This window comes from Hemiscyllium ocellatum, unplaced genomic scaffold (assembly GCF_020745735.1).
Source record: "Hemiscyllium ocellatum isolate sHemOce1 unplaced genomic scaffold, sHemOce1.pat.X.cur. scaffold_267_pat_ctg1, whole genome shotgun sequence".
Lineage (NCBI taxonomy): Eukaryota > Metazoa > Chordata > Chondrichthyes > Orectolobiformes > Hemiscylliidae > Hemiscyllium > Hemiscyllium ocellatum.
In genome coordinates this window covers 357,295-429,383 of record NW_026868163.1, presented here as the reverse complement: position 1 = coordinate 429,383, position 72,089 = coordinate 357,295, and positions in this window count along the sequence as shown.

The window sequence follows — 72,089 nt, the reverse complement described above, 5'->3', positions numbered from 1 at the left end:
CTCCAGGAGGCCTGCACACTCCGGCCTTGATTTTCACAAAGACCCTGAGCTTGGTTTGCCTTGTGTGGTTAGGGGGAGGAGGGACGGATTGCAGACACAGTCAGTGGGGAGGAGAGGCTGGACTGTAATCAGCGGCCTGGTTTCATTTCATGGTTTTAGGCAGAGGGCAGACACACGTGAGAGTTGGGTTAAACTGATCGGTATTTTGGGACCAGAAATTATGGTCTTTCTCCATGTCTGGTGTTCAGTAATAAATATCTATGTGAGACCCTTCATTGGGCAGAGTATGTCTGCAGGATTCCTTTCCCTAATAATGCAGACTACAGATAATAGCGATTAAAGATGGTCATAGTTAATTTCGATCTTGCAGTTGTTTAACAAAACAAAATATTTTCTGAAGTCAGATTTCTCCAGTTTCCTCATTTCCCCTCCCCCCACCTTGTCTCAGTCGATTCCCTTGAACTCAGCACCACCTTCCTAACCTGCAATTTTCTTCCTGACCTCTCCGCCCCCACCCCACTCCAGCCTATCACCGTCACCTTGACCTCCTTCCACCTATCACATCTCCATCGCCCCTCCCCCAAGTCCCTCCTCCCTACCTTTTATCTTAGCCTGCTGGACACACTTTCCTCATTCCTAATGAAGGGTTTTTGCCGAAACGTCGAATTTCCTGTTCCTTGGATGCTGCCTGACCTGCTGTGCTTTAACCAGCAACACATTTTCAGCTCTGATCTCCAGCATCTGCAGACCTCACTTTTTATAGAAGCGTGAGGTCTTGCATTTTGGAAATTCAAATCAAGGTAGGAGTTTCATGGTGAATGGGAGGGCCTTAAGGTGTGTAGAGGGCAGAGAGACCTTGGTGCTCAGGTGCACGGTTCCCTGAGAGTGGAGTCACAGGTAGACAGGGCAGTGAAGAAGGCATTTGGCACAATGGCCTTCATCAGGCAGGATATTGAGTATAGAAGATGGGAATTTATGCTGCAGTTACACAGGGCTTTGGTAAGGCCGCACTTGGAGTATTGTGTTCAGTTTTGTCACCTCGTTATAGGGAGGATGTTATTAAATTAGAAAGAGTGCAGAAGAAGTTTACAAAGATGTTGCCAGGACCCAATGATCTGAGTTATAGGTAAAGGTTGGACAAGCTAGGAGACTGAGGGAGTTGTTATAGAGCTGTATAAAATCACGAGGGTCATGGATAGGGTTAATGTTCTCAGTCGTCTTCCAAGGTGTAGAGAATCGAGGACGCGAGAGGATCAGTTTAAGGTTAAAGGAGAAGGAATAAAAGGGAACCTTAGAGGCCACTTCTTTACACAGAGGTTGGTACGTGGATGAGCTGCCAGCAGATGTGGTTGAAGGGGTACATTAACAACATTTCAAAAGCATTTGGATAAATACGTGGATAGGAAAGGATTAGAAGGATAGGGGCCAACTGCAGGGAAATGAGGTTAGTGTGGATGGACATTTACAAGGTGGAGTCGAACCCCTCTGTTAATTAAAACCAAACACCCAGAAAAGCTCACCTCACCTCGTAATCTGTTAAAATATGAGTGACACAGATCTCCTACATTCCACTATTTAAACAAAGATTAACAAGTTTATTTCTTAACTTTATTAGTGGACACTTAATAACAGCTATTCACAAATACAAGCCCCTCTTTTCTTAGCTCCTTACTATCTGACTCCCACTCTGTAAAATATATGATGTTCCAACAACCCACATATTAAACATTGCAATCTCAAGACCATACAGTCTCTATCTTCCCCGCTGTCTTCATTCTTTCAGCTACTGATCTCCTTGGGTCATTTTTTTTATTGCAAATAGGTTTGCATGAACATGTGTCTTTGATAGAGAGTGTTTGAGATGGCCAGTTAGCACTCCTGCTCTACAGCAGTTGCTCTACTGTTGGATGGCAGTGGCTCTCCCTCAAGTGTTCAAAATGCTGGGTTTTTATACTCTCCATGATATAATAATTCTCATAATTTGATTGCTGTCCAGGTGTCCAAACAATAATATTCAAATTCCGTTGGCGTCTGCTATCCTGACTGTTATTTAAACTCTTTGGTTACATTTGAATGGCTGTCAAAACAGCAACCAAAACTCAGGAATCCATTTTTCAGCTAATGGTGACATGTGGAACAGTGTGACCTTCAGCTGGCATCTGTGGCTTTAATTTCTATTCAGCAAAACCCGATCTGTTTTAAAGTGTCCATATATGTTTTTGTCTTCATAACATCTCCCCGCTTCAGAAAATAAAATGAACTAGTAGAATGAAAAGAGGGCTACAATTGTTTTCTTCTAATTCTTAATCCCAATTTTATGAAATACAAAAGTATTAATCTCAGTTATATCATTCATATTAATTCTGCACACCAATACAACACTGGAATAAGTCAAAACATATCTACACTTTTTCCTTTAAATCCGCGAAAACACATCTGCTATCACATTGTGGGAGCCACAGCATGTACATTTTGTAAGTTTAAAGTTGGTGAGGTAAGACTCCAATGAAATAGTCTCATATTCTGGTCTTTAAATATTCCAAAAAATGCGAGAGATTTGTCGTTGTCCACAACCATCTCCGACAACTTGCTTGTCATATGCATATTAAAATATTGTCAGGTCAGTGTGGAACTTAATCATTCTTGTTCAATAATGGAGATTTTCTATTTTTTTTTCTGTTGGATATTGAGTTTTTTCGACAAGTAGCCAATCAGCCATTCAATTCCATCATCCTCTTTCTGCATCAATACATCTCTGACCCCTATATCCCGAGCATCAAACACAATCTTCAAAGGGTTTCAGAATATTTGGTGCAGCTAAAACTGGTGTAGTGATTAAACCTGCTTTAAAATTCTCAAATACCTCCTGGCATTGTTCTGTCCACCACAATTCTGTGTTCTTCTTCAGTAAATCCATCAGTGTTGCCAAGACGCTGCTGAAGTTTTGAACAAACTTCCGATAGAATCCACTCAGTTCCAAAAATCGAAGCACCTCTTTCTTCGAGGATGGTCGTGGAACGTCCTCAAAGCCCTTCGTTTTTGTGCTCCATGGGGTCAACCTTCCATGTCAAATATAATGTCCCAAGAACATCACCTCCGTCTTCGCGAATTCCATTTTCTTTCTGTTTATTACCAAGTTTGCTTCTTGTAATCGTTCAACATGCTCTGCCAACTGTAACATGTGAGCTTTTAATCACTTGCTGAAGATCACTACATCATACAGATAAGTTGCACAATTTGTTCATATGGCCACCCCTCTATTCTTGAGTGTTAAATGTGGCTGGTGCATTATTCATCCAGATGAAATACTCGACAAAGTTTTTTTGTCATCTCCGGTATCTTTACCAGGAAGTTTAACTGACTTCACACTTTTTTAAAATTTGAATGGGGCCTGGCTTTGAATGGTTTTCTTACCACTGGTGGCGAAACTAATACGTCATTCCCACGGGAAATCGTCAAAGTTTCAGAGTTTTTATCTGCCACCTGCATCACTCTACACTGTGCCCTCTTCATGTGCTGTTTAACTAACTCACCTACTCGGTCTAATCTCTCCCTCACCTCTGATACATAATCCAAGTGTGAGATCTCCGACTTTGGTCCTCTCAATTTATATTTAATTAGTTTCTAAGGACCTCTCACTTCACGTACGAATATTAAATCAAAGGAAGTAAAGTGAGTAGATTTATTTGGGGCATCTCTAATTGCAAACAATTTAATGGGGCACCTTTATCCCAACCATTCGGGTAATCCTGACAGTACGCTGTTAACATGGTCCTCAGTGTCTGATGCTAACTTTCCAAGGCTACCTGGGATTCAGGATGGGACGCACTTGATTTGAAGTGCTGTATGCCTAAGATATCCATGACTTCCAAAAACAGCTGAGCAGTAAAATGAGACCCTTGTTCTGACTGAATCTCTCTGGGCAGTCCACAGCGAGTAAAGAAAGCTACCAACCCCTCCACCTTCATTTTTGCCTTAACACTCCAATAATGGAATTGCCTCTGGAAATCTGGTAGATGCATCCATTATGGTCAGCAAATATTGGTTTCCACTTTTACTTTAGAAAGGGGAGCTACACAATTAATCCTAACCCACATGAAGGGTTTCTCGAATGCAAGAATTGGCAACAAAGGTGCTGGTTTTATTCCTACCTGGGACTAACTTACCATTTGGTATGTATGTCACGTACAACAAAAATGAACTGTGTCCTTGTGCATTCCAGGCCATTAGAAATGCTTCTGTACCTTAGCCTGAGTCTTCTGTACACCTAGGTGACCGCCTGCAGAGAGTTTATGTGTGACCCGTAACACTGTACATTACTGCTAACACAATCTGGTGCACTTCGGCCCATTTCCCTTCTGCAGTAACCTATGAGGGTCTCTATTTTAATTTTATGATTCTATGTTTAAGTTAATAACGTTCAACAATATATTCTGATTCCTCTTCTATGTGTGTGCATGTATATGTGTGTGTAAATGTGTATGTATATATCTGTTGTAAGTCCATTAGACTTTCTGGACTAAACACCTCTGCCTGATCCTCTGCTTGTTCAGGTTTTTCCTGCACCGTTACATCAAACAGGGTGTCAGTTCACTGAGTATCAACTCATTTGTCTTTTTAGTTCATTTCTTCTTCCTGCTGTAACTTATGACAGTGGGATCTTGTTACTACATAGCCTGGAAAATATCCTGGGTAATTTTCTTTTAACTCACTAATTCCCTCATCTTCCTTTGGCTTCTCCACCACAAGGGGTGCCTCTCCCACCTTGCCTCCTGCTAAATCGTTCCCAAGAACAAACTCAATTCCTAGAACTGACACTCTGTTACTCACTGTCACTGTTACTTCCCTAATCTTGATTTGGCATTCCATCCTGATGTTACATAAGGGAATGCTTAATTTCTGTTCCCATTCCACAAGTTATCACGTTCTTGATTATAATGCCAGAAAGAGTGAAAAAAACTTTCAACTCTTACAATTAGAGGGTGAGAGAAAGTGAGGGCGGCAGATGCTGGAGATCAGAGTTGAAAAGTGTGTGGCTGGAAAAGCCAATCATGTCGGCAGCATCCGAGGGGCAGGAGCGTTGACGTTTCAGGCATAAATTCTTCATTAGGAAAGTGGGGCGTAAGGGAGGGGGAAGGAGATTGAGAAATAAATGGGAGGGTGGGGTGGAGCTGGGTGAAAGGGAGCTTGAGAGGCAATTAGTAGATGCAGGTGGGTGTGATGGTGATAGGTCGGAGAGGAGGGTGACAGGACACCTATCGGTGGTAGGACAGCTGGACCCCTCAAACTGTACAGCATCAACATTGACTTCACCAAATTCCAAATCTCCCCTCCACCAACCTTTCCCAGATCCAACCGATCAACCTACCACTGCCCTCTTGAACTGCCCTAACAGGCCATCTTCCTATCCACCTATCGACTCCACCCTCCCCTCCGACATAACACTATCACTCCCACCTACATCGTCTTATTGCCTTCCCAGTGACCCTCCCACCAGCCCAGCTACTACTCTCGTATTTATCTTCCAGCCCCCTTGTCCCCCCACCACGTTCCGGACGATGGGTTTCTGCCTGATATTCGATTGTCCTGCTGTTCGGACGCTGCCTGATCTGATGTGCTTTTCCGGACCCTCACTTCTCAACTATTAGAGACTGAGCAGATCCCTTATCTCACAAAATTATAATTTCTTCTCCTTCTCCCCCTGTTCTTTCTGAGCAAACTTTATCTACAGAGGCGAATTCTTTACAGAGATCAGGCACTGCCTCCATACCCAGCCCTTGCCTAGGCTGTGCAATGTCCTGCAGCTCCTTGGCTGCACTTGGGGTCTCCTTTACCAGTTTCACTAATGTCACTGGCTTAGCCTCTTCTACCGCATCTTTCCCCAAAGTGTCTTCCTTTAACGCCCAGCACAGTGTGTCCCAGCTTACTGCAGTGAAAACAACTTTTTCCACGTGCCCTTCTTAAACCATCAGTACTGTAATTCTATGTGTTCTACTCCCTTATAGTGAGAGCACCTGAGGCCTTTCACCACCTTTCAACCCCCTTGGGCTTCTTTATTCACCTGTGGTAAACTATTGTGAGCTACTGTTCGCTTTGTAATGTGTGATCTTCCCTTCTCCCAATTTCTATCACCGACAGGATGAAATTCCTGCCAGAAGCTAAATTTCATCACATGCCACAATGCATGTTTACCTGCCATTTCTGCCGTGCTTTTCACTTCTTGAACTTTCTATTCATTCACATGAATTTTTCCTGTCTCTGGAAGTGAGTCTTTTAACTTCTCCAGCTGATTAATCTTCCTTCAAGCCTCACAGGTCTTATCCATTTTTAAGGCCATAACCCACCTATCAAAATGACTGTGGTTAATTCTTTCAAACTCAATATAAGTCTGACCTGGTTCCGTCTCTATCTTTCCGAATTTCTGTCTATATGCTTCTAGTACCAATTCATAACGAATTAAAATAGCCAACTTGACATCTTGATAATGTCTGGATCCCTCATCTGACCGCTGCACATACCTCACTAGCTGTGCCCACCAGATTAGTCTGAACGAGCATTACCCACAAGTTCACTGGACACGTCATCTGCCGTGTCATTTTTTCAAATGAAATAAAAAAGGTTTTGACATTTTTCTCACCGAAATATGGCAAGTTACTAACCTAGTTGTATATATCCCTATGTTCTCCCTTCATCTCCATTCTGTTAATTTAACTTTCTTACCTAATTCCCAACTTCTGAATTTCAATTCAACCCTCTCTTTCTTTCTCTTCTCTTTCTCTTTTTTCTCTCTCTGTTTCCGCCCCTTTACTTATCTTCTAACTCCAGTTGCCACATTTGCAATTTAAGTTTTGATAACTCTACTGCAGTTGCCTGTTTCTCTGATACATCAAAGTGCTTGACCAACTTCATTACAATTTCAGCTTCCCTTTTCTCCCAGGTTAAACCCAATTCCAACCTATTTGCTAATTCTAAAAAAATGTCCTTCTTCTGTCTTTCTAAATTTCCTTGGAAAATTCGGGAACCTCTTCAGTAATGTTAAAAGCCATTTCCCTCACTTTTCATTTAACCAACCACAAGTAACAAAATTAAACGAATTTTCCCAATGGTTTCATTTGAAGCTCAAAGTCACTAATTGCAATGAGTTGGAATTTGCTGGGACCTGTTGTATCACAGATCTGTTCAAGTCTGTCCAAATGCCATATGGCAAGGCCCCAAACTGTTATAACATCAATGTCAAACCCCTCTGTTAATTAAAACCACATACCCAGAAAAGCTCACCTCACATCATAATCTGTCAAAACGTGAGCGACAGAGAACTCCTAAATTCCACTAATAAACAACAAAAAAAACAATTTATATGTATGCAAGTTAGCTCACTGAGCTTGAAGGTATGTTTTCAGAAGTTTCGTCACCATGACTATGTTTCTTAAATTGGGTGATGTCATTTCCGGTTATTTTAACAAGAGAATGTAGACAGAATCTAAATTGATGAGTTTATTGATGGACTTCTGGTTAGAACACCATTCCTCTAAGAAGGTCCTTGCGTGTCTTAGTATGTGTGTGTGCTTTGTCCCAGTCAAAGTAGTGCCCTTCTTTGTCTGTATGTATGGAACATAGTGCGTCATGTCTTTTGGTGACTACTTGGTGTTCATGTATCCTCGTAACACGACAACAGGGCAGTCTCAATGGTGGAAAAAAGATTGTATTTATACTGTTTAATCAATGTGTGCGTGTGCAGATAAGTCACAAATGATGTATAAAATTGATAAAATATTAAAACATTATTTGATCCTCTCAACGTTCCATCTTTTTCTGGGATTCCCAACTCTAATCTCTCATTCTTACCAGGATGTGTGCTCCAAATTCTTGATTCTGGTGTCCCAACTTATTTCAATATGTTGGCCTGTTGGGTTCTTTCCAAAGCTAGTGCCTGTCATATCATTAGAGATAAATATTCTGGCATCAGACTCAGCATTTGAACATAATACTCTGCTGTACATGAACTGTACAAAGGACCACAGCACAAAGGAATTGCCAAAATATTGGGGGATGTTCATCTGCTTCTTTCGAGAATGTGGTTTTCTCATTTTCCATATCTCCACATCTATATACTCTCTCTCTAGTTCTGCCTTTGTAGCTGGTTTAGAATTCCACCAGTTATTCTTCTTGTCCCATCTCTCAAAGCTCCTTCTTTTAGTTTACATCTCTTCAAGATGTAATGTGGTTATACTTAAGCAATATAACTACAAAGACTTGCAGGCGTAACAGGCCAGAGTTAATTGGAGGGGAACTGAGCAGGAAACACCATGGAGCAGCAATGGGAGGAGTTTCTGGGGATAATTTGGAAGATAATACAAGAAATGCAACCCCAAGAACATGAAACATACTCATGGGAGGACAAGGCAGCCATGAGTGATAAGGCATCAAATCAAAAGAGAAAATATACAATGTGGTGAAGATGATTGGGAATCCAGAGAATTCATTGGCTCTGAAACTACATAACTCTGGTATCACTGACACTACAGAGCTCTTAATCATGATCAGGGAAAGAAACAGAGGAAAAACAATCACTTTAAACACAGAAGATTGTATTTCTCAAGGAAAAAGATTCAGGTGAATTAAACATTTGAATTAAGATTAGTTAAATGCTTTTGCGGAATGAGTCAGATTAGAAGCAAGTCTCGGGGAGACAGACCCTCAGCAGAATGAGAGTGTGAAAATTGAAGTATTTCCACATCAGAAACCAGGTTAGGTCACTGAATGCAGGCCTGATGGGTGAATGGGTCTCAGTGAGAATTGGGGAACAGACAGCAAAATTGCATTGCAGATATTGCAGCTCCAAACTGCGTATTCATGTAGTGCTTTAGACCACAGCAGCAGGAGAAGCAGAACAGCATCCAACCACAACCTGTAACTTTTTGCCTGGATAACACCCCAGTCTGTCATTACCATCAACAGCATCTATGGCTCAGTGACCAGTGTGGGTGAACATGTCAGAGTCAGAATCACATGAACCTTAACCTGATGCTAACTCATTTATGCTACCAGACTTGATCAACAGATCTGAACGAAGCCCTGCAGTCCTGCCACATTCAGTTATAAATGGTGATGGACGCTTAAACAAATAGCTGGAGGAGAGGGCTCCACAAACATCCCCATCCTAAATAATGGAACAGACCTGCACATCAGTGTAAAAGAGAAGGATGTTTTATCTGCACCAACTTCTGCCAGAAGTGTTGAGTCGATGATAATCATCACCCTCGCCATGATGTCCACAGAATCACAGATGCCAGTCTTCAACTAATGTGATTCGCTGCACGTGACATGAAGAAACAGCTGAACACAGTCGATACAGACGCATGCAATGGGCCAGGACACCATTCCTACAATAGGACTGAAGACTTGTGTTGCACAACAAGCCGTGTCGCTGGGGAAGCTGTTTTAGTTCCAACTCCAACTCTGACATCTCCCTGGCAATGTGGAAAATTACTCATCTAAGTACCGTTTCCGAAAACGGGAATAATTACAATCTGATCATTTACCACCCCCTCAGTCCCATCACGACAGTCAAGTTGGTAGGAGTTCTTTATGACAGAGCTGTCAAGCAGCACAGAAATACCCTGCTCAGTGTTGTCTCTGACAGGCCCCCATGTGGAGATGGTGCTATTGTGGAAATGTCACTGGACTTCTAATCCAAACCAGGCTAATGTTCTGCCAGCTGGTGGAAGTTAAAGACAATTAATAAAATATCGAGATCGAAAATCTGGGTTCAGTAACAGTGACCTTGAAGCCAATCTCGATTGTAAACAGAACTTCCTTCTCCAATGTACTTTTAGGAAGTGAATCTCCCATGATTTCCTTGGCTGGCCTAAAACTGACTCCAAAGACCCTGACATGTGATAAACATTTCAATGGTCTCTGAAACGGCCAATCAAGGCACTCACTTCTATTAAACTGCACCAAGGTCTGAAATGATGAAACCGTACAGAACACCCGGCCTCAGCATCAGTGTTGGAAAAGGGAATGGGAACACAGTCCTGTCGACCCTGCAGAGACCTCCTTCCTAACATCTGAGAGCTTGTGACAACATTTACCGAGATTTCCCACAGACTGCACAGAAACAGCGGGAAAGGAGTAGGTCATACAACACATTGACCCTCCCCCATTCTAGTTCATGGAAAAACATCTCCTCAATGCAATTACGCCACATGATATACATATCCGTTAATGTGAGTAACCTTTGGAAGTTATAAAATAGGAAATGCAGTAGTACGTTTGGTCCATTGAGTTTGTGAACCAATTCCATGTAATGATGGTTGGCCCTTCATTTCCACACCGTACTCCTGCTCTCCCATCATCCCTTTACTGTCTCTAAATCCTTATTTATAATCAGTGTCTTGGTTTCCAGGTGCAAGCCAATTCCCCATGTTCACCAGTCAGTGAGTGCAGACATTTATTCTCATCTCATTGCAGAGTGACCTGCCTTATCTAATACTGTGGTTCCTTGTTTTAGTCATCCCAGCCAGGGGAATATCATCCCTGCTTTTAATCTGTATCACCCTGGCAGAGTTTTGTATATCTCACTGAGATCTCCAATCATTTTCCTAAACCCCATGGAATATTGGTCCAGTCACCCCAAACTCTGCTCCCACAACAAACCCTTCAACCCAGATATCAGTCTGGTCATCCTTCACTGCTCTCCCTCAATGTCAGGTTGGTCCTTTATTAGGTAAGGAGACCAAGCCTGCACACAATACTGCACAAGGCTCGAGATGGGATGTCTCCAAAGGCCTGTACAGCTGCAGTAAGACACCCTTTCTCCTGGACTCACATCCCCCTGAAATGAAGGTCAACACACCAGTTATCTTCTTTACTGTTTTATGTTTCTGCAATATTGCTTTCAGCGACATATGTACAAGGATATGCAGATCCTTTTCCGTGTTACAGCTCCCCACTTGGTGGGTCTGTGTACACTGGTCAGCGTGTCAATGCCATGCCCAGTATTGACTTCTGGTTACAGAACTCACTGCGCTGCAGGGACCTCAGAGGTTGATGCAAAAGGAAACAACAAAAAGGAGCATATGTCCCTTTGTAAAGCAACGTATTTCAACCAATCCCTTTCAAATTGTAGGATTCCAGTTTATCATTTCCACCAAAGGACACACCGTCACCTCTATCCACATTGTTCTCCATCTGTCACCTATTTACCCATTCACTCCACTTGTCTCAGTCTTCTTGGTGCTTTTTTACATCCTCCGCACCCACTCACAATCCCACATCCATTAGTGCTGTCAGCAGGCTGGGATGTATTGCATCTGATTCCAGCAACCAAATATTTAAAGGACATTGTGAACACCTGGGCCCCAAACACCGACCTCTGTGATACCTCAGCAACCGTCCTCTGATAATTTCTATTTCTGTATTTCGTCAATCTGGGTGTCACTGGCTGGGCCAGCATTTATTGCCTGTCCCTAGTTGCTCTTGAGAAGGTGGTGGTGAGCTGCCTTGTTGAACACTGCAGTCCACCTGCTGTGGTTGACCTCCAATCCCATTAGGGAGAGAATCCCAGGATTCTGACCCAGCGACTGTGAAGAAGCTGTGATATATTTCCAAGTCGGGATGGTGAATGGCTTGGAGGGGAACCTAAAGATGATGGTATTTCCATACATCTGTAGCCCTTGTCCTTCTAGATAGAAGTGGTCGTGAATTGGGAAGATGGTTTCTGAGGATCTTTGGTGAATCATTTCATTGCAGCATGTGGATAGTAAAACACTGCTGCTGTGGCGCGTTGATGGTGGAGCATTGTGGATGAAGGGGCAGTCAAACTGGCTGCTTTGTCCTGGATGGTATAAAGCTTCTGGAGTGTTGTTGGGGCTGCACTCATCCAGGCAAACTGGGAGTCTTCTTTCACACTTCTGACCTATATTGTATTGACATGCATTGTAGATGATGGACAGAATTTTGGAAATCAGGATGTGAGTTACTCGCCGCAGCATTCCTAGCTTCGGACTTGCTCTTATAGTTACAGTGTTCATGTGGGGAGACCAGTGAGTTTCTGAGCAATGATTACTCACCAGGATTTTGATACTGGGGGATTCAGTGATAGTACCACCATTGAATGCCAAGGGGCAGGTTAGATTGTATTTTATTGGTGATGGTCATGGTCTGGCATTCGTGTGGGTTGAACATTACTTGCCACTTTCCAGCCTGGATACTGTCCAGATCTTGTCGTGTTTGAACATGGACTGCTTCAGTATCTGAGGAGCCACAAATGTTGCAGAACATTGTACAATCATTGGCGAACATCCCCACTTCTGACCTTAACATGAAGGGAAGGTCATTGATGAAGCAGCCCTGAAGGAGTTTCTGTTCACTGCTCGAGGGACTCCTACAGACATGGAGCTGAGTTGACTGTCCTTCATCAACCATGACCATCTTCCTACGTGTCAGGTACGATTCTAAGCAGCGGGGAGTTTGCCTCTGATACCCATTGATTCCAGTGTTGCTAAGGCCCCTTGATACCACACAAGGTCGAATGCAGCCTTGATTTAAAGGGCTGTCACTCTCACCCTACCTCTGGAATTCATCTCTTTTGTCCATGTTTGAATCAAGGTAATGAGGTCAGGAGTTGAGTTGTCCTGGTGGAGCTCAAACTGCGCGTCATTGACAGGGTATTGATGAGCAGGTTGCTGCTTAAAAACACTGAGACCTTCCACCACTTTACTGATGATCGAGAGTAGACTGATGGAGTAGTAATTGGCCGGATTGGATTTGTTCTGCTTTTCATATACAGGAGATACTTGGGGTAATTTTCCACATAATCAGGAAAAACCATTGTTGTAACTGTATTGAAACAGTTTGGCTGGGTGAGTGGCAAGTTATGGAGCACAAGTTTCCAGTACTATTGCCAGAATGTTGTCAGAGTATGGACCCCATAGAGTATCCCGTATCTCCAACCGTTTCTGGATATCGCGTGGACTGAATCGAATTGGTTGATGACTGGAGGAGGCTGAAATGGATCATCCACTCAGCATTTCTGACTGAAAGTTGTTACGAGCGCATCAGCCTTATCTTATACACTGAAGTGCTGGGCTCTTCCATCATGGAGGAAGGCGTTATTTGTGAAACCTCTTCCTCCAATGAATTGTTTAATTGTCTCCAACGTTTCTCGACTAGATGTGGAAGGACTGCAGAGCTTAGATCTGAACCGTTGCTTGTGGGATCACTTAGCTCTGTCTATCACTTACTGCTTATGCTGTTTGGCCCACGAGTAGTCCTGTTTGGTGGCTTCACCAGGCTGACACTTCATTGTCAGGTTTGCCTGGTGCTGCCCCTGCCATCCTGCACATCCATTGAACCAATGTTGATCCTCTGGATTGATGGTAATTGTTGCGAGGGGGATATGCCAGGTCATGAGGTTGTCTGGCTGTACAATTCTGCTCCTATAGATGAAGCACAGCACCTTATGGACACCCAGACTTGAACTGTTAGATCTGTTCGAAGTCTGCCCTATTTCGCACTGTGATAGTACCACCCAAAATGGTGAATGTTATTCTCAATGTGTAGGTGTGACTTTGTCTCCACAATGACTATGCGGTGGTCACTCTTACCGATACTGTCATGGACAGATACTTCTGCAATTGGCAGATTAGTAAGGCTGTGGTCAAGTGTATATTTTCCTCTTGTTGGTTCCTTCACTGCCTGCCGCAGAACCACTCTAGCAGTTATATCCTTTAGGACCCAGCCTTCTCGATCAATAATGCTGTAGCTGAGATACTGTTGGTGGTGAACATTGAGATACCCCACCCAGAATGCTACCCTCAGTGCTTCCTCCAAGTGTTGGTCAGCATGGAGGAGTACTGATACATCAGTTGAGAGATGCTGGTACTTGGTAATCAGCAGGCGGTTTCCTTTCCCAAATGCAAACTAATGCCATGGGATACGGAGACACTGTTGAGGACTCCAAGAGCAATTCCCTTCTAACTGCATCCCACTGTGCCGCCACCTCTGCTGTGTCCATCCTGCTGATGAGACAGGACATATCCGGGGAAGGTGATGAGGTGTCTAGGTCATAGTCATACTCACAGAATCATACCTTAGAGACAATGTCAGGCTGTTGCTTGATGAGTCTGTTTATTTCTATTCACTGTTTACTGCCAGCTGTCCCATTCTCGAAACATGTCCATATATTAGCCCCAATACACTCAGATTTGATATTGCAAATTGGGCTTGGAGCTTTACCAACATTTTCGTAAAAATCAAAATGTTTTACATCCATTACTGTTCTTTCATTTGTCAGCCAGTCTGCTTCTCAAACATAATTCCCATTTCATAAATCTATGTTAGTGTTGTCTATGACTATTACTTTCAGCCACAATAATTTCTGCTAAACCATTTACTTACTATGTTCTATGTTCCACGTACTCTATCATTTTCCCACACCAGACTTGGTTTTCCTTATATTGTTAGAAAGTTTTGTGAAGACAGAACTGAAGTAGTGGCTTCATAGTTCTGCCATTTCCCTGTTCCCCATTCTCCATTCTCTGGTTCCAAACTGTAAGGAAACTACACTTGCTTTCTCATATTTCTCACATTGACATCATTTAACATGCTATTACAGTTCACACTTATAACCATTATGAATATAACTCTTCAGAAACCCATCAATTCCTGCCTTAAAATGCTCCAATAATTGACCTTCCACATGGTACACTCACAGGAGCAAAGACTCTGTGCCAACAGAAGTACAGCACGATCTATATTAGTCCCACTTTCTACAGCAGTCCCATAGCCTGGAATGTTATGACACTTCCAAGTGCTTGTCCAAGTACTTTTTAACGATTGTGAGGTTACTCGTGATAATTCCCCTCTCAGGAAGTAATCCCAGAAGCCCACACCTCGAGGTGAAAAAATGTTTAAATCATCTCTGAACCTCAAACTTTTCACTTTAAAAGTGTGCTCCTTTGTTCTTGACCCTCTGACTAAAAGGAACAGCTGCTGTCTATCCCCCCTGCCCGTGTCGCTTATAATCTTATCCTTCTGAATCACTGACTCCTCAGCTTTCTCTGCTCCAAAGTAAACAACCCGAGCTTATCCAGCCTCTCTCCATAGCTGATATGCTGTACCCCAGGGAACATCCTGGTGAATCACCTCTGCACCCTCTCCAGTACAATCACATCCTTCCTGGAATGTGGCTCCCAGAGCTACATACAGTATTCCATTTTGGCCGAACCAAAGCCCTGGAAGGTCTTATATCTCCACCCTGATTAGGAAACACAACACTCAAGGTCCAATTCTTAACTAGTCCATTAACCTGCCCAGCAGAAAGTGAGGACTGCAGATGCTGGAGATCAGTGCTTAAAAAATGTGTTGCTGGAAAAGCGCAGCAGGTCAGGCAGCATCAAAGGAGCAGGAGAATCGTTGTTTCGAGCATAAGCCCTTCTTCACGAATATTTCCGAAACGTCAATTCTCCTGCTCCTTTGATGCTGCCTGGCCTGTTGCGCTTTTCCAGCAACACATTTTTAAGCATTAACCTGTCCAGTCACATTCAGGGATGTGTGGAGAAGCACAATCTGAGCTTCCCAGTGTGCTGCCATTCATTGAGTCCTCCACTGCCTGGTTCCTTCTCCCAATGTGCATCACCTCATATTTATCAAGGTTACATTGTATCTGTTATTGATCTACCCATCTGACCATTTCATCTGCATCTTCCTGTAACTTAAGGCCTTCCTGCTCACTGCAAACCAACCGGTCAATCTTTATGTCAAATGTACACTTACTTATCACACCTCCCTGCCTCTCCACCTTGCCCCCTCCACATTCACATTTGTTTTTGTTATGAATAACACAAACAATAAGGGACACATCACTAATCCCTGTGGTACACCAGGGGACACTGGTCTCCAGTCACACAAACAGCCTTCTCTCTCTACCCTCTGCCTCCTGCCACTAAGACAATTTTCGTTGAAACTTGTCAAGTTATCATTTATATTGTGAGATTTTACATTATTTTTCAGTTTCCCAGCTGGAAATTTGTCAAAGGCTTCCCTACAAAGCTAAACAACCGACCTCCTCAAGCTAATTGAATCAAATCAATTAGATGCCACTTCCTTCTGATAAAGTCATGATGATTATCCCTGATCAGACCTTTCGACTCTTATTGGAGTTCAATTTTCTCCTTCCCTATTTTCTCCAGTGGTTTCCTTAACAGTGACCTAATACCCGCTCGTCTATTGTTCCCTGGTCTATCTCTCCCACCCGAACTGTGAAGTGGAATCGTGTTAGCAGTTTTCCAGTTCTCTGGCACCTCCTCTATGGTCAGATCCTAATTAAAATATTCAGACAGGGTCTTTCCTCCATTCACCCCAACAGCCGCCTGTGATACAACTCATTCAGACATGGAGTTAGGTCCAAATTTATACACAACAAACCCTCAAATACTTTCTCGTATTTTACATCAATCTGTTCAAGAGTTTCCCCATCCATCTCCTTGAATTCTGTACTTGTCTTCTCCGTCTCTAAAGTAAAATAGATGTGAAGGTCTCATGTAACAGTCCATCAATGTTCTCCAGCTTGACACACAGATTGCCCCTTTGGTTTCTAATGGACACTAACTGTTTGCTGATTATTCTGCTCTACTTGTCCGTGTAGAATCTCGTGGGATTCTCCCAGATCTCGCCTACTTGTACTTCTCCATGTCCCTGTTATTCAGTCCCCTCTGTGTTTCTAAGTTTCACTGCAACCACCTCTCATGTTTCAAAACTCGAGATCACAGGGTGAGTTTCCACATCAGAAAATCTTGCCGTTTTAGGGATGAATCTGAATCATACCTTTTGCAGTTCCTCTGTAGTCAATATCTTATTTATTAGATTGGGACTCCGAACAATACAAAATACTCTCATGAACACTCGATACAACTGGTGCATGACGTCTTCTATATTCCAATTACAATCACCTGAATGTAAAACTAATTTTTTTTCTTTGCTATTTTCATATGTTCTTCCTAATACCTCTCGCTTTAACCTTTCTTATGAGCTTACTTTGTGAGTTTTTAAAAAAATCTCATGAATGTTCAACTCTACGTTATCCATTGGTTCTTCATTGTCTATGTCCACAAGAATCATCTTCAAACCATTCCAAAGAAAATGTTTGCCACTTCTGGTTTTCCTTTCATCGGTATATTCTCACACTCCCAAGTGATGTTATTACCTTCTACATATGTAGTCGCATGTTCTTTGTAATCGAGTCCAACAAACACCCGACTGCGGATGACAAGATGACTGCTCTGTAGTTCACTCCTCTCCATCTTCATCCTTTCTTAAACTGTTGGATAATATTTGTAACCTTTGCCTTATACAGATTGGCTAAATGACTTTCGAGAATGTGTCGGAAGGTTAAGTAAAAATCCGCGATGCAATCAACATGTCTATTGCTGCTTCCTCATAAATCCTTGTGTGAAATACATCTGGTCTGTCAGATTTAGAAATATTCAATCCAGCTTTCTTTTCAAAGATGAACGCAACATTGATAAGAATAATCTTAGACTTTACTTACACAAGTCCCATGGTCACTTGGTATTTCTGGAAGAATTTCTGGACATTCTCCCAATGAAGATAGACGCAAATAAACTGTTTCTTTTCCCTGAGATTTCTCTGTTCTCTGCAATAAACTATCCTGAACGCACACCAACTGTTCCACATTTGACCTTATTTTTATTTTTTTTATACCTTGATAGATGCTTTTTAGCAGTTTTTATGTTTTTCTTTCGTCTGCATGCTTTTTCTCTTTTCGATTTTCTTCTCAGTTTCATGGTCATTCTTTGCTGGGTCCTACATTTCTCTGAATCCACGGGATTACTATACTACAACTTGGCATTTTTCTAAGCTGCTTCCTTTCATCTAATAGGTAGGTGAAGGTGGGGTTGAAAGTGATACTCGGAGAGGAGGGTGGACCAGATTGATAGCAAGGAAGGTGGACGCATAGGAATGTACAAAAGGGCGATGCTGATTGGAGGGTTGGAGTGGGATAGGGTGGGATTAGGGGAAATGGGGAAATCCACTAAGATCCCCTGTGTTTGGAGGGTCCCAAGGCAGAAGATGAGGCTTTCTTCCTGCAGGCTTCTGGTGGCTCGGGTTTGGCGATGGAGCAGCTCCAGGCCCCTCATGTCCTTGGCAGAGTGGGAATGGGAGTTAAAGTGCTCAGCCACAAGGCGATGGAATTGTTCAATGAGGCTGTCCCAGAGATGTTCTCTGAAATGTTCCACAAGGTGACCTTCTGCCTCGCCAATGTAGAGAAGAACACATTGGGTTCAATGGATGCAGTAGATGAGGCGGTCTGTCTCCCTTCATCACCTATCACATTCAACCCTACCTTCACCTACCTACCGCAATCCCTGCTAACCTCCCCCCTGCAGCACCCCCTTCTCATTTATCCCTCAGCCCCCTGGGCATATAAGCTTCATTCCTGATGAAGGCCTTATGCCCGAAACATCGATTTATCTGCTCTTAGTATGCTGCCTGGCTGTGCTTTTCCATCACCACACTCTTCGCCTCTGATCTCCAGCATCTGTAGTCCCGACTTTCTCCTCACACCTTGATGGCTTGCATGACTCATATTTATAACAGTTACTTCAAATAAAACAAAAACTGTCGTGTACTCAAACAGCATAAAAGAAAACCAGTACATTGTGATCTCTGTTCCCAAAATGTCCTTTCCTTCAAATATTTCAATTAGCTCTTCTGATCACTCAACACCAATTCCTAAATCACCTGATCTCGAGCTCAGTGGTTAACATAATGCTCATGTAAACCATCTCACACGTGGTCTTGAAATCCATTTTTCCCAGCATTAGCATTCAATTGGGTTAACAGAGTTTAGATATAACTTAAACAGTACATTATCACTGCAGTAGCCACGAATGTGTATATCTCATTTCCTGTTATATAACATACCCAACATTTGTATTGCAGCTTCCACTTTGATATATAACTCCTATCAATGTTTGCTCCTCCTTGCTATTTTTTTAATCTCCACCTTACTAGATTCTGTGGAATCTGAGCGATGTGGGCTCTGGGGAGATTGATGGTAGAGATCATCTCGCCACATCATTTATGATCTTCTCAAACTTTAATTACTCCAGATCTCCCGTTAGGCTGATGGAGTAGAGAAGGGCAATGATCTTCCAACAATGCTTTGTATTCCCTCAGAGAGCTGAGACTGCTCTAACCTGGGTGGGAACCTTCCAACAAGCCGGTAAGGCGTTGCTGCTGCTGAACAGGCTCTTAGTGAGATCGTATCTAGAGTAGTGTGTACAGATTTAATCTCTTCAATGAAGAAAGGATGTTGTTACATTGGAAGCAGCTCAGAGATGGTTCCCTTAACTGATTCCTGCAATGAAGGCGCGAACTTATAATGAAATGATGATCAGGTTGACCCAGTAGCCATTGGAGTTTACAAAGATTCAAGATGATCTTATTTGAACATAAATGGCAGAAGGAGTGAACGAGTGAAGTGAATTACACAGATAGTGGAGGAATCCATTCCGTTCTCCAGCCTGTTACACAGGAACAACAGGAGGATATTCAGACCTTCGACCCTGTTACACCAAAACAGGATGAGGCTATTCAGCCCCTGGAGCCTGATATACATTTAGAGAAGGAGGCCAATCAGCCAGTCGAGCCTATAACAGTAGGCCATGCTGCACCAGTATCCTGTTAAACAGCAACAGGATCAGTCCATTCAGCCTCCTCAAGTCTGTAACATAGGAACTGGAAGAGGTCACACAGTGACTGGAGATTGTTACACTGGGATAACAGGAAGCCATTCAGACCCACCGAGCCTATTGCAAGGGAATTGGATAAGGATTAAAAACTATCTGACACTTCTTTCATGAGAAAGGAAGAGGCAATTTAGACACATGTCTGTTGTGTGGGAAGAAGAGAAGACCAATCAATCCCTCGGTCCCATCTCCGGGATACATGAGGAGACCGTTCAGTATTTCCACCTGTTATAGAGAAGTATGAGAAGACCCATCAGCCCCTCAAAATGTTACCCAGCAACAGTAAGATTCCATAATCTCCCAATCCTCTAAAGCATCAACAGGAGGATGTCATTCTGGCCTTGGAGATGGTAACATGTGAACACCAGAAAGACGTCAGCCCATCGAGTGTGTACACCAGCAGGATGATGAGTCCATTCAGCCACACATGGCTCTTACACAGCATTTGGACCAAATCCCTTAAAAACGTGTGCCTTTTAAACAGGAATTCAAAGAAAACATAAAGCTTTTCGAAAGGGAAGAACTTGTAATAATGGTATACATTAGGGACGAAAGTGTAAGAATAAACTATTGTAATTTAAGGCAAATTGTTAGAGTCCATTGTTCAGGATATTTGCAAAGTTAAACCACAATCCATCAGAGTCAACATGGTTTCCCGAAGGCTAAACCGTGTCTGAATTGTTTGCTGGAGTTATTTGAAGATGTCACAAACAAGGTGGGTCGTGGGAATCCTGGAGATGGAACATATCTGGCCTTCCTGAAGGCATTGGATGTGTCGCTTCTCCAAAGAGTAAGTGGTAAGATCAGACAACATGGGTCTAGGAGTAATTTATTAGCTTGGATGGAGGATTGGTTAACCAACAAAATGGAGTCAGATGGAATAAATGTATAATTTTCTTTTGGCAAATGCAATTTGTGGGGTGACATTGATTTCAGGACTCATGCCTCAACCATTTGCGATCGATGGACTGACTGTACTCTGTTGATGGGATGGAAAATACGATGCCACATTTTCAGATGACACTAACATCGGTGGGAAATTACTTCAGAATGATGGTGCAAGAGATTTTAAATCTATATGGATAGGTTGGGTGAATGGGCCAACATTTAGCAAGGAAAATTAAAGTGAAGAAATATGGGGCTTTCAGGGTGTATGTTCGCTCGCTGATCTGTGGGTTTGATATCCAGACATTTCGTTACCTGGCGAAATAACATCATCAGTGGCGACCTCCAAGTGAAGCGAAGCTGTTGTCTCCTGCTTTCTATTTATATCTTTCTCCTGGATGGAGTTCCTGGGGTTTGTGGTGGTCATTTCCTGTTCGTTTTCTGAGAGATTGATCGATGGCACCTAAATATATATGTTTGTTTCTGGCGTTGTATTTTGAGTGCCACCACAAAGAAAAACCACCATTTCGACTGGGACAACACATCTATCCTGGGACAGGCTAAACAAAGACATGCCAGAGAATTCCTAGAGGCCTGGAACTCCAACCACAACGACATAAACAAACACATAGATCTAGTTGCCATCTATCAACTCCTCAGAAAACGAACCGGAAATGACATCACCACAAACCTCAGGAACCCCATCCAGGAGAAAGATAGAAATAGAAAGCAGGAGACAACAGCTTCGCTTCTCTTGAAGGTCGCCACTGATGATGTTACCTAGCCAGGTAATGAAACGTCTGGATATCAAACCTGCAGCTCAGCCAGAAAACCAACATCCTAAATCTCAACCTGAGCTACAAACCATCACAAACCTTGCAAAAGCCATGAGCGCAACACGCTATAACTTGCCCGTAGATGGGAAAAGAATGCCATCCGAGAGAGTTCCACTCGCGAACAACTGTACTTCCTGCATGAATGTTTAAGAAAACAAGTACTGCCAAAATGTCTGCGATATAAACGCCGATAAAAACATCTCAAGCCAGATGTTTAACAGAACAAAACGGCCGCAGAATGCTCCGAGAATTAATCAATGATGCCCACCATAGACTCTGAAAATACAAACGGGAAATTGCGGGCCGAAAGCCGTTATTTAAACAAGCAACAAACCAAGTATGGTCAGACGTGATAGAACAAGCTATCAACACCAAACAACGACAAAGACAGATAAAGAAAAATAGGGACTTGAAGAAAAAACTGGACAAACTCAGAAAAAAAACACAAAACCGCTAACACAGGGGCATGGATAAAGAACTTATCAGACCGGACCCTATCAGACACAGAAAAAGCACAACTAGCCAAAGGATTAAATTTCAATTACCGAGACACTGACAAGAAGGAATTACTAGCAGCATTAGAAACCATATTGAAGGGCAACAATCTCATGGAAGAAACACAACAAACGATCAGACAGACAGTTGCACCTATTCTCAGCCGAAAGAGGGAAGGAAACAAACTGACCACACAAGAAAAGAAAGCCCTAGAAAATCTCAAAAAAGACAAAAACATTATTATATTACCTGAAGACAAAGGTCGCTCACAGTCATCCTGAACAGAAGGGACTACATAGAAAAATCTAATGCACTACTCACAGGCACCAACACCCACCAACAGGTGGCGCTTGACCCGACTACACAACTAGGAAACAAAATTACTTATCTCCTAAGAAAATTACACAATTCCGGACAATTAAACAAGACAGAATTCCAGAAAATGAAACCCGATGGGACCAATACCCCACAATTCTACGGACTACCAAGAATCCATCAAACCATGAGCCCCCCTCAGACCTATAGTCGCACTACCCGGAACACCAATTTACAGACTAGCCAAAGAACTACACGCAAGACTAAAATACATAGTAGAAGAGTCACAACACTCAATCCACTCCACCCAGGAAGTCCTAAAAATCATCAAAAACGCCAACATAGAGGAAGACGAAGCAATGTTCTCATTCGACATAACAGCACTGTTCACCTCCATTAACATCGACCTGGCAACGGAAAAACTTACCACACGTTTAGAAGAAACAATCACACACACACCAACCACCATCACTCACATTACCAACGAAAACATCATGAAGATAATGGACCTGTGCCTCACCACCCACTTCACCTTCAAAAACATAGTGTACAAGCAAACCAACGACACACCCATGGGATCTCCACTTTATCAGGATTCATAGTAGAAGCGGTAATGCAAGGACTAGAACAAACAGCCCTACCAATCGTCAAACCAAATATCTGGGTTCGTTATGTAGATGACATTTTTGGCATCACAAAATGAAACAAGATAGAAGAGACATTTAACATCATCAACAACACTCTCAGACATAAAGGTCACCAAGGAGGAAGAAACCGACAACAAACTCGCATTCCTGGACGTCACAGTCGAAAGAAAGGACAATGGAGAACTACAAACCTGCATATAGAGAAAACCGACAAACACTGACCAAATACTTAACTACACCAGCTATCATCCCAACACACACAAACGAAGCTGTATCAGGACACTATTCCAACGAGCCACCACACACTGTAGCTCAGACGAGATACGCAAAACAGCGGAGAACCACCTATACGACGTATTCAAGACGAACGGATACTCAAGAAATACATTGCGCAGATTCCTCAAGGACAAACCACGACAATCAGACCAAACACAGCCAGAACCCTAACCACCTTACTATACATCAAAGAAGTTTCAGAAATGACAACCAGACTACTGAGACCCCTCGGAATCTTCGTAGCACCCAAACCCACCAACACTCTAAAACAAAAACTAACAAACTTAAAAGACACAGTACAACCCATGGACAAAACCAATGACATCCACAAATTCCATGCAAGGACAGCCACAAACACTACGTAGGACAAACAGGAAGAAAGTTAACCACCAGGATACACGAACACCAGCTGGCCACAAAAAGACCCGACACTCCCTCCCTCGTAGCCCTACACACGGATGAAAAAAATCACTATTTTGACTGGGACAACACATCTATCCTGGGACAGGCTAAGCAAATGCTTGCCAGAGAATTCCTAGAGGCCTGGCACTCCAACCACAACGCCATAAACAACACATAAATCTAGATGCCATCAATCAACTCCTCAGAAAACGAACCGGAAATGACATCATCACAAACCCCAGAAACCACATCCAGGAGAAAGATATAAATAGAAAGCAGGAGACAACAGTTTCGCTTCACTTGGAGGTCGCCACTGATGATGTTACCTAGCCAGGTAAGGAAACGTCTGGATATCAAAACTACAGCTCAAGGAGCAAACATACACCCCAAATCTCAACCTGAGCTACAAACCTTCACAAACCTTGAGAAAAAAAATGGTGCTATTCAAGTTGGTCAGTATTAATGGAGAGACAAATTATTATCTAAATGGCGAGAAAGTTCAAAGTGCTTAGGTGCAGAGGGATCTGGATGTCTGCTTGCATATCACAGAAAACCTGCATACAGGTACTGCAAGTAATGAGAAATGCAAGCATAATTTCAGTGTTTACTTATAAAAGGATAGCGTAGGGAGTGTTGGTGTAGCTATGCAAGGCATTAATGAGGCTGCAACTGGAGTAGAGTTTGGGTGTCCTGCAGAATGAGGTATTTCCATTGGAGGCAATTCAGAAGAGCTTCATTAGATTGATTCCATATTTGAAGTGTTTGTCTTATGAAGGGAAATTGAGCAGTTTAGGCCTACACGCTCGAGTTTATAAGAATGAAAGGAGATCTCATTGAGTTCTGTAAAATTCGAAAAGTAATTGAAAGTGTAGATGTGGATGGATTTTTTTTCATGTGTCGCAATCTACAACAAGAGACTAGAGTGTTAGGATGGAGAGATGGCACGAAAAGGGAATACAGGCCGAGTTGACATCAGCCTCATCGAGCGGTTGGATTCCTCACAGATGCTCATTGTTCTTATTCAACTCTTCAACTGTGTTGCATAGGAATGAGGGAGGATTGGGTATCACACAGGAAGCAGGCACTCAGGATAAATCAGTTAGAGAGAACGTAACCAGTCGCGCCACACAGTGACCAGCGCTGGGTTCTCAACTATTTACATTCTATATTAATGATCAGGAAGATCGAACAGATATACAGATGCTGCGTTTGGTGATGTCGCTGTGATAAGCAAGAGATTAAATTATCAAGAGAGAGTGGAGAGTCTGCAAATAGATTCAGAGAGGTTAAGACAATAGATAATAGTTTGTCAGGTGGAATCTAACATGATATAACCTGTCATTTCATTTACACAAATAAGGGAAGGCAGTATGTTACTGAAATGGAGAGGGATTACAGGACTTAGTAATACTGTGTACTGGGAGGTTCACTCAGACCCGTTCAGAAATGGCAGGTTTTGCTCCATCCCTGTTTGTCAGCTACCAGACACTCCAAGTGACCCCATTGCTCTCCGTACACATGGAATACTTTGGTATGATTAATTGATGGTGGGGATGGTGTTTTGAAATCTGCATCAAGAGGACGTCCTTTATCCAAGATATATTCATTTCTTTCCACGTGGGGACCCGATGACGATGGGAAATGGCTGACTGCTTCTGAATGAAGAGGCCATGACTGCTGCCAGGACAGTGGGTATTCACCAACATGATGTACTGTGCATGCGTTACATTAATAGAGAGAGAAATCCTCTCCCCATTAACATGGGTACTCTGCACATGCACTGTACACCATCGGAAATCCCACTATATTAGATATACCCGGAAGCTCCCTGCTGTGGGAGAAACAATGTATTTACCTCATCTACCATGTATATCCTCCATCACCGAATGGTGACGTTGATGTTGAGATATTGGGAAATGATGGATGTGTCACCTTGTCCAGCATGGAATGTTCTGGATCATAGAAGCTGTATGAGAAACAGTAACCCTAACAGCCACTGCCAGCACCATCCTCCCCCGGTGTGAAGCTGTAGGTCGTGTTGAAGGAGGTGGAGGTGATACCATTCTATGACCAGCTCCTTGTTCAATCAGTGTCCCCTCACACTCTGCTCCTGGGTTAAGTGAAGCTTGGGAAGCTGTTCCTGGAAAACCCAATGTGGATACAGCAGATCCCTTTCCCCACACACACTCACTGCGTGGTCTCAGAGTTCCCCTCTCTGCAGCCTCTGCTCCATTCGTTGTTCATGTAACAGACGCAGATGCTGCATCCAGAGGTGGGTCACCAAATCCTCAGGTCTCCCTGCATGTCTGAGGCAGCTCACATCACATCCTCAAGCAAACCATCCGCAGCCCCTCCACTTAATTTTCACTTACAGGATTCATCACAAATCCCTTGGCTACAAGTATTGTGGACCAGTCCAGATCTCCCCAAAATATTTTAAGAAGGCCGCTTAGACCCAAACCTTTCCTTATTTTGAATATAGTAGGGAGGAGTGCGTTCCAGATATGTTGTGACTGGTCAAACCACTCAACATTAAGCAAAATATAATCTATTCAAATGCTTTGGTTAAAATAAAATCAAAGAAAAGAATATTTTGGGACACCTTTTCTGTTGGAACACTTACACAAACAATAGATACGGTTCCTTCTTGGTTTACACTGCTTTGCTTTGTATATTCAAATGCAGATCCTTACAGCAGTTTGCCAATCCCAGAGGTTACAACATCAACAGAGATCTCAGAGGGAAATGCAGCTGGGGATCATTTATTGAAACTTTCAACCATTCTGGGATCTCCAACAGCTTCTGAATGCTGCAGCTAAAAACAAAACGAGAAACCCTGGTCTGGGAGAGCTGGCCACTGCCCTTTCATTGTTCCCACCGTTTTAATGAAACCTAAAATCTCAGTTATTTACTTAAACTGTTTTCAGACAGCAGTTCTGCACCTCTGCCTTTAAAACCTCTCTTCAAAAAAAACACAAGAGAAAATAAACGTTTTACAATGATAGTATCTTCACAACTCATTCTTTAATAAAATAATCCATCAATACACAAATGTGGATTCATTTTAGACCTCCTAATCTTCATCTATTAGTCGACGGAAATATATATATATATATTACATTGACTCTGAGCATACAAATGTTCACAAATATTTCGATTTCAGTCATTTTACTCCTGCCACAGAATGCCTTTTCTTTCTTCATCCAAGTCTCCACAAGGCGTCAAAATTTAGGTTTTCTCACCCTGTCACCTGTGTAGTTTCAAATTGAATGGTAACAATAATAAGCTCAATCGAAACAGACTGGTATTTTTCTCCCTAAACTTCTCCAAAAACTTTAAGGGGTCACGATCAGTGAAAAAGATTTGTCTCATGTATGTTATTGGCAATGTAAATCTGAAATGTTGTAACGCCAACACCAAGCCAAAGGCCTCCTTCCCCATTGTGGAATAAATCTGTTGATGTTTCCACTGGACTCTCCAACCACACGTTACATAATGGAGCACTTCTCATCTTTTCAATAGTTCTTCGGAATGACATAACTCCTCATGTCTCAGCATAAAAGACTTACATGTTTCCGTCCCTCTTAATGCTCTAACCTCTTTACCTGCTACTACTGGCCTATGCCAGTAAACCTTACTTTCACAGGTATATGTTTTAAGAAGATCTCACACATTCTTCAACCTCTCACAGAAACCAAACTTTGATTTCTGAACTCAATCAGCATCATCAACCATTTCAGCTTCTCACCTTGCCATTTTAACTCTCAGCTCTTCCACACGAGTTCTCACGACTGCAGGAAGTGAATTGTTGAACTTCTCCAAAATAAGAATCTCTCTAAGAATGTCATAGGGTTGATCTGTTTTTAATACCTTTACCCACCTTTCAAAATTACTTTGTTTGATCCTTTCAAACTCAATGCGCGTTTAACCAGAGACCCTTTTTGAGATTCCTGTAATGCTGTCTGTCAGCTTCTGGCCCAAGCTCATATGCACTTTCAGTTGGCATACTGGCCACTCCATACTGGCCAGATACCTCATCCAATAGGGATGCAAATACCTATCAGCTTTGTTTGGATCAACTAAATCCACATGGCCACTGGTGTCTGCATTTGCTTAGCCACTTCTCAAACGAAATTCAAAAGGCTTCACCATCCTTCTCATCAAATTTAGAGAATGCCTGGATGCATTTAAACAGATCCCCATTAGACCATTATTTACAATAGGGTTGCTCAACCTCACTAACCTCCACATCTAGCCGACCGTCTATCTTCATCTCCGCCCTCTATGTGCACTTTCCTCTCTAATTGCTAATTTTTCAAGTTGAAACTCTCTGCTTTTCTTCTGTCCTTTTCCCTTTTTCTTCTTCATTTCCCTTTCTTTTATTTCTACTTTTCACCATAATTCAAACTGTTTCAATTCCTTCTCATGTTCAAGGTGCCTCATTTGAAATTGAATCCCAGCCATTTCCAAAGAGTCTGATGGCGTTTCCACCAAATGTAATTGCCGAGCTATCGCTGTAATTATCTCACATTTTCTCACAGACAATCGCAACCCCAACTCCAGCTTGTCGGTCAATTCCTACAGTTTTGCCTTCATTACCTTTTGTAAAACCCCCAACTTCACTTTTCCACACCCAGAGAACTCTTGGTGACTGAATCTTTATACAAAAAATACCAACCGAATTCAACATCGGGAAAGAAGACACTAGCAGCTACCATATGCGACCTTTGAACCCAATAGTCTCCTGGTGCATACTCTCCAGTGTCTGCATGAGCTTATTCTGGATGCTTTGGTTTCCTCCCACAATCCAAAGATGTGCATGTCAGGTGTATTGGCCATGATAAATTGTTCATAGTTTTCAGGGATGTGTGGGTTAGGTGCCTTAGTCGGGGTAGATGTGTAACAATAGGGTAAAGGAATGGGTCTGGGTAGGTTACTCCTCGTAGGGTCGGTGTGGACATGTTGGGTCGAATGGCCTGTTTGCATACTGTATGGATTGTAATTCCAAACCCAATTTGGAATTATCGACTTAGAACCAGACAAGAGACCCCAGTTTGCTATAGACCAACCAGACCGCCTCAAACTATTTTAAGAAGGTAGCTTGGATGCCAATCTTTCCTTATTTTAATGGTAGATGTGAAGTGGGAGTTCCAGATGTGATGCTACTAGTCAAACCACTCACCATTAAGTAAAACGCAATATATTTAAACACTCTAATGAAAATCCAGACAAAATGATGAGGAATTTAGAATAACTTAAATATTGGAAATCTTCACCGAATAATGGATGCAGTACCTTCTACAAATGAACTTTTCCAATGTACTAACATCACCTAAACACACCTCTTGGTAAAAAGGAACATTCAGACATGTGTTCTTGCATACGGTTCTCCAATCCAGGAGGAAACAGCATCAAGTGAGGTTCCAGACAGAAGAGCAGCTCGGGATAATTTACTAAAACTTACAACCTTCTGGGACCCCAAGCACCTGGTGATTGTTATAGCTACAATAAAAAGAAACCTAGAAAGCCTGGTCTGTGCCAGCTGGCCATTGTTACTACAATTTATTTTTAAAAACCCTAAAAGCCCCGTAATTTATTTACTTGAGCCGTTTTCAGTAGGCAGTTTGGCCTTTAAGATCTCTTACAAAAAAAAGGATAAAATAACCTCTTATTTTAAAAAGTGACAGCATTATCAGGCAATTTAGATGCCTGGTCCTTTACTCAGTGGGCTTCCTCGTGTTACTGATCGCAAGATCACCAGAGAGGGACAGCCACAGGTACTGACCAAGTTACAAGGATGTTGCTCATACCTTCTGAAACACGCCTATCCATGGACCATCATATGGGACATACCAGGAAGTGAACAACCGCTTATCACACCCCATTTCATTATTTCTGAGCTACACAATGCCAACACTCGATACACTAGGGAGCCAAAACCCAAGGCCAGGGAAATATACAAAGGTACAGAGAGATTCACATTAAAGACTGAAATAGACAGTTAATTAACTGAAACGATGTTGTGGAAATATGGGGAAAAAGTCAGGGCAGTGTGACTAACTGGAGAAGTGAGATCTTCGTGAGTAAAATTACAAGAATGAGAACATTCAATAAAGTCATTGCCAGATCAGCTGAAATGTTTTGTAACATCAAATTCTGAATCTGCTTCACAGAACACCACAAACAACATTAACTGGGACAAGATGACAGCCCCGTATGGAGGGCTGTGCAGATCATGCTCGCGTGTTGCTCAGTACATTGCACTATCTGCCCAGTATGAGAGTATTGCAAAGTTAACTATCATATGCTTACTATATTCACATCAGGTTACTGCCTACAATGGGAAGGTTTGCTCTCTCTGCTTGTGTGTGTGTGTTTATCATAGAGAGAGAGAGAGAGAGAGAGAGAGTGCATGTGTGCGCGTGATTGACGTGGTTAAATGAGAAACTCATTGTCTGAGAAAGAACGCACATGAAGGAAACAATTTTAAATACGAACAACTGGCAGGCTTTTTATTACTCAGCAGAGAGAACGTGGGAAGTTTCATGGACAGATAAGGTAAAGTGTTTGAGAATGTTAAAATAAAGGCTTTGCCAGACACAACAGCAATATACGTCAGTGTGCATGAATGACAGATGGATGGGAGTTTGGTGTGAGTTTGAATCTGGTTTATTTGGGCAGGTTTGAAGCCGGGAGCATCAGCAGCAGATTCTTGCCTTCATTAAGACTGTATTTCATATTTCAAGATTCAAACAGCAGATGGAATAAACCAGTGAGACATATTCTGGAGTGATGAGTATTTCAAGTTAGAAATGGTCAAGGAATGGTGTCAAGAATCAGCTCAGTGTCAAAGGGATCTCCCACATTTGTGACGTGTCTGCTTCTGCTGCAGATATTGTCCAGGGATGGGATGGAAACAGTAGAGGAAGTGGAGTTTGTAACCAGAACAGTAGAACAGTGGCCTCCATGCTCTTAACAGCAAAGGCAATGATATAATGAATTGTGGTTCTGCCCTGAAACAGAATAGGTCAACATAGAGACCCGGAGTAACACTGCCAGAGCAGAGAGCGAGACAGTAATTGAACACCTTCATTGATGTCAGTTAGTAGTGGTCTGTAAAGTGAATATCTGGATTTAGAGATTCCACAGGAACAATAATTTTGGCAAGACGTTTAGACTATATGAAATAACAATAATACAGTCATAACTGGTTTATAGAAAACAAAATCTGGACAGTGACACTCACCAGGAACACCAACGATAGCCAGGAAGGGATAATAGAAGTATTGAAAAATGAGAAGAGCGTAATAGATCCGCCATGATAATGGCAACAAATTAAATGCAGTAAGATACCAAACATAATCGGATAAGCTCCTGTCTAATGTTCTCAGATTCTGATCCATTGTTGGAATATTCCAGTCTAATGTTCTCAAATTCTCATCCATTGTTGGAACATTCCCGTCTAATGTTCTCAGAGTCTGATCTCTCCTCCCCCACTTTCTGGATCTGCTGATCCCCGGCAGTGCTGTCAGTGATGGTCCCTCTCATGTTGTGGGTTGACACATTGTACGGAGGTTATTTATCATTAAAAGATGGAAACTCTCCACTGGGATAATTAGAATCCATGGAGGTTGGCATTAATCACAGTCACCGAACAAACAGACTCAGTTAACCAGTTCCATACATCCCATTTCATTTACTGGTTTTGGATGGAATAGTTGAGGGTTGCTGAGGGATGGACCATAAATTTTTCAAACGTTTTAATCTTTTTTTCCTTGTATATGAGAATATTAACAGAACACTGCAGCAGTCTATATATGTTCCACTCTGTTTATGAAAGGAGGCAGTTATAAAAAAACACAGATCGGCTGCATAAAAAGAAGTCGGGTAGGCAAGTTTCTAGATACCTGAACACAATGTACGGTACTTATTGACCAGTGTGAGGCTACTTATGGTTTTAATGCCCTGTTATCAAATCCTTTCATAACCTTGAGACGGAGCATTGAGACTGCTGCTCAGGAACTGGCCAAAACAATTCTGTTCCTATGGGCCTCTTACAGAGGGATAAGAGAAAGCCATTCAGCCCATATTAGTCTGTTGCTACTTGAAAAGGTGGAAAACTTGAATATTAGCACATTTTGCCAACAGAATCATTCAAAACAAAGGGATGTGTCACTTCAGCTGTATGAGGTGTTACTGAGAGGGCACCTGGAGTATATTGTGTTCTCTGTGTTACTGTAACTGAGAATGTTTGGACCACCATTAGATACAGTTTACCGGCAGTGCATAATCCACGGGTTGCTGTGTCATTTGATATCTCGGGTCTGTTACACAGGGACAGGAGAATGCCATGAAGTCTCTTGAGTCTATTTCAGATGGACAGGAGGAGGTCATTCAGCCTCTCCAGTCTATTACAGAGGGACAGGAGGAGGCTATTCAGCCTCTCGAACCTGTTCCAGAGGGGCAGGAAGTGATTATTTAACTTTCAAATCTGTTACACGTAAATATTAGTTTCAAACTAGTTGTGGAATAGGAACGACCTGATGTAAACATTAAAGTTCCTACTTTGAATAAGGTCAATTTTGAAAGTGTTAGGTGAGTCCTGTGAAAGGCTGATTGGGATACCCTATTCGCAGGTAAAGGGATGGTTGGAAAATGCAAGGCGTTTACATCTTGGTGTCAGAGAGTCCAGAGCTATCGCGTTCCTATTAGTGAGATGGGCAAGGCAGGTGGGTGCAGGGAGTGCTGGATGGCTAGGTATATTGATGCTTTGGTCAAGATAAGGAAGGAGGCATATGTCAGGTAAACAGAGCTGAGATCAAGTGAATCCCGAGAGGGGTATAAGGGAAGTAAGTGTATAGTCAATGGGAAACTCCAGCCAGAAAAATATGGACATGAGATGGCTTTAGAAATAGGGTTAACGAGGCATTGAAGCAACTGTGCACGTCCTTTAATGGCAAAATAACAACTAGGGAGAGAATAGGGCACCTTACAGGTCAGTAAGGCTACCTATGTGCGTAACCATAGGAGATGGAAGGGTTACTAAACAAGTATTTCTCCTCAGTATTTAATGTAGAGGAGCTTACAACAGTGAGAGAAGGAAGAAATATATAGTGATATCTTGAATAGTATCTGTATTACAAGGAGATATCGGACATTTTAAAACATACAAAGGTGAACAAATCCCTGTGACCTGATCAGTTGTATCCCAGAAGTTTGTGGGAAGCTCGGAAAGAGATTGCTCACCCTTTTGCTGATATATCTGTATTATTGATTTACACTGGTGAGGCGTCAAAAGACTGGAGGGCTGCTAACATAGTGTCATTATTTAAGAAAGTAAGGAAAATACAGCTAACTATAGATTGGTGAGCCTGACGTCAATGGTGACTAAATTGTTGGCGGTGGGGGCGGGGGGGTAGTGGGTTGATGGAAAGGATGTATATGCATTTGGAAAGACAAGGACTGAAGAGAGCTTTGTACATTGGAGATCACCTCTCACTGACTGGGTGGAATTTTTTCAGGAAGTGAAGAAGATGATTGATGACGGCAGGACAGTGGATGTTATCTTTATGCAATTCAGTAAGAAAACCAAAATGTTCTACATGTCAGATTAGTTATCAAAGTTAGACTGCCGGGAATCCTGGAGAGCTTGTCATTTCGGCCCAATTTTTACTTGAATATTGGAGATAGGGCGTGACAGTGGACGTTTGTTCATTGAACTTTGAGACCTGTGACTAGTGACGTGCCACAAAGATCAATAGTGAGTCTTTTGTTGCTTATGCAAATCATTTGTACTTGAGTAAGTGAAGTATGGTCAGTAAGTTTGTAGATAATTCCAATTTTGGTGGTAATGTCGACAGTGAAGAATAATGTCTCAGAATATAATGAGGCGTTGATTAGGTGAGCTGAGGAGTGGCAGATGGAGTTTATTTTAGATAAATGTGAGGTGTTGCATTTTGTCAAGAAATATCAGAGTAAGAAATATAGGTAGGGTCCTGTTGAAAGTCGCCAATCAAGGATAACTCCATAGAAATTATGGAATCCCTACAGTGAGGAAACAGGCTAGCCTACCCATCGAGGCCTCACCGATCCTCTCAACAGTATCCCACTGGGCAAACCCCTACCCTATCCCTCTGAGCCTGCATTTCCCATGGCTAATCCACCTCGCCCACACATCCCAGGGTACCATGCACAATTTAGGATGGTCAATCTACCCTTACCTGGATACCTTTATACTGTCAGAGGAAAACATAGTACCCGGAGGAAACTCACACAGACACGGGGAAAATGTACAAACACCACACAGTCATTCATGGATGGAATTAAACCCGGATCGCTGTCCTGTGAGGCACCTTGTGGTGCAGGTTCTCAGTTCCTTGAAAGTGCCGTCACAGGTAGACAACATAGTGAAGAAGCCACTTGTTGATCTTCCCTTTATTGGTGTGTGCTTTGACTCTAAGCATTTGCATGACGTGTTGGATCTGTACAGGATATTTGGCCACTTTTGTAATATTGCCTTTAATTCTGGGCTCCCTGCTGTCGGAAAGATGTTGTCAAACTTGAAAGGATGCAAAAGAGATTTGAAAGCATGTTACAGGTGTTGGAGGGTGAGAATTACAGGGAATGTGTGAATAGGTTGGGAATATTTTCAAATGTTATTGCTGAGTGGGGACCTTAAAGAGGTTTATAAAATCATGAGGGGCATAGATAAGGTAAGCAGTCAATGTCTTTTCCCTGGATAGACGAGTCCAAATATAGAAGAAAAAGGTTTAAGATGAGAGGGGAATGATTTAAAAAGGGACATGAGGGACAACATTTTCACATAGAGACTGCTGTATGTGTGGATTGAACAGCCAAAAGAGGTGGTAGAGGCAGGTACAGTTACACCATTTAAAAGGCATTTGGATGGATACACGCATGGGAAGTGTTTAGAGGGAGATGGGCCAACTGCTGGCAAGGGGGACGAGATTAATTTAGGATAGTTGGTCGGTATGGATAATCAGACCGAAGGATCTTTTTCTGTGCTGTACATCTCTGAGAGTCTATTGACAATTAAGTGTTTAACATGGGAACAGAAGGTGGTTATTCAGCTTCTGAATTCTGTCAGTCAGCTTGTTTGCTCAATTACTGACAGTCAAATACAAAAATGCATCATTCAGATTTTGATGGTGTTTTACAGAAACAGGCTTTTAGTCAAGAAAAGCTGTAAAGAATGTGAAGAGGCCATTCCACAGAAGCAGCAGTTAAGCACAGAGCTATTGGAGCCTGTTACTCTGGAGCAGGAGGAGGACATCTACTTTCACAAAACTTTGCTTAGGAGGAAGTCGCCCAGCTGCTGAAACCTGGTACACGGAGACAGGAGGCAATCACTCAACTGTTCGAGACTGTGACAAAGGAACAGGAGGCAGTCACTCAACTGTTCGAGACTGTGACAAAGGAACAGGAGGCTGTCACTCAACCGTTCGAGACTGGGACAAAGGACTAGGAGGCAGTCACTCAACTGTTCGAGACTGTGACAAAGGAACAGTCATTTACACAGATCCCCATTAGACCATTGTTTACAATAGGGTTGCTCAACCTCACTAACCTCCACATCCAGCCTACCGTCTACCTTCGTCACCGCCTTCTCTGTCAACTTTCCTCTCTAATTGCTAACTTTTTAAGTTGAAACTCTCTGCTTTTCTTCTGTCCTTTTCTCTCGTTCTTCTTCATTTCCCTTTCTTTTATTTCTACTTTTCATCATAATTCAAACTGTTTCAATTCCTTCTCATTTTCAAGGTGCCTCATTTGAAATTGAATTCTAGCCATTTCCAAAGAGTCTGATGGCGTTTCCACCAAATGCAATTGCCGAGCTATCGCTGTAATTATCTCACATTTCCTCACAGACAAACACAACCTCAACTCCAGCTTGTCTGTCAATTCCTACAGTTGTGCCTTCATTACCTTTTGTAAAACCCCCAACTTCACTTTTCCACACCCAGAGTACTCTTGGTGACTGAATCTTTATACAAAAAATATCAACCGAATTCAACATCGGGAAAAAAGACACGAGCAACTACCATACGCGACCTTTGAACCCAATAGTCTCCTGGTGCATTCTCTCCAGTGTCGGCATGAGCTTATTCTGGATGCTTTGGTATCCTCCCACAATCCAAAGATGTGCATGTCAGGTGTATTGGCCATGATAAATTGTTCATAGTTTTCAGGGATGTGTGGGTTAGGTGCCTTAGTCGGGGTAGATGTGTAACAATAGGGTAAAGGAATGGGTCTGGGTAGGTTACTCCTCGTAGGGTCGGTGTGGACATGTTGGGTCGAATGGCTTGTTTGCATACTGTATGGATTGTAATTCTAAACCCAATTTGGTATTATCGACTTAGAACCAGACAAGAGACCCCAGTTTGCTATAGACCAACCAGACCGCCTCAAACTATTTTAAGAAGGTAGCTTGGATGCCAATCTTTCCTTATTTTAATGGTAGATGTGAAGTGGGAGTTCCAGATGTGATGCTACTAGTCCAGCCACTCACCATTAAGTAAAACGCAATATATTTAAACACTCTAATGAAAATCCAGACAAAATGAGGAGGAATTTAGAATAACTTAACTATTGGAAATCTTAACCGAATAATGGATGCAGTACCTTCTACAAATGAACTTTTCCAATAAACTAACATCACCTAAACACACCCCTTGTTAAAAAGGAACATTCAGACATGTGTTCTTGCATACGGTTCTCCAATCCAGGAGGAAACAGCATCAAGTGAGGTTCCAGAGAGAATAGCAGCTCGGGATAATTTACTAAAACTTCCAACCTTCTGAGACCCCAAGCACCTGGTGATTGTTATAGCTACAATAAAAAGAAACCTAGAAAGCCTGGTCTGTCCCAGCTGGCCAGTGTTACTACAATTTATTTTTAAAAACCCGAAAAGCCCCGTAATTTATTTGCTTGAGCCGTTTTCAGTAGGCAGTTTGGCCTTTAATATCTCTTACTAAAATAAAAAGGATAAAATAACCTTTTATTAAAAAAAAGTGACATCATTATCAGGCAATTTAGATACCTGGTCCTTTACTCAGTGGGCTTCCTCGTGTTACTCATCGCAAGATCACCAGAGAGGGACAGCCACAGGTACTGACCAAGTTACAAGGATGTTTCTCATGACTTCTGAAACACGCCTATCCATGGAACATCATATGGGACATACCAGGAAGTGAACAACCGCTTATCACACCCCATTTCATTATTTCTGAGCTACAAAATGCCAGCACTCGATACACTAGGGAGCCAAAACCCAAGGCCAGGGAAAGATACAAAGGGACAGAGAGATTCACATTAAAGACTGAAATAGACAGTTAATTAACTGAAAAGATGTTGTGGAAATATGGGGAAAAAGTCAGAGTAGTGGGACTAACTGGAGAAGTGAGATCTTCGTGAGTAAAATTACAAGAATGAGAACATTCAATAAAGGCATTGCCAGATAAGCTGAAATGGTTTGGTACATCAAATTCTGAATCTGCTTCAAAGAACACCACAAACAACATTAACTGGGACGAGATGACAGCCCCGTATGGAGAGCTGTGCAGATCATGCTCGCGTGTTGCTCAGTAAATTGCACTATCTGCCCAGTATGAGAGTATTGCAAACTTTACTATCATATGCTAACTATATTCACATCAGGTTACTGCCTACAGTGGGAAGGTTTGCTCTCTCTGCTTGTGTGTGTGTGTTCATCAGTGAGAGAGAGAGAGAGCGAGAGAGAGAGAGAGAGAGTGCATGTGTGCCCGTGATTGACGTGGTTAAATGAGAAACTCAATGTCTGAGAAAGAATGCACATGAAGAAAACAATTTTAAATACGAACAACTGGCAGCCTTTTTGTTAATCAACAGCGAGAATGAGAGAAGTTTCATGGACAGATAAGGTAAAGTGTTTGAGAATGTTAAAATAAAGGCATTGCCAGACACAACAGCAATATACGTCAGCGTACATGAATGACAGATTGATGGGAGTTTGGTGTGAGTTTGAATCAGATTTGTTTGTTCAGGTTTGAAGCCGGGAGCATCAGCAGCAGATTCTTGCCTTCATTAAGACTGTATTTCATATTTCAAGATTCAAACAGCAGATGGAATAAACCAGTGAGACATATTCTGGAGTGGTGAGTATTTCAAGTTAGAAATGGTCAAGGAATGGTGTCAAGAATCAGCTCAGTGTCAAAGGGATCTCCCACATTTGTGACATGTCTGCTTCTGCTGCAGATATTGTCCAGGGATGGGATGGAAACAGTAGAGGAAGTGGAGTTTGTAACCAGAACAGTAGACAATGACCTCCATGCTCTTAACAGCAAAGGCAATGATATAATGAATTGTGGTTCTGCCCTGAAACAGAATAGGTCAACATAGAGACCCGGAGTAACACTGCCAGAGCAGAGAGCGAGACAGTAATTGAACACCTTCATTGATGTCAGTTAGTAGTGGTCTGTAAAGTGAATATCTGGATTGAGAGATTCCACAGGAACAATAATTTTGGCAAGACGTTTAGACTATATGAAATAACAATAATACAGTCATAACTGGTTTATAGAAAACAAAATCTGGACAGTGACACTCACCAGGAACACCAACGATAGCCAGGAAGGGATAATAGAAGTATTGAAAAATGAGAAGAGCGTAATAGATCTGCGATGATAATGACAACCAATCAAATGCAGAAAGATACCAAACATAATATGATAAGCTCCTGTCTATTGTTGAAATATTCCTCTCTAATGTTCTCAGATTATGATCCATTGTTGGAATATTCCCGTCTAATGTTCTCAAATTCTGATCCATTGTTGGAACATTCCCGTCTAATGTTCTCTCCTAAGAGTCTGATCTCTCCTCCCCCTCTCTCTGGATCTGCTGATCCCCGGCAGTGGTGTCGGTGATGCTCCCGCTCATGTTATGGGTTGACACATTGTATGGAGGCCATTTATCATTAAAAGATGGAAACTCTCCACTGGGATAATTAGAATCCATGGAGGTTGGCATTAATCACAGTCACTGAACAAACAGACTCAGTTAACCAGTTCCATATATCACTTTTCATTTACTGATTTTGGATGGAATAGTTGAGGGTTGCTGAGGGATGGACCATAAATCTTTCAAACATTTTAATCTTTTTTTCCTTGTATATGAGAATATTAACAGAACACTGCAGCAGTCTATATATGTCCCACTCTGTTTATGAAAAGAGGCAGTTATAAAAAAAAACAGATCGGCTGCATAAAAAGAAGTCGGGTGGGCAAGTTTCTAGATACCTGAACACAACGTACGGTACTTATTGACCAGTGTGAGGCTACTCCTGGTTTTAATGCCCTGTTATCAAATACTTTCATAACCTTGAGACAGAGCATTGAGATTGCTGCTCAGGAACTGGCCAAAACAATTCTGATCCTATGGGCCTCTTACAGAGGGATAAGAGAAAGCCATTCAGCCCATATTAGTCTGTTGCTACTTGAAAAGGTGGAAAACTGGAATATTGGCACATTTTGCCAACAGAATCATTCATAACAAAGGGATGTGTCACTGCAGCTGTATGAGGTGTTACTGAGAGGACACCTGGAGTACATTGTGTTCTCTGTGTTTCTGTAACTGAGAATGGTTGGACCACCATTAGATACAGTTTACCGGCAGTGCGTAATCCACGGGTTGTTGTGTCATTTGACGTCTCGGGTCTGTTACACAGGGACAGGAGAATGCCATGAAGTCACTTGAGTCTATTTCAGAGGGACAGAAGGAGGTCATTCAGCCTCTCCTGTCTTACAGAGGGACAGGAGGAGGCAATTCAGCCTCTCGAACCTGTTCCAGAGGGGCAGGAAGTGTTTATTTAACTTTCAAATCTGTTACACATAAATATTAGTTTCAAACTAGTTGTGGAATAGAAACGACCTGATGTAAACATTAAAGTTCCTACTTTGAATAAGGTCAATTTTGAAAGTGTTAGGTGAGCCCTGTGAAAGGCTGATTGGGATACCCTATTCGCAGGTAAAGGGATGGTTGGAAAATGCAAGGCGATTTCAACTTGGTGTCAGAGAGTCCAGAGCCATCGTATTCCTATTAGTGAGATGGGCGAGGCTGGTGGGTGCAGGGAGTGCTGGATGGCTAGATATATTGATGCTCTGGTCAAGATAAGGAAGGAGGCATATGTCAGGTAAACAGGGCTGAGATCAAGTGAATCCCGAGAGGGGTATAAGGGAAGTAAGTGTATAGTCAATGGGGAACTCCAGCCAGAAAAATATGGACATGAGATGGCTTTAGAAATAGGGTTAACGAGGCATTGAAGCAACTGTGCACGTCCTTTAATGGCAAAATAACAACTAGGGAGAGAATAGGGCACCTTACAGGTCAGTAAGGCTACCTATGTGCGTAACCATAGGAGATGGAAGGGTTACTAAACAAGTATTTCTCCTCAGTATTTAATGTAGAGGAGCTTACAACAGTGAGAGAAGGAAGAAATATATAGTGATATCTTGAATAGTATCTGTATTACAAGGAGATATCGGACATTTTAAAACATACAAAGGTGAACAAATCCCTGTGACCTGATCAGTTGTATCCCAGAAGTTTGTGGGAAGCTCGGAAAGAGATTGCTCAGCCTTTTGCTGATATATCTGTATTATTGATTTACACTGGTGAGGCGTCAAAAGACTGGAGGGCTGCTAACATAGTGTCATTATTTAAGAAAGTAAGGAAAATACAGCTAACTATAGATTGGTGAGCCTGACGTCAATGGTGACTAAATTGTTGGCGGTGGGGGCGGGGGGGGGGGGGTTGATTGAAAGGATGTATATGCATTTGGAAAGACAAGGACTGAAGAGAGCTTTGTACATTGGAGATCACCTCTCACTGACTGGGTGGAATTTGTTGAGGAAGTGATGAAGATGATTGATGACGGCAGGACAGTGGATGTTATCTTTATGCAATTCAGTAAGAAAATCAAATGTTCCTCATGGTAGACTAGTTATCAAGGTTAGACTGCCGGGAATCCTGGAAAGCTCGTTATTTAGGCCCAATTTTATCTTGAATATTGGAGATAGGGCGTGACAGTGGACGTTTGTTCATTGAACTTTGAGACCTGTGACTAGTGGCGTGCCACAAAGATCAACAGTGAGTCTTTTGTTGCTTATGCAAATCATTTGTACTTGAGTAAGTGAAGTATGGTCAGTAAGTTTGTAGATAATTCCAATTTTGGTGGTAACTTCGACAGAGAAGAATAATGTCACAGAATATAATGAGGCGTTGATTAGGTGAGCTGAGGAGTGGCAGATGGAGTTTATTTTAGATAAATGTGAGGTGTTGCATTTTGTCAAGAAATATCAGAGTAAGAAATATAGGTAGGGTCCTGTTGAAAGTCGCCAGTCAAGGATAACGCCACAGAAATTATGGAATCCCTACAGTGAGGAAACAGGCTATTCTACCCATCGAGGCCACACCGATCCTCTCAACAGTATCCCACTGGACAAACCCCTACCCTATCCCGCTGAGCCTGCATTTCCCATGGCTAATCCACCTCGCCCACACATCCCAGGGTACCATGCACAATTTAGGATGGTCAATCTACCCTTACCTGTATATCTTTATACTGTCAGAGGAAAACATAGTACCCGAAGGAAACTCACACAGACACGGGGAGAATGTACGACCACACAGTCAGTCATTCACGGATGGAATTAAACCCAGATCGCTGTCCTGTGAGGCACCTTGTGGTGCAAGTTCTCAGTTCCTTGAAAGTGCCGTCACAGGTAGACAACACAGTGAAGAAGCCACTTGTTGATCTTCCCTTTATTGGTGTGTGCTTTGACTCTAAGCATTTGCATGACGTGTTGGATCTGTACAGGATATTTGGCCACTTTTGTAATATTGCCTTTAATTCTGGGCTCCCTGCTGTCGGGGAGATATTGTCAACCTTGAAAGGGTGCAGAAGAGATTTAAAAGAATGTTGCAGGTGTTGGAGGGTTACAGTTACAGGGAGAGTTTGAATAGGCTGGGGCTGTTTTCAAGTATTGAGCCTGAGGGGTGACGTTAAAGAGGTTTATAAAATCATGAGGATCATAGATAAGGTAAACAGTCAATGTCTTTTCACAGGATAGACGAGTCCAAATATAGATAACAAAGGTTTAAGGTGAGAGGAGAAAGATTTAAAAAGGGATGCTAAAACAATATTTTCACACAGACACTTCTGTGTGTATGGATTGAACAGCCAAAAGAGGTAGTGGGGGCAGGTACAGTTACACCTTTTAAAAAGCATTTGGATGCATACACGCATGGGAAGTGTTTAGAGGGAGATGGGCCAACTGCTGGCAAGGGGGAACGAGATTAATTTAGGATATTTGGTCTGTATGGATGACCAGACCGCAGGATCTTTTTCCGTGCTGTACATCTCTGAGAGACTATTGACTCTTGAGAGTTTAACATGGGAACAGAAGGAGGTTATTCAGCTTCTGAATTCTGTCAGTCAGCATGTTTGCTCAATTACTGACAGTCAAATACAAAAATAAATCATTCAGATTTTGATGGTGTTTTACAGAACCAGGAGAAGGGCTTTTACTCAAGAAAAGCGTTAAAGAATGTGAAGAGGCTTCAGTCCCTCAACTCCATTCCACAGAAGCAGCAGTTGAGCACAGAGCTATTGGAGCCTGTTACTCTGGAGCAGGAGGAGGACATCTACTTTCACAAAACTTGGATTAAGCGACAGTCACTCAACTGCTCGAGACTGGGACACAGCAACAGGAGGCTGTCACTCAACTGCTCGAGACTGGGGCACAGGAACAGGAGGGAGTCACTCAACTGCTCGAGACTGGGACACAGGAACAGGAGGGAGTCACTCAACTGCTCGAGATTGGGACACAGGAACAGGAGGCAGTCACTCAACTGTTCGAGACTGGGACACAGGAACAGGAGGGAGACATTCAACTGCTCGAGACTGGGACACAGGAACAGGAGGCAGTCACTCAACTGCCTGAGACTGGGACACAGGAACAGGAGGGTGTCACTCAACCGCTTGAGACTGGGACACAGGAACAGGAGGGAGTCACTCGACTGTTCGAGACTGGGACACAGGAACAGGAGGGAGACATTCAACTGCTCGAGACTGGGACACAGGAACAGGAGGCAGTTATTCAACTGTTAGAGACTGGGACACAGGAACAGGAGGCCACCACTCAACTACTCGAGACTGGGACACAGGAACAGAAAGCAGTCATTCAACTGCTCCAGACTGGGACACAGGGTCCAATCACAAGAATGAAAACAAATAATAAAGGTATTGCCAGATGTTTAGCTCTCTCACATTCGCAATCCAACTCACATAACCACTCCATCCATTATATGTTCAGGATGGAGCACTGTGTAGATCCGGCTAGCGTACTGCTGAATGCAACCCAGCAATGTCCAGAATGGAACTCTGTGCAGCCCACACCAATGCTCGATCTATAATCGTGGGCTAAATTTCCAGAGTTGGGAGCTGTGCAGACCGCACTGGTTCATTCATATATAAACCCAGACTGTTACATTGTTCGGTAACACTGTGTTAGATCGCTGCCCAGTGTGGGGAAACTTGTAAACAATGCTGAAAGTGACAGGATGTGCAGCTCCCATCCATTTACAGCTCCATATCTCCACTGTGCCTTGACAAGGGCTGCCATGATGTGAAAATCACTACGATGGAGAGATGTAAATGGAAACAATTTAAATACCAATAGTACTGATTAAGGCGAGTATCACACCAGTATTTAAAGTTGAAATGACTGAGATAATATCCAATGAGGTTTTGTGAATGGTGCAAAGTAGTTAGAGGGGGATGGTAATGTTATAGTGGTTGCACTATAAGCCTCCAAATCAACAATGGGAATTAGAGGAAGAAATATACAGGGAGACTGGGGAGAGTTGCAGGAGTAACAGGATTGTAATAATTTCAATTGTGATGATTTCAATTTTCCGAACATAGACTGGGACTTCCAGATGGTTAAGAACTTAGATAGAAAGTGATTTGTTAAGTGTGTTCAGGAAAGTTTCCACAATCAATATATAGAATAATCTACTCGGGAAGGGACAAATTCGACCTACTGTTGGGAAATAGGGCAGGATAGGTGAAGGAGATAAAGTGGAGGAGCATTTTGAGAAAAGTGATTAGAGTTGTATTAATTTTAAAATAGTTATGGGAGGGACAAAATTGGTCCACAGATTCAACTTCTCAATTGGGGCAAGGCGTATGTTGTTGGAATTAGACAGGGGATTGCAAGGGATGATTGGAGTTGTTTGTTTCGAGGTAAAAGGATTTCGGGCAAGTGGGAGGGCTTTAAAAGTGAGACAGCTCAAGTTCAAGGTTTCCATTTTCCTGTGAGGGTGAAGGCAAAGTGAGACTGGAAGAGAGAACCCTGGATGTCAAGAGATATTGAGGCTCTGACCAGAAAAAATGGAGGCGTGGCTCAGGTTCAGGCAGCTCGGATCAAGGGAATCCCTGGAGGTATACAGGGGATAGAGGAGTTTAGTGAAGAAGGAAATCAGCAAGGCGAAAGGCGGTATGGGATAGCCTTAGCTGAGAAATTTAGAGAGAATCCAAATTCAGTATAGTAAAGATAAAGAACAACTAGGGAAAGAATAGGATGCTTTAAAATCCAAAATAGGCATGCATGTGTAAAACCTCAAGAGATTGGTGAATTCCTCAATTTCGCCTCTGTGTTTACCATGAAGAAAGACATGAAGACCTGTGACCTTTAGGAGGTTAGTTGTCAAATCTTGGTACTGTCCATATCACGGTGGAATTGCTGTTGGATATATTAGAATGCACAAAGTCAGGCAAATCTCTTGGTCCTGACCAGATACATCCAAGACCACTGCAAGAATGGAGAGATAAAGCTGAAGCGCCAAGATCCCGGAAGACTGGGCGGTAGCAAACGTTGTGCCTTATTCAAGAATGGCTGCAAAGAAAAGCCCAGGAAATATAGACCAGTAAGCTTCACACCTGTTTTCGCTAAACCACTTGAGAAGCTTCTGAAAGATAAAATGTGCATGCATTTGGAAATACAAAGTTTGATTTGAAGCAGTCAGCTTCGTTTTGTGCGTAGCGGATCATGCCTTATGAAGTTTGTTAGAGATTTTTGAGGAAGTTGACGAGGGCACAGTGGTAGACATCTTCTATTTCGATTTCAGTAAGACCTTTGATAAGGATCCACATAGTAGGCCACTGTAAAAGATTATATCACATAGAGTCCAAGGTGAAGTGGCAAATTGGCGACACAATTGGCTTAACATTATGAAGCAAACGGCTATGGTGGAGGTATGCTTGTCGGACTGGAAGCCTGTGACAATTGGCGTGCCTCAGCGGTCGGTCCTGGGCCCATTGCTGTTTGTTATCTATATCAATGATTTGGATCAGAGTGCACAACGCAAGGTTAGTAAGTTTGCAGATGACACTAAATTTAGAGGCATCATTTATAGCGAGGGACGTTATCAGAAATTGCAGCAGAACCTTGACTAGCTGGGAAAGTGGGCTGAGAATTAGCAAATGGAGTTTAATATAGATAAGTGTGACGTCTTGCATTTTGCAAAGTCAAATCCAGGTAGGAGTTTAAGGATGAATGAGAGGGACTTAAGGAGTGTAGTGGAACAAAACGACGTTGGAGATCATGTGCACGGTTATCTGAAATTTGGGTCACAGGTACACAGGACCATGAGGAAGGCTGTTGGCACACTGGCCTACATCAGGGCATTGAGTATAGAAGTTGGGACGTTATGTTGCAGTTGTACAGAATGTTGGTAAGGCTGCAGTTGGAGTATTGTGTACAGTTTTGTTCACCTTGCTCTAGAAAGGATATTATTGAACAAAAAATAATGTAGAAGGAATTTACAAGATGTTTCCTGGGCTATAGGGTTGAGTTATAGGAAGAATTTGGACAGGTTAGAACTTATTTCTTTACCGAGTAGGAAACTGAGGTGGTTCTTATGGAAGTATAGATTTTATCAAATTATAAAATGCATGCCTGGGGTGAATACTTTTTTTGCAAGGTTGGGGAATCGAAGACGAGAGGACATCCGTTCATGTTTGGAGAGGAAAAATAAAACAGGAATGTGAGGGTCATCTTTTTTAAACAGCGTGTGGTACGCATATGGACTGAGCTGCCAGGGGAAATGATTGAAGTGGGTACAATAAAAACATTGAAAAGGCATTTGGACAAATACACAGATAGGACAGGATTAGATGGATACAGAGCAAAGGCAGGGAAATGGCAGATTGGCAGATAAGGGGCAATTACAGCATGGTTTGTTGACGCAGCACGGCGGGCGTATCAGATGGGCTACTACAGAGGGAGAACATTCTCTTCCCAGAGGGAGCCACACCACTAGACCCACCAATCATGGTCTGAGTTCACCGCCCAGCTCAGTGCAGTATTTGAGGTCTGAAGAAATGTCCAGTAGTACAGGACAAATATCAATAACCTTCCCTGCTCTTTCAGGATAAGTGTCACCGTATTCTCTCTGCTCCCTAACACTCACTGTATATCTGTGATCGCACCTACACCCGAAAAAGACTCATGGTTCCCCACTCTCATAACTGCATGCAACGCTTACTCTCTCTCTCTCTCTCTCTATCTCTCGCCTTTGCAAAATATCCCACACATTCATGGAATATTCTGGAGAATGCCGATTATGGAATGTTCCAGATAATGTTCCAAATAATTCCCAGTTTCAGGAAAATGGCAGTTTCCCAGTGTGTAACATATAAGAGGAAGGAGTAGAGAAGTACGTTTTTCAAATCACATAAAATTCAAACCATGCTGAGGCCATTCAGCTCTTCAAACCTGCTCTGGCATTTAATAAGGTCCCCGCTGAACTTATGGTCTTCTCAGCTCCATGTTACGGGACCTTTGAGTCATTCAACTCCCGAGGTTCCTGTCATTGGCCAAACAGCACTCAGACACTTTTACCCCGTTTTTTTCAAACGCCTGTTTGAGGGCATTTCCCATGGGGACAGACACACCTAACAATATATTCCATCATCTTTATACTTTCATGCAATGGTCAGCATGCTTTACCCAGACCAAACAAAAATCTACACTTATTTTATGGTTATAGATATCCAATCACACTTAATAATTCTGGTTATTTCACTTGACTCACCTTAATGATATTAAAACAAAGACAGCTTCTGAACACGTCTTGTTATAAAATACAATTTCGAGCAGAGACCGTTTTTACCCTCAGCCGTCATCTTGACCATTACCTGAATTGTATCACTTTACTTGTTATGAATGTTTCTTTCACCCTTTGTCTGAGACTGTTTCTGTCTGTATAAGTTACACAGTTCTCCCATTCAGTTGGACAGACGGCTGGTTTGTGATACAGAGGGAGGCCGACAGTGCAGGCTCGGTTCCCCACACCTACAGCGGTTACCATGAAAGGGATGCTCTCTCAACCTCACCCCATCACCCTAGGTATGGTGATCCTCAGGAGAAACCAACATGAGTGGTCTCTCTGATGAGAGTACTTTGTGACTCTATTCTATCAATGTTAGCATCTTAATTTTCAAAAATATTTTATTGAAAAAGAGATTTTTAATATTATAATAAATCAATAACAACACAACTCAAATAACTGAAAAAAAATACATCCAGTTGCATGTACATACAAAACAAGTTAAAACACTACACAGACAGAAGAAAAACAAAACTAAACAATAAATAATGAATAAACAATACAGCTCAGCACAACAAAACGATACCTGTCGTTCATTAAGAGCATTAACTGATACGTTTTTTATGTTCATGGTTCTTCATCGATGGATATTAGATTCATTAGACAACAGCATCATGGTGATATAAAAACCCTTCTTGGAGTGGCCGATAACCCTGTATTGCCGTAATCCAAAAAGGGCTGCCATGTCGCATATAAATCTTTGTTTTTTGGTGCACCATACCAGTGATAAACTCGAAAGGGAAATTCTCCATGAAGAGCTGACGACGACCCAACAGACTATATTTCCTAGCATGTAAAGTACGGAAAGTAAGGATATATTTATTTTTCCCCATGTTTATCTGTGGAAACTACCCTGGGCAGAACCAGGAAAACAGAAACCAGGTCCATCTCCAATTCAGTCCTCAATACCCACTCTATCGCACCTACCACAGAGCTCAAATATAGATGAAGCCTGCAACAGGACCACAAGCAATGAGTAAGAGTGCCTGTAGTCATTCAGCATTTAGGACATGAAGGTAATCCCACTTTGCATTTTGAGAGACAATTTGGGGTCAGATAGACCCTATGAAGAATTTTCAACTGCATTGAATGGGTCCTACTACAGATCAAAATACTTTGAGCATTTTCACAAATATCCTCCCATGTCTCTGAAGTGTTCTGAACTCTCTCTCGCAGACATCACAAAGCTGCACAGCCTTGTCTGAGGGGACACTCTCCAACTAATGATAAAGGGTACTGACAGAGAGTGTATTCTGAGCAATAGGCACCCTCTTCCCTCTATCCGATCTGTAAGAGTCTGTTAAAAGTGTGCTTTATTAAAAATCAGATCTCTGATCTGGAAAAAAAATACAGAAGAGGTCTCTACAAGGTAGTCCATACGTACAAGTTATTTGATCAAATGATATCATTGTTTCTCCATCAAATAACACGTGGTGGCTCAGTGGTTACCGTTGCTGCCTCACAGCACCAGGGTCCCAGCTTTGGTTCTGGTCTTGGGTGATTGCCTGCGTGGAGTTAACATTCTCGCCGTGTCTGTGTGGGTTTCCTCCCACAGTCCAAAGATGTGAAGGTTAGATGAATTAGCCATTGATAAATCACCCATAGTGTTCAGGGATGTGTAGGTTTGGGCATTAGTCAGGGTAAAGATAGAATGTTAGGGGAATGGGTCTGGGTGGACTACTCTTCAGAGGGTCGAAGTGGATTTGCTGGGCCCAAGGTTTGTATCCACACTGTGGGGATTCTACTAATTCTAAATCACTCAAGCAAGGTCCACCCTTTGCTGCCCACAGTTTAAACCTGGAATGGATTATCCCAGATGACAACCTGGTATACCAATTATAGGGGTAAGAAACATGGTTCTGGCTGTATTGCCCTCAATCTGACACATTGCCATTCATGCTTTAACAGTATTTATAACTATTGGTATGACAATACTTCTTAAATGTTGTCACTTTAGCTAAGAAAAACAGACTAATCAGGGTTCACTTTGCCTGAGAGGGTTCAATATCTCACAGTATTGACGCCGAGTCCTCAGCGTCCCAGGCAATAACATGGGATTAAAAAAATCTTAATTGATAGCTTTTATCTGGGCGATCTACTCCCCACAATCTGTGGGGTAGTTGCAATCTTGTTAGCTTGATAAAGAGTCGCTTATGGTGCCAAATAAAAGAGATAAACCAGCCATAAAGTCTCCTAAATATCTGGCTGCGAAACATCAAAAAAGCATTCACAAGCGGTATAGCAAATAAGGAAGGACATTCATTTTAAGAACAGCGATCCGACCTAGCTAGGATATTGGATTTGCCTCCCATCTTTGAAGGTCTTGTTTAATTTTGTCAAACAAACCAACATAGTTCCCATTAAATAAATGATCAAAGACGGATTAAATGAATACACCGAAATACGGTCCTTCCCCACCCTACCACCCGTGACCATTTAAAAGGAAACCAGGATTTGCCCTCAACATCACGTATTTCCCCAAAATCTCCCATAGGCATGGCCTCCAACTTTGTAAAATTAATCTTATAGCCCGAAAAAGTGACAAGTGAATTAATGCATTGCATCACGTGAGCTACATAAATTATGGGATTTGACAAAAACATAAGACCATCTGCATACAACATAATCTTATGTGACTTCTATCCCACTTCTGGGTCATGTATGTTGGGGTAACATTCCCAATTGTGCAGGATGCCGCTGAATCTAAGATTGTTGCAGGGATGGGGAATAGATCAACCCTCGTGTGCCATTTCTGCGGGTTAAAGAAGGAAATAAAACCCCTACTTGTGAGGTAGATTTGCCTCCAGACATCCACCAGCTCTAGTTCTGCACACAAATCCACTAATTGCTTACATTATAACGAGGATGTTGGGGGACCTTTGGATATTCTGTGCACAGTAGGGCCATACGACAGTCGAAATTTCCTTCTACAATCATGTGCCACGATGCAAGATAACTTAATTTGGGAAAGGCATCTTCCAGGAGTTTAAGAGGGTGCACCGGGTGGCAATAAACATTCAAAATAATGTATTAATTCCCATAGTTCAAGGCTTTGAGTATTATGATCCTTCCATGGGTTTTAATATAATCTAGTAATTTAAATGGAAGATTCTTCCTATCCAATATGATTTCCCCCCACTCTTAGTATTAAAACACGAGAAATAAACCCGATCAAACCCTCCCTGCTGTAACGTCAAACGTTCCTTGTAATCAAGGTGCATCTCCTGCAATAGGACAACATTCATCCTCTCCTTTATAAGACGATAAAGTACATTTTTCCTCTTGACTGGCAGATGGCTCCCCTTAATGTTCCAGGTACACCATTTAAGCACATCATTATCCATAATACACTGTAGCAACATTTGAACTCGAGAGAATTTCATATCAAATTACACATCGCTAAGCATTAATGACAAAAGACTCATCGAGCTTAAATCTGTACAAACTAAAACTACTGCAACTAACAAGCTCTCAAAACTTTCCAATGCTAAAAACATTTAAAAAAGAACGAAACAAAATCCAAATTACCAATGACACTTGATAAAGTTTTGACCCACCCCCACCCCCCCGCCCCCACTCCGTACAATTGGGATGCTTACATATCACAAAACTTTATCTTCTGCCCGCTTCCAACATGGCATCCAGGGCAATTAATAACAATTAATAGGTGGGCACTTAGTCATCACAACCACATTTGTAACTTGAGCCACACCCCAGACACAAGCAAAGAAAGAGAAAAAGAGTAGTAATAGTATGAAGAAGTTAAAAGTGAGTATTCTACCAATCACTGACTATAATTTAACACTGGTTAATACCAGAAAAATCCAACAAAATTTCTTTAAGAGAGAAACATGATTATCTCAACATCCAGCTTACTTTAAAATGACCACAAAGTTTTTGCTTTCTCTGGAGAGTCAGACAGTTTCATTTATCCATTCAAAGCAATACGGAACATCTCTAGGAACCATAAGGAACATTGAATCCTGAGTTCCCTTACTCTTCTCTTGACGTCATCACAATATTTTCTTTTCTGAATCACCGCCGCTGAAAAGTCCTGAAAAAGCATAATCCTGGAGTTCTCATGAATTAAAGCCATCCGAATATACATTGAGCTTCCACCAGTCTTCCATCAGTTTTGAATTATATTCCTGGATGTTCTGGAGCCGTGTCATTTGGTTCTACTGTCTACATTTTCCCCACATCGCACGTTCCTGCCAATGCCTGATAATCCTCGACTCCATTGTTATTTATGAACCTTCTGTCTGTGCCTCACAAATATTCAATATCTCTGCCTACAATGATCTATGGGGAAGAGAGTTACAAAGGCCCCCAACACTGAAAAACAAAAATAAAACACAAGCTCTGAGTGTGAGATTATTTTTTCTTTATCTCCTTATCTGAGGAAGGATATAATTACATTGGAAGCAGTTCTTAGATGTTTCACTTCACGTATTCCGGGAATGAGTACCTTATATTACGAAGGCTTTAGCAGGTCACTCTTGAAAACACAGGTGATCTTATTGAAACATACAAGACCTAGAGGAGAGTGGATCAGATAGATACCTACTGGGTATAGTCCAAATTTATTGTCATTTTTATAGAATCTCTTCAGTGTGGAAGCAGGATATCCCACCCATTAAGTCCACACTGACCCTCCGAACAGCATCCCCACGGACCGGCCCCCCCCTTCCCTATCCATGTGACCCTGCATTTCCCATGACAAACCTACCCATCCCTGGACACTATGGGCAGTTTAGCATGGCCAATCCACTGTAAGTTGCATATCTTTCGACTGTGGGGGGAAATTGGAGCATTGTGATGAAACCCCACACAGAGCGTCGCCCGAGGTTGGAATTGAACCCAGTTCCATGGTGATGGGATGTAGCAGTGCTAATCACAGATCCAACATGCACACCCGTTTGTTCTCTTAGTTACTTGTGGCTGAGTAAAGAAATCTGCCTGACTTGTTCCTTCCACTGAACCTGACAGTCTGAGAGCTTTATGATCTGCCATATCACCAACCTGGTCACATTTAAAATTTGTTGGGAGCAGTGGAGGATTGGGACTAGAAAAAGAAACAGTAACTTCGTCTAATCTCAGTCAGAGCAGGAATTAGGAGAAATTCACCAAGTGGGATTTCATTCAAACGCGAATTCTCTTTCCCAGAAGTTTGGGATGGCTGAATCTTTATATTATATTGAGCTTGGTTTCACCCGATTGCCCATAGACAGGTGAATCAGGGATAATGGCGCATGGAGAGAGAGGTGTAGTTGGGACCACAATGAGATGAGCCACGAACTTATTTACTGGTGGAGTAGTGTCCAAGGGCCGAATGGCCCATTCGTATCCCTCAGCCCTGTGTTCTGATGTTCCATTCAGCCCTTCGGACCTGATACAGAAGGGAAGATCGAGGCCACTCCGATGGTGAGGTGTAATTTTGGAAATATACTTGGAAAATCCAGGCTGGGTCAGGAACCGACACCCACCCCCAAATCCCTCTTTCCAGGCTTCCCCTCTCTGTAACTTCTGCTCCAGATGTTGGTCATGTTACAGACCCAGATTCGCTGGGAATACAGCCCCCATACCCCACCCGGGGTTAACTCAAACAAATCATCTGCTCTCCCTGAGTGCAACATTGTACAACACAACTTCCAGGAAAATACCCAGTTACTTTCCAAATTCATAACATGTGAAATTAATAAATAGGAACAAGAGTAGGCCATTCGGCCCATCACGCTAGCCCTGTCATTTAGTAAGAACATGGCTGATCTACTCCAGGGCTCAACTCCACTTTCTTGCCGACTCCTTGTATCCCTCCACACCTCTCTGGGTTAGGGAATTCCAGACATTTACTATATTCTGAGAGAAGACACCACTTTGCATCTCAGATTGAAATCGATACTTCTTTTTCGGTACCTAAATTCTCGAGTGTGACACTCTGCCCAGGAATGGAAACAACTTCTCAATATCTGCCTTCTCAAGCCCTTTCTATGTGTTGGATATTTCAGCAGTATCACTCACCATTCATTTAACCCCAATGAATAATCGCTTCACTATTATAGAGGTTCTCAATAACTCAACCTTTTTATCCCAGGAAGCCACCTAATGTCCCAACCTAGTTACTTGCTGCATCAGCATGCTAACGTTATGTTTCATACACAGGAAGACTCCAATCTCTTTGTACTGCTCCTTTTCTGGAAGTCCTCTCCGTTAAATAACAGCCTGCCTTTTGATTCTCAGTGTCATCCACAAACTCGGATGCATATTGCACTCAGCTCCCTCCTTCAGGCTGTCAGTATAGATTGTCAATAACTGATGCCATCGGACTGATATGTGTGGTATTCCAGCAGATTCACATTTATCATAAAGATCCATTTAATCCTGACTCTCCGATTTCGATGCGTTAACCAATCACCATTGCATGTTAATACATTATTCGTCATCCTACGAGCTTCTGGCTTGAGTAAGATCTTTTATTTGGTCATACCTGTGGAAAATCTCTGGAAAGCCTCTTGTCCATCAGATTCCCCCCATATCAAATCCGCTTGTTACATTTTCAGGCATCTCCAGAAAAAGTTTGCATGATCTTACAGGGCAAGATATAACTTCCCTTTCACGAAACCACACTGACTCTGCGTGAAGCTTTCCTCAATGTCCATGCTGGCCAGGTTTTCCAAACTATACGAGCCCCATCTGCTTTCATTTGGCCCATATGCCTCTCAATGTTTCCCATTCATATGTTTGTCCAAATGAGTTTCAAATGTTGGAGCTGTACATGGATCTACCACTCTTCCTCTGGCAGCTCATTCCATTTCCACATCACCCTCTGTGTAAAAACATTGTCCCTGTGTCCCTTGTAAATGTTCCCCCTTTCAAGTTAAGCCTATGGCTTCTATGGTTGAACTCTCCCATCCTGTGGAAAAACCCTTGGATATTTACCCGATCCATATCTCTCATGATTTCATAAACTTCTGGAATGTCAGGCCCACAACCTTCTACACTCCATCTGATACTAACTTCAAGAACATACATTTAAAGATAATACTGCAAATTTGGAGCTATATTAGACATGACAGTAAAACAGTACTCAGCCCAAACTCCATACTGTTATTTGTCTTTCTCCATATTAAATACTGAGGCAGCATGAAACGCTTACAAGTGCGAATAAGAGGTCAAGCACCAGAATTTATTTGTCGGAAGGGGGTGATGATCTCGACAATGAAAACGTATCTACGGCCAGATCTATATAATACCATATAGTCAAACTGCCCCCTCCTGGCCTCCCTATGGCCTTGTGTGCTTGTGTCTTGCTTATCTTGCACTCAATAGAGAGAACCCCTTTCCCCCAGTTACATCTTAATTTAAACCCGTTTTACATACTCTTCATTTATCTTTTGTCACACCCTCTTTTCCCTGTCACCCAGTCCCCATCTCTGGCACGGGTTTAAATCCACATTTTCTAAACATTTTCAGTACTGAAGAAGTCTCACACTAGACTTGAAACACTAACTCTGTTTCTCTGTCTCTGCAGATGCTGACAGACCTGCTGTGTTTATCCAGAAATGCATAGGGGCACAGAACAAATTTTCAGTTAAACAAATAACGATCGATACTGGAAATAGAGTACCAAAAATTGCTGGAGAAACAGGGAGCTTTGTAGAAGGTTCACTGGACCTGCAAGTTTATATCTGTATTCACTCCAGAAAATGCTGCAACTTCTTCAGCAACTTCTTCAGCAATTTCTGTTTTTGTACAATTTCCAACGACATATGTCAAAGATGCCCAAACATTCTGTCCAACATGAAGCGCTGTACACTGGGAACTGAACGATAACGCATAAGTTCCTTGACTCTGAAACTGCAGAAGGCTGGCATCACTGACACTGCGGAGTTCAGAAACATCGTCAGGGAGAAAAACAGAAGGAAATACATTCACTTCAAATACTGAAGATGGTATTACTGAAAGGAAAAGATTCAGATTAGTACCTTAAATTGATTGAGGGAAAGTTACAAATTGGAGGCGTGACACCAAGGAAAGAATTTCAGCAGAATGAGAGTATGAAAATGTAAGGTTTGCCGCATCAGAAACCAGAGTAGGTCAGTGAATACAGGGCTGTTGGGTGAATGGGTCTCGGTGTGAACTGGGGGACAGTCAGTGGAATTGAATTGTAGATATTCCAGCTTAAACTGCGTTATCATCTGATGCTGTAGATCACAGCAGCAGTAGAGGCAGAATTGTATTCAATGACAATCTGCAACCTTTCGCTCAGGATAATCTCTCAGTACACTATTACCATCAAGCATATCTATGGTTAAGTGCCGAGTGTGGGTGAACATGCCAGGGTCAGTACCCTGTGTACCTTTACCTGAAGACAACCCATCAAAGCTTCCACAATTGACTGGTTACATTCGAAACAGCAGAACTAACATCTGGGACAGAGGCAGAAATGATCCCACGACTAACAAATCTGATCTAAGCTCTGTCATCCTGCCAAATATAAGCATAAATGTCGATGGACCATTAAACAAGTTACTGGAGGAGAGGACTTCATAAATATCCCCATCCTAAATAATGGACCCGTTCTGTACATTAGTGTAAAAATCAATTATGTGGTGTCTGCACTATCCTCAGCCAGACATGTTGAGTCGATGATCCACCACCCTGTCATGATGCCCACAGAATCACAATTATTTCGATTCGCTGCGCGTGACATGAAGAAACAGCTGAACACAGTAGATACGACAAAGGTAATGGGCCCTGACCCCATTCCCGCAATAGGACTGAAGAGTTGTGCTACACTACAAGCCGTGTCCCTGGGGAAGCTGTTTCATTCCAGCTCCAACTCTGACATCTCCCTGGCAATGTGGAAAATTACTCAGCTATGTCCAGTTCCCTAAGAGGGGATTAAGTACAATCTGACCAATTAGCACCCCATCAGTCCCATCACGACAGTCAAAATTGGTTGGAGTTCTTTTTTTAACAGAGTTGTCAAGCAGCTCAGTGTGGTTTCCAATAGGTCCCCATGCGGAGATAGTGTTGTTGTGGAATTGTCATTGGATTATTAATACAGACCAGGCTAATGCTTGGGCAGCTGGTGGCAGCTGGTGGAATAATAAAAACAATTATTAACATATCTAACTGTAAAATCTGGTGTCAGTAACAATGATCTTGTGTCCAATGTTGATTGTAAACATCTATCTCCTTCCCAATGTACTTTCAGGAAGTGAGTCTCCCGTGCTTTCCTGGTCTGGCCTAAAAGTGACTCAAGACACACAGACATGTGATAAACTCTTCAATGGTCTCTGAAACAGCCAAGCAAGACACTCAATTGTATCAACTGGTCCGAGCTCTGAAAGGAGATACCTGATGAGAACAGCTGGCCCCAACCTTGGTGTAGGAAAAGGGAACAGGAAACATAGTCCTGTTGACCATGCAGAGACCTCCACCCTAACATCTGACGGTTTGTGACAACATTTGCAGAGCTTTCCCACAGACTGCACAGGAACAGAGGGAAATGAGTACTTCACAAAACACATTGAGCTTTCCCTGTGCTAGTTAATGGTTGAACATCTCCTTCATGCAGTTTTACCCATACAATATTCGTATGCCTTAATATGTTTAAACATTGTGAAATATAAAATGAGAACTGCTGGAGTCCCTTCAGCACATCAATTTTGCTCCTCCATTCAATATACAGGCAGTTCTCAGATTACGCATGTTTATTAAATATAATTTTGCCGCAATGTGATTCATGAACCTTTATCCACGAAGTGAACTCTCATTCACTGTGACGCGATTCCTTGCCGGGAACCAGCTGAACAGCACAACCCAGCCTCAGGATCCTCTGTCTGCAAAATGTACAATCAATGTGTTCAGCTAAAACAGGAATACAATCCGCTCTGGAAGCCTTGAAACTGAGCCTGAAACCGGGAATTGTAGTCTACATTTAGAAAGAACTTTAATTCAAACTGTGGGAGAATCTTGAGGAGAACTGAAATTTCCCCGTCGGCATCACGTGGTCAGTCAGCCACATGCGCTTTCTGGAGAAGAGTGTGGTGAAAGGTACACTGCTGTAGTCAGTGACTGTAGTTTTGAAAGTGTTACATTTAGAGGACAGTTTCATGACAATATGTGATTTAAAGATGTATTTTAGACTGTGCTAGTATGTGTTAGACTAAAATTAATTTTTGCCTTTACTGATATTTTGGGGGATTCGTCCCTTGCCCTCTTTTTCCCATAGACCCCATTATTAATATTGCACGATTTTCTACAAAACGGTGTTGCAAAGGAACACAGCCGCTGCACCATTGGAGATCAAACTGGACTGATAGCTGATCTACCTTCACACGATACTCCTGCTCTCTCCCTATCCCTATAATTTCCAGAAATCCTTATTTCTATTCAGTGCCTTGGTTTCCACAGCCTGATCTGGGAGAGAGTACTCCTGGTTCGCCAGTCTCTGAGTGCAGACATTTATTCTCATCTCAATGCAAAGTGGTCTGTCTGTACCTAACACTGTGGTCCTTTGTTTTAGACGTCCACGCCGGGGAATAACCATCCCTGCTTCCAATCTGTCTTGCCCTGTCAGAGTTTTATATATTTCACTGTGATCACCACTCATTTTCCTAAACGGCATGGAATACAAGCTCAGTCGCCCCAAACTCCGCTCCAACAACAAACCTGTCATCCCAGAGATCAGTCTGGTCATCCTTCACTGCTCTCCCTCAATGTCAGGTTTGTCGTTTATTGGGTAAGGAGACCAAAGCTGCGCACAATACTGTACAATGTTCGAGATGCGGTCTTACTAAGGCCCTGTACAGCTGCACTTACTCTTACTCCTGTACTCAATCCCCCTAAAATGAAGGTGAATACACCATTTATCTTCCTACCTGCTTTCTGCTCCTGCAATATTGCTTTCAGTGACTGGTGTACAGGGAGATCCAGATTCATTTCAATGTCACAGTTCCCCACTTGCCGGGTCTATATACACTGGTCAGCGTGCCAATGCCATTCCCAGTATTGACTTCTGGCTTTAGAACTCATTGCCCTACATGTACCGAGAGGGCTGCGCAGAAATAAACAAAAACGCAACTTAAGTTCCTTTATAGAGCAACATTTTTCAACCACGTCCTTTTTCAAATGAGAGGCTGCGATTTTATTGTTCCCATCAATGTGCACAACATCTAATCTCTCCCATTGGTCTCCATCTGCCACGTATTTTCCCAGTAATTTCACTTGTCTCAGTCACTTTGGAACTTTTTTACATCCCCCTCACCCACTCACATGCTGTCATCGTTCAGTGCTGTCAGCAGAGTTGGGGATATTGCATTTGAGCGCCTCAACCAAATATATGGTGTGTATTGGGAATAGCTGGGGCCAAAGCCACGATGTTTGCTGTATCCTACTAGTGTTCCATTTAAAAAAAAAGTTTTATTCCGACTCAGTGTTTCCAGCCAGCTCTCCCATTCTAAAACCATGACCATATATTATCCTTAGTCCCACAGGATTCGAATTCGCACAATAGGCTTGGGGCTTTATCAAAACACTTTCTGAGATTCCACTCGTATTGCACTGACAGCTTCTCCATAATTTTGCTAAAAGCCACTTTCTCAAATATGATTCCCATTTCATAAACCTCTGTTGACTTTGTCGATGCACATTAATGTCAGTCCAATACTTTCCTTAAACTGGTTAGTTGCTAATTTCATTATATTCCCTTTTTCTCACCAGAATAAAGATCCCTAGTATTGCTAAGAAGTTTTCTTTTCTGTTTTGTTTTCCTCTGTGGTGGCAGAACTGAAGCATTTTGTCCATAGTTCTGCTATTTTCCGGTCCTCAATTATCTGGTATCAAACTGTAAGAAAGCTGCACATTTCTTTCTCTTAATTTTGCCATTGACATATTTTCAGAAAATATTACAAGTTCTGTCTTATAAACTTTGTTAAGAGATTCTTCAGAAACCTATCAATTCCTATTTTAAGGTACTCAGTGATTGACCTTCCACAGCCATACAATCACAACAGCAAAGATGCTGTATCATCAGAAATACAGCACGGTCTAAATGAGGCCCATTTGCCAACACAATACCCATAGCCGTGAATCTTTAGGCATTTCAAGTGCACTACCGTGTATTTTCTAATGGTTTTGAGGTTACCATGACAACTCCCCTATCAAGAATTGCATTTCAGACCCCAACAAACTCTGGGTGAAAAGCAATTCTCAAATCCTCACTAAACCGCAAACCCTTCACGTTATAAATGTGGACCTTTGACTAAAAGGAACAACTGCTGTCCATCCACCCTGTACTCTTATGTGTCTGAATTACGTCCCCCTCAGCCTCCTCTCCACCAATCTAAACAACTAAAGCTTATCCAGCTTCTCTCTATAGCTGATATGCTCCATCCAAGGGAACATCCTGGTGAATCTCCTTTGCACCCCCTCCAGTGCACTCACATCCTTCCTGTAATGTGATTCACAGAACTACACACAGTATTCCATCTTGACATCACCAAAGTTCCGCATAGCTCATATAATCTGTGCCTCAATGAATCAAGGTTATGTTTATAGTCCCCTATGCTTTCCCAAAATGTGTATTAACCGGTCCATCACATTCAGGGATGTTTGGAGAAGCACCCTCTGACCTTCCTAGTGTGCTGCCATTCATTGAGTCCTTCCCTGTCTGGTTCTTTCTTCCAAAGTGTATCACCTCACATTTATCAGGGTTACATTTCATCTGCCATTGAACTTGCCAGCTGACCATTCCATCTGTATCTTCCTGTAACTTAAGGCCTTCCACCTCACTGCCAACCAACCGGCCAATCTGCGTATCAAACACAAACTAACTTATCACACTCCTCACCCCTCGTCCATATTCACAGCTACATTATTTTTTGAGTCCTACAAATATTAAAGTTGAAAATCACACAACATCAGGTTAGAGTCCAACAGGTTTGTTCCGAGGCACTAGCTTTCGAAGCGCGACTTCTTCATCAGGTGATTGTGTGCTTTGATGAAGAAGCAGCGCTTCGAAACCTAGTGCCGCCGAATAAACCTGTTGGACTATAATCTGGTGTTATGCGATTTTTAGCATTGTCCACCTAGTTCAACACCAGCACCTCTGAATCACAAACAATAAGGGACACAGCACTGAACCCTGTGGTATACATGAGACACTGGTCTCCAGTCACACAAGCAGCCGTCTACCACCACCTCTGTGTCTTACCAATAAACATCATTTGGATGCAATTTGGCAAGTCACTAATGAGTCTGACCTGTTCCCTGATTATTCTGATTCCTGGACACATTTGTGCAATATCTGGAAATTCTCCCGAACTTGCTCTGCCAGCTGGTTTCCATGCCCCGTGTGAGTGTGTCCCCTACACGTGCAGAATTTCCTCCTTATTGCAGCCTTAAATGGTCTGTCCTTTACCCTGCCATTATTTCCCTTGAATGTGGATTAGACAGCCGGAGAAACATCCTGTTAATTTCCAACTTGTCATATATTTTGTGACTTTATATATTTCACAGGGACCCATCTCTCATTCTTTGAAACTCTAGACAACACAGGCCGAGTTTCCTCATCACGCAATCTCGCCAATTGAGGGATTAATCTGGAGAATGTCCATTGAACTTCCTCTGCGGTCAGTATATTCTTTCTTAGATTTGGTCACCAAAACTTTACTCAATATTCCAGGTACAGTACTCAACGACGCGCTGTTAAACTGCTTCAACATGTCTTTACATCTATATTCTGACTCCTTCAAAGCAAGGCAATCCAAACTTTTACTTATCACTTGCATATATTCCTCCAAATACCCTTCACATTTACGAACTCACTGCTTCTCATAATCTAAAATATGTAAATTCTACTGGTTCCCCATTATCTATGCTGTAAGAATCAACTTCAAACAATTCCAAAGCTTGTCAAGCATGATTGCCCTTTCAGAAATGCATACTGATTCTCTCCAATGTTGCTGTTCTAAATAACGAATATCACATCCTGTATAATAGATTCCAACAGTTTCCCCACAAATGTCAAGTTAATTGGTCTGCAGTTCTCCACACTCTCTCTTCTTCCCTTTGTAGATGCTTGGATCATTCCTGTTCATCTACAGTGCTTGGATCCAGACTATGCAGAATGCACTTCGTAATAGAACACAGTCATCGACAGTGCAAATAATACTTCTATTAGTGGTTTATTTCTGAAGATTTTGGTATGAAGTACATCTGGTTTGTGAAGGTTAGCAATGCTCAATCCAGCTGCATGTTCAAGTAAAGCCTTGTTACTGATATAAATTGACTTTGTGTCTTTCAGTCCACAAGTCCTATATGATGATGTCGTGTTTCTGGGTGATTTCCTGGATCTTCATCCATGAAGACAGATGCAAGTTAACTGGTTATTTACTTGGCCATGTCCCTGTTATCCATAATAAGCTCGTCTCTCCTGATTGCAGATTTCCACATTTGACTGTGCTTTTCTCTTTCCTTTGAAATATAGATAATAGATTTATGCAACCTTTGTGTTCCTGTTTGTTTGCATGTGTGTTCGCTTTTTGATTTCCTTACCCGTTTCATGGCCCTCTTTTCTGGATCGTAAATTTCTGAGAATTTTCAGGATTCCACAATGTCTGAAATTCTTCTGAAGTCACTTCCTGTGATTAATATAATCTTTAATTTATTATGCCAATTATTGTTAACTCACTTTCTCACTCTTGGGTGTTGTACCCTAAATAAATAAATATATTTTTCAGACTTTGTAGCATTTCTATAAATCTCCTGGTCCTGACCATATATATTCAGGAACACTGCAGGAGGGCAGGAAAGAAATAGCGGGGGCCCTGGTTGGTACTTTTGCATCATCGGTGGCCAACGGGTGAGGTCCTGGAGGACTGGAGGGTAGGGAATGCTGTGCTGTTATTCAAGAAGGGCTACAAAGAAAAACCGGGGAACTATAGACCAATAAACCTAAAATCTGCCGCAGGTAAGTTACTTGAGAAGATTCTTAGGGAGAAGATATACATGCATTTGGAAAGACATGGCCTTGTGAATGGGGGATTATGGCTCACAAGTTTGTTAGATTGTATTGATAATGTGACCAGTAACTTTGACAAGGGCATTGTTGTATATTTAGTCTATATGGATTTCAGTAAGGCCCTCAATAACGTTCTACATGGTACGCTGCTCTGGAAAGTTAGATCACATGGAATTGAGGAGGAGCTGGCAAATTAGATTAAAAATTGGCTTGATGATATGAAGAAGAGGGTAATCGTGGAAGGATGCTTGTCGGACTGGAGGCCTGTGATGAATGGAATGCCTCAGGGGTCGGTGCTGGGACTATATACACGGACACACACACACACACACACACACACACACACACACACACACACATCTATGATTTAGCTGAGAATGTACAGGCATGATTGGTGAGTTTCAAGGTGACACTAAAATAGGTGGAATCGTGGACAGTGAGGAAGGTTGTCATAAATTTCAGAAATTACAGCAGTACATTGATTAGGTAGGGATGTGGGCCGAGAAATGGCAAATGGAGTTTAATTCAGGTAAGTGTAAGTTCTGGCATTTTAGAAAGTCAAATCAAGGCAGGAGTTTCATGGTGAAAGGCAGGGTCTTAAGGAGTGCAGTGGAACAGAGTGACCCTGGAATTCAGGTGCACAGTTCTCTGTAAGTGGAGTCCCAGGTAGACAAGGCACTGAAAAAGGCATTTGACTCACTGGCCTTCATTAGTTAGAGCACTGAATATCGAAATTAGGGAGTTATGGTGTAGTTATACAAGATGTTGGCGAGTCCATACTTGTCACATCATGTTCAGTTTTGTTCACTTTGCTTGAGGAAGGATGTTATTAAACTGGAAAGAGTGCAGAAGAAATTTACAAGGATGTTGCCAAGACTCAATGGTCTGAGATATAGTGAGAGGTTGAACAAGCTTGGAGTTTTTACTTCAGAATGTATGAGGCTGAAGGGGATCTGACAGCAGTGTAAAAGATTATGGGAGGCAGTGATAGAGTGAATGCACTCAGTTTTTTTCACCAGGATTGGGCAACCACGGACTCGAGGGCATCAAGTTAAGGTCAGAGAGGAAAGGGTAAAAGGGAGCCTGAGGGGCAATTTCTTTTACACACAGAGTGGTATGCATATGGGACGAGCTACCAGCAGAAGTGGTTAAGGCGGGTACATTCACAAAGTTTAATAAAACATTTGGACAAGCACACAGGTAGGAAAGGATTAGAAGGATACAGGGAAATATTTTGTTCGGAATGGACCAGTTTGGACCGAATGGCCTGTCTCCGTGCTGTAAGACTCTACACCTTCAGTCCCCTACGCCCTCGGATTAATGAGTTCAACACGCGGCGAGATATTGAGCAATTCTTCCACCGCCTTCGCCTCCGTGCCTACTTTCACAACCAAGACTTCCCCCGACCCTCTGACGACCCCTTCTCCCGCCTCCAACGCACCCCATCCACCTGGACACCCCGTGCTGGCCTCTTTCCTGCCCTCGATCTATTTATAGCCAACTGCCACCGCGACATTAACCGACTCAACCTGTCCACCCCTCTCACCCACTCCAACCTCTCACCCTCAGAACGTGCAGCTCTCCACTCCCTCCGCTCCAATCCCAAACTCACCATCAAACCGGCAGACAAGGGAGGCGCGGTAGTAGTTTGGCGCACCGACCTTTATACCGCTGAGGCCAAACACCAGCTCGCAGATGCCTCATTTTATCGCCCCCTTGACCACGACCCCACCTCCCACCACCAAACCATCATCTCCCAGACCATCCAGAACCTCATCACCTCAGGGGATCTCCCATCCACCGCCTCCAACCTCATAGTCCCACAACCCTGCACCGCCCGTTTCTACTTCCTGCCCAAAATCCACAAACCTGACTGCCCCGGCCGACCCATTGTCTCAGCCTGCTCCTGCCCCACCGAACTCATCTCCGCGTACCTCGACACGGTTCTGTCCCCTTTAGTCCAAGAACCCCCCACCTACATTCGGGACTCCACCCACGCCCTCCACCTCCTCCAGGATTTTCGCTTCCCCGGTCCCTAACGCCTTATTTTCACGATGGACATCCAGTCCCTGTACACCTCCATCCCCCATCACGAAGGACTCAAAGCCCTCCGCTTCTTCCTTTCCCGCCACACCAACCAGTACCCTTCCACTGACACCCTCCTTCGACTGACCGAACTGGTCCTCACCCTGAATAACTTCTCTTTTCAATCCTCCCACTTCCTCCAAACTAAAGGAGTTGCCATGGGCACCCGCATGGGCCCCAGACATACCTGTCTCTTCGTAGGATATGTGGAACAGTCCATCTTCCGCAACTACACTGGCACCACCCCCCACCTTTTCCTCCGCTACATCGATGACTGTATTGGCGCTGCCTCTGCTCCCATGAGGAGGTTGAACAGTTCACCAACTTTACTAACACCTTCCATCCCGACCTCAAATTCACCTGGACTGCCTCAGACTCCTCCCTCCCCTTCCTAGACCTTTCCATTTCTATCTCGGGCGACCGACTCAACACAGACATCTACTATAAACCGACTGACTCCCACAGCTACCTGGACTACACCTCCTCCCACCCTGCCCCCTGTAAAAACTCCATCCCATATTCCCAATTCCTTCATCTCCGCCGCATCTGCTCCCAGGAGGACCAGTTCCAACACCGCACTGCCCAGATGTCCTCCATCTTCAAGGACCGCAGATTGCCCCCAGACGTGATCGACGACGTCCTCCACCGCATCTCCTCCACTTCCCGCTCCTCCGCCCTTGAGCCCCGCTCCTCCAACCGCCACCAAGACAGAACCCCACTGGTTCTCACCTACCACCCCACCAACCTCCGTATACAACGTATCATCCGCCGTCATTTCCGCCACCTCCAAACGGAGCCCACTACCAGGGACATATTTCCCTCCCCTCCCCTCACCTTGACCTCCTTCCACCAATCACATCTCCATCGCCCCTCCCCCAATCCCTCCTCCCTACCTTTTATCTTAGCCTGCTTGGCACACTCTCCTCATTCCTGATGAAGGGCTTATGCCCGAAACGTCGAATTTCCTATTCCTTGGATGTTGCCTAACCTGCTGTGCTTTAACCAGCAACGCATTTTCAGCTGTGATCTCCAGCATCTGCAGACCTCATTTTTTATCTGTAAGACTCTATGAGTCTAACAACCATTGTTCTCTTACTGAATGTTATATTCTACTTCCCCAATTCACTGGAGCGAACTTGACACTCTAGCCTCTGGGCTTCCATGATGTTCCACAATGTTCAACCATTCCATATTGAATGCAGACGCCGTGTAAAATAAAACATATTAATGTCACTATTCCGCCAAAGCTGCTTCAGGGCAAGGTTAGTAATTAGTCCTTCCGACCACACAATAAACAATAGGTGCAAGAGTAGGCCATTCTGCCCTTCGAGCCTGCACCACCATTCAATATTATCATGGCTGATCATCCTTGATCAGTATCACACAGCGCCAAATCCGAAATAATCTACCTCTAGTTTGTTTCACAACATACTCTTCAACCTACCTGATATACACTTATGGAATTTATTTTTCACAACATTAGCAGTCACTTAGTTAACTCAGTTTCGATGCAACTTGACACCATCCATTATTACTGCAGAACCCATAAGTATTTGTTACTCATTCACAGGATGGGGGCTTCATTGGATAACCAGCATTTGCTGGCCATGCCAGACGGCAGTTAAGAGTTAACAGCGTTGTCTTGGACCTGGAGTGACGTGCAGGCCAGACCAGGTAAGAACAGCCAGTTTCCTTCACTAAAGGACATTAGTGAACCAGATGAGTTTTTCCAACAATCAACAATGGATTCCTGATCATCATAAACTCTCGATACCAGATATTTATTGAATTCAAATTCCACAATCAGCCATGGCAGGATTTGAATCCATGTCCCCAGAACATTACATGGGTCTCTAGGTTAAGAGCCGAGCGATAATATCAGTATGTCGTGGCTTCACTTTGCATATAGTTGCATATTTAATTTTCAGAGCATATGATGCAAAACATTTGCGCGACAGTTGTGGTTCAGATATATAATACAACAAGTTTGTTTCTCTTTGCTATTTGTAAGATCCACCCAAACTGATTCTGTGGAATCTGATGGACAGGGCCTGTGTCGTTACTAGTGATAGACTTGGATAAGGCATTCGGGGAGGCTCACCTCGATGCTGAGATGATCTGAAGACATGTCCAGCAATACAGGACAAGCATCAATATCTATTTCGCTCTGTCAGGATAAGTGTCACCGTATATTATCACTGTTCCCTCACACTCTCTGTATATCTGTTGCAGCACCTACCCTCAAACAAGGCTCACGCTCTATCTCCAAATAAGGCTCAAGCACGACCATTCCCGCTGTTGAATTCAGCACATTCCTCCCCCACATTCTCTGTCCTGATGCAATAGCCCCGCACACTAATAGCACTGCATTCATACAACACTATGGACAGACGCCCTCTGGCCACCTCACCATGTCACAACTCACCTGGGAGAAAGTGAGGTTTGCAGATGCTGGAGATCAGAGCTGAAAATGTGTTGCTGGAAAAGCGCAGCAGGTCAGGCAGCATCCAAGGAACAGGAGAGTCGACGTTTCGGGCATAAGCCTCACCTACCCCAGCACTAACAGCAGGGACATCCACTCCCACCCTCACTCATTCTCTCCCTTTCTCCCATTCCAGGAGAAACAGCCTGGAATAGGACAGAAAGGGCCAAGCCGGGTGATGGAGTGCCGGATATCCGTTCCATCATCCCCCTACCATGATATGTGGGGAGGATCCTGGAGAGAGCTGGAGAGGACCAGGAAGCCTTGTGTTGAGATTCTGAAACATCCACGTCCCACCAACCGAGTAAGGAGTAATATTCAATGAAGAACAATTCTCAATTCAAACCTACTGTCAGTTCCAAACTCATCTCTCTCACTAGCAGAAGAACAGATATCCCATTGCACAGAGATGCAGGCATTGAATTACACAGAAGTATTGGTAAATACCCCAATATACTAACTTGCACAATGCATACAAGGAGATAAGCATGCACACACATAGAAGCACACAAAGACATATACCGTCACACACAAATAGACACAAACACAGATAGAAACACACAGGCTGATACACAGACAGACAGACACTGTCACGCAAATACAAAACAATAACAAACACATGGACACACACACATATAAATGCACATTAAGACACAGACAGTAGTGCCATTAAGTCACAAATAAACACTTTTTTTTATTTGTAAGGCGATCAAAGATTCTAGGGAGAGGGTAGGAGACTGATGTTGTGGAACATATTAGAAATGACTGAATGGTATATCAGACTCGATAGGTCTAATTCTGCTCCTTTTTTAATGCTCATGTGGTGTCATGCTCTTCCTGAGACAGCAGCAGCATCATATTTGATTGGAAAGAGTCAGTGGTAATGTGGGAAAAGATTGGAGGGCAGAATGGTTAATGTCGATTCCTAGTTATTGTACCACTATATCCGAAATGGGGCAGTGATTTGACATGAGGTTAACACATTTTTTAAAAAAATGTGTCCCACAGTGGAAGAAGGATGCCCCTTTCCCTTCACTGTTGTGCTGTCAGTGGTGTCCTCATCCTCAGGGAGCAGTGAAGACTCGGTTAATTAAGGTATTTTAGTTTAAGCTTGAGTGATCTTTGCTGGACAGGAGAGTCAATGTTTATTGGGAACAGACAGGAGACAGAATGTACTGCTGCCCCGACTCCATGTGTTGTTCCCTCAATCCATGCTCCCGGCCTTTAAAAGATATACTGCTGTCCCTACCCCGTGGGTTGTTCCCTCAATCCACCTCTCAACGCGATTTTAGGGTAGACGACCATCCCATTCAGCCAGACTGTATCCTTACAATGAGACGGGAGGAGACCATTCTATCCCTACAAAGAATTACACAGGAATATAGGATGAAGTAATTCAGTTCGTTGAGTACATTACACAGCCCAGAACGAGGCCATTCAACCCGCCTGAAGTGCTGCACAGGAACAGGGATGCTGTCACTAACAGGAAATAGTAGAGATATATGATTTTTTAAACAAAACTGTAACTAGTTTTGACTCAGAGATCACTGTAGGGTCATCAATGATCAATAATCTATGTCAAATATCTGGATGAAGGGACTGAATGGATCAAAGCTGAACTACCTTGTGTACTAAAATGATCATTCAATAGATCTTCAAATGGAGGTAGTGAATCTGCATTATGATGTAGACAGGGAAGGTTAGTGAGGATACCCTCAGCAGAAATAATATAATGTGAGTTGTCTATTGCAGTCAGGAATAATTTAAATGGAGGGAGATTGCAGAACTCTGTGATGCAGATGTTTTTCATATTCCTGGTACATGAATCATATGAAGTCTGTCTGCAGATGCAGCAAGCGATTCGGAAGTTAAGTGGAATGATGCTGTTTGTGGCAACGGGTATTGGGTTTAATTAGGAATATTTCACTGTATCTGTACAGGGCATTGCGGAGACCACATCAGATACACTGGGGGCAGTTTTGATCCTCTAAACTAAAAATAAGACGGGATACAATTCTTTTCAAAGATGTTCAAAGATGCTTCCCTTTACTCATTCCTGAAATAAAGGCCTTTTGTTATCGGAATTATCTGTTTGGATCTTAGATGAGAAATCTTATTGAACCACGATTTTCAGAGAAGTCTTTCAGCTGGATACATATTTTCTCTTGGTTAAGAAGACGAAAGCTAGATAATTTTTTTTGAATGAGATGCATTGGTATTAACACAAATATTATGAAGATATCAACCGATTTTTAAAAATTATGCAGATGCATATAAACATCTCATCAAATCATAAAACGGGCACATTATTTTCTTTTGCTAATGAAAGGCACTGTGCACAACAACAGCAATGATGCTGCATACAACATACAGTCTATTATCATCCATTCCAGAGAATGTACATGGAGGTGCACATGGTCCAGTTTGGTTTTCAGTTGACATTCTTGTATTTTTCTACACAGAGACGGAGAAAAATATTACTTGCTTCAGAAGCAGCAGCCAATTGGTCTCTCTCTCTCTCTCTCTCTTACTGTGTTCTGCCTGAAAACAAGGCATGAGAGCAGAAAAATCCTGAGTCATCTTTACCACTCCTAGAGGATTCCTGATGAGGATTCATAGGAATCTTTGTACAGCTCGAAGAAAAGGGAATTCAGCCAAATCCAACTGTTCCAGGAAGAAATCCGCATTCCCACACATTTCTGTGAGCAGAATAAGTTCAAAGTCAGAAAAAAAACATTTGGGACACTATCATTTTACCATTTGTTCACAGTTCAACTTTATGTGTCCCAGATTTTTCTAGAAAATTACCCAGTCTGATACCGATATCATTGGACACAGCATTCAACTGGTTACATTTAAAATTTGCTTTCACCAATAGAGGAGTGGGAAAAGACATGAGTGACCCTCCAACATTGGTCAGAACACAAACAAGAGATTCTCAAAGGGTTGGTAAGGTGTGAATTCTTTTCCACAGAAGATTGTTATGCCTGGATATTTCCATGTGTTCAAAATTGTCTATGTAAGACATTTGAAAGACAAATGAATGTAGGGAAATGATACACTGACAGAAAAGTGCTGCTGAGACCTTAATCAGATCAAAGTGCATGGTAGAGCCTCACTCAGAGATGATTCAAAAATGCTTTGCTCTCTCTGATTATAACATGCAATAACAGTACATCCAGGAAAATTGCAGCCGTTTACTTTGAAATTACAGAAAATGAAAACAAAAGGAACAGGAATAGTTAATTCGGCCAGTCAAGCCATTGTATACAATCATGACTGACCTACTGTTAGCATTACCTCCTCCTTAATGGCCAGATATTCGCAATCCTGAACTGTTTGACAGGTCAAAGATTCATGTACCACCTCTTTAAATACTTTCAGTGATGTAGCTCCCCTTACTCACTAGTCCAGATAATTCCTGACATTGATTACCCTCTGTGAGAGGAAAACACTCTCTACACATACACCTTCACCTATTGATATGAACAAGTGGTGAACACAGGGGCTCAGGAAAGAGTGAATGGCCTTGAGATCAAGGCGGTAGTTGGCTGAGGATGTTATCGGGACCACCTACTTATTTGAGCTTAATGAGAATCAGGTCTAACCTTCCCCACTGGTTGGGGTCTTTCAGAGCATAAAGGAAGATGTTTGTGGTCGGTGGCTGACAATCCTTTCAGTCCCGGGACATCTCTTCAGGAAATCCTCAAATTAACTTGCTCAGCACAAACATCTTCAACGCCTGTATGCCCCCATTCCCGGTGCTCCCCATCTATCTCAAGATCAGAAGCAGGGTGATCACTGAAGATCACACAATATTCAGAACAATTTGTCCCCCCTCAGCTCCTGAACCGGTCTGTGTCTATATTCAGCAAGACCCAAACAACATTCAGGTTTGTGCTGTTAAAGTGTCGGTAACATTCATGTAACAGCACGGCCAGACACTGCACATTTCCACAGTTAAAAGAGGAGCTCATTCAGCATCTCAAGCTGGTTACATGGATATGTGGAAACCATTCAGCCCATCGAAATGACTGAACAAGAAGAGGGACAGCCCATTTAATCCTCCTGCCTGTTCCACAGGAAGAGGAGGCATCTAGTCAGTACATTGAGCTGTTAAACAGGAACAGGCAGAGTCCAGTAAGACCCCTAAACCTGTTCTATAGAACCAGGAGGAGACCATTCACCCCTCGAGACACTTACACAGGAATAGGAGGGTGTCGCTGATGCTCCATCCTGGAAAACAAATGGAGCAGATACTGCACTCACAGATGGCACACGATGTTCCTCGTGGCTCCATTGCCTGTGGGACACATTATACTGTAACATGTTTTGCTGGCAGTGAGGAAGGAAGCCAAATGTTTTGTGCCAAGCCTCAAGGAGGCATCTTACATCTCCAGGAAGACAGACCCATGTTCTCCGTGGGTGTCAGAAGCTGGTGGGGATAGTTAACTGTTTTAGAGTGGAGGTATTGTGGCTCCTGTCGGGATGGTGGATAACGTGAAGTTCTATGTATGATCACACACCAAATACACTGTATTAATGTTGGAAAAGTTTAGTTCAAGACTGGCCCTCTCTCTCTCAATCGAAATGGGGAGTCGAGTGGAGTGAGAGGGACGTTCTCAGAGTCTTTTAAGCCATCGAGAATCATGTAAACTAAGTAAAGAAAACATGGAACTTATCACCGTATTAGTTCTGTTTGGAATATAATGAGTGACTGTCCATCCACTTAAGGTTCAATGCAATCACCTCTTATTCCTTCAAAGTGCTACAGATTAACCCTCAGACACTCCCGATGGTACAATCATCCCAACAATGAGTCTAGTGAATCTCCATTTCACTCTTTCTGCCAAGAGGATTATTCCTTATAAAGGAGAGAAAATCTGTGCACAATACCATAAATACTATCTCAACAACACTCTAGGGTGGATCACACTAATTCTGTTCCCTCACTTAGCTGTCTCAGCTTCTTTCCTGTGGTATAAAAAAGCCATTCCTTCTCACTACACTGCGAATGACATGGCATTTTGAAGTTTCTTACATCTTTGCGTCAGTCATCACCAGAGGTGCCGATGGAGATGTATATCACGTTCAGAGGGAGACTCAATCAGAAAGAATTCACTTGAACCAGGGAATGGTCACCTACCTGAATGGAAATTACTTGCAGGAACAGGGAAATCAGGCAGAGGAAGGGAGCTACCTTTCCTGTTGTTCTGCTCTCATGGGATGTGTGCAGTCGTGGTCAGGCCAGCATATTATGCTGATCTTGAACTGAGTGGCTGATTCAGCTGTTGCACAGGATAATAAAGGGTAAACCACATTGATGTGGGTTTGCTGTCACACAGAGACATGAACATGGAAGAATAACCCATTGTCTTCTCTACAGGACATGAGGCAAACAGATAGGCTTCTGTTTAAAACAAGTGGTGATGATTTCATTTGCATTCCATCAACTTCCTTCATGAGACACAAAAAGATTATTATTGTGTGCCGCTTGATGATGAGTCAATGACTTGACCACCATGCACTGTCTGTCCATCTGACAGATTCTGTGGAGAGGACAAATTACCCATCTCAAGTGCAAATATGTTGTGACGTAAGCATAGTTATAAGGGACTCGAAACGGTTAAA